This window comes from Protomyctophum parallelum (genome assembly GCF_964188405.1).
Source record: "Protomyctophum parallelum genome assembly, chromosome: 11".
In the NCBI taxonomy this organism is placed as follows: domain Eukaryota; kingdom Metazoa; phylum Chordata; class Actinopteri; order Myctophiformes; family Myctophidae; genus Protomyctophum; species Protomyctophum parallelum.
The window spans coordinates 47,381,808-47,453,896 of NC_139707.1; the positions used below are offsets into that span (position 1 = coordinate 47,381,808).

Below are 72,089 nucleotides of genomic sequence, written 5' to 3' on the forward strand. Positions count from 1 at the left end.
CTTTAGCTATTAAAAAAATAGCAGATCTACAAGCTCGCAGCTACAAGCTTTTTTGAAAAATCTTTGAATATATATTCTTTCAGAGCGAACGTTTTAAACTCAAATCTGGGGGGCTCCCTCCCTGGTACAACATATTTTCAGATGGGGGTCCGCAGCCTAATACAGATAATTCTGGGGGTCCTTGACATGAAAAAAGTTGAGCACCACTGACATTTCGAAGCCATTTTTTTGAGAATCGGCCTCAGGTCTAAATGGGTTGAAAATGGCAGATCTACAAGCTCACAACTTTTTTTAATGAGTATCTTTTTAAGACATATACCTATAAGTTTTATTAGGCATGTAGCGATATATCGTATATCGATATAAATCCTGAATATATCGATTTTAAAACTAGATTAACACTAAAACATTCCAGGTGAGTAAAACTAACTGAAAACTATTCAAGGAACTATGACTAAAACTAAAATCACAATTTGCTGCCAAAAACAACAGTGCTTAGTGAACAGCCAACTGAATATTCAACATTCAGACATCCAAAACAAATCATAGAGTGGACACTGAAGAACAAAATGAAATGCAGCCTCCAGTGTTGCTTTTGGCAGCAAGTCTGTTGAAACGTTTTCATTTAGTTTTAGTCACATTTTAGTCACCTGGAAGGTTTTAGTGTTAGTCTAGTTTTTGTCGACAAAAAAATCACGAGATTTTTGTCGACTACATCTACAGTTGATTTAGTCGACTAAAATGTGTTTTGGCAGGCCTTGATGCCGTCGTAATGACTGATTTTACACTTACAAATACAAATAGCTGATCTATAAGCTTGTAGATCTGCTATTTTCAAGTGTAAAATGACTTATATCTCTTGTCCACTAGTCCCTAACATTTTAGTTTAGTTTTTATTTGTTGACAAAATCGACAGTATATTAGTCTTAGTTTTAGTCATCATAGCTTATAGTTTTCATTTAGTTTCCATTTAGTTTTTGTCAGTGGAAAAAGGTAGTCGACGAACATTTTTCCTCTTAGTTTTAGTCGACGAAAACAACACTGGCAGCCTCCCCACAATCGCTGCTCCTCATGGAATGCTGGGTAATAATAATAATGATAATGATAATGGATTTTATTTATAACGCACTTTATCCCATTTTGGGTGGGAACCCCTTTTGGTGTTTTAAACATTGTTATAATTTAGCTATTGAAAAATAGCAGATCTACAAGCTCATAGCGCGCCAGCGAGTGGCGCGCTATGAGCTTGTAGGTCTGGTATTTTTTTTAAATCGTGTAAATGTAGTGCAAAGCTTTCAATATATTCTTTCAAAGCCAACATTTTTTACTCAAATCTTTGCTTCTGGAAGGGGGGGGGGGGTCCCTGGAACAACATATTTTCCGATGGTCGGCGGCGGCCAAATACATATATTTGTTGGCGTCCTTGACATGAAACTGTTTGAGAACCACTGCTATAGAAACATGAGGTTTTTCAGAAAATTGTCATGATTTAGAAGCAAAGACATTTTTGTTTAATTTCGACGTCGGGCCTACATGGGTTGTATTCGTCAGAATCTCAAAGTGCTACAGCACATGAATAAAAACTGAAGAAACAACACACCATTAAAAACATCTAATAGAACGGGTAGAATACAGCAGCGGTTCCCAACGTGGGGTCCGCGGACCCCTAGGGGTACGCGACGCATAGCCAGGGGGTACCCAAGCCCCCTTAGGGGGCTTGTGAATCATGGTGTGTGTGTGTGTGTGATATGAAATGTCCAGTACCTCCCCAGTGCCTCCCCAAGTGCCACCCCAGTGTCTTCCCTGCAGTGTCTGCCCAGTGCCTCCCCAGTGTCTGCCCAGTGGCTCCCCAATGTCTCCCCAGTGGCTGCAGTTTCTCCCCAGTGCCTCCCCAGTGCCTCCTGCAGTGTCCCCTCAGTGCTTCCCCAGTGCCTCCCCAGTGTCCCCCTGAGTGCCTCCCCAGTGTCCCCCCAGTGCCTCCCCAGTGTCCCCCTGAGTGCCTCCCCAGTGTCCCCCCAGTGCCTCCCCAGTGTCCCCCTGAGTGCCTCCCCAGTGTCTCCCCAGTGTCTCCCCAGTGCCTCCCCAGTGCCTCCCCAGTGCCTCCCCAGTGTCTCCCCAGTGCCTCCCCAGTGTCTCCCCAGTGTCCCCTCAGTGCCTCCCCAGTGTCCCCCTGAGTGCCTCCCCATGCTCCCCAGTGTCCCCCTGAGTGCCTCCCCATGCTCCCCAGTGTCTCCCCAGTGTCTCCCCAGTGCCTCCCCAGTGTCTCCCCAGTGCCTTCCCAGTGCCTCCCCAGTGTCCCCCTGAGTGCCTCCCCAGTGACCAGCCGAGTGCCTCCCCAGTGCCTACCCAGTGTCCCCCTGAGTGCCTCCCCATGCTCCCCAGTGTCTCCCCAGTGTCTCCCCAGTGCCTCCCCAGTGCCTTCCCAGTGCCTCCCCAGTGTCCCCTCAGTGCCTTCCCAGTGCCTCCCCAGTGTCCCCTCAGTGCCTTCCCAGTGCCTCCCCAGTGTCCACTCAGTGCCTCCCCAGTGTCCCCCTGAGTGCCTCCCCAGTGTCCCCCCCGAGTGCCTCCCCAGTGCCTCCCTGAGTGCCTCCCGAGTGTCTCCCCAGTGTCTCCCCAGTGCCTCCCCAGTGCCTGCCCAGTGTCCCCCCAGTGTCTCCAATAGCAATACAAGAGCAATAATACAAATCAATCTTAATTTATTAATCTTATTCATTAATTATTGAATCAAATTAATTAATTAATCAAAATGTTCGACGCAAGAAGGCCCCCCTGCGGCCTGCGCCCAGCACCATGCCAAAGCTTTTTCCTGCAGGAAACACTGCTTGTGGTTGTAAATATATTGTTATCTGTGTTGCGAGGATGAGGGGGTACCTGGAAAAATATCTACCGCAAAAGGGGTACCTGGTCCAAAAAAGGTTGGGAACCCCTGGAATACAGTACTGGTAGAATACAGTATATATATATATATACCTCCATGCTGCTGTTGTGCTGTGTTGTTCCGTGCCGCGTCCTGGTTGGGGTAGTTGATGGCCTGGTTGCGGTTGTTGCGGTCAGGGTAGGACATGTAAGACATGTAGATGTCCACTACTCTGTCTTCCCAGTCTCCTCGGTCTCCTCTCGCCGGGCCTGGGCCATATCTGACCGTGGCGTTGGTGGTCAGATCCGGCTTGGCACGCCGCTGCGTGTCCTCAGCCATTCTCGTCGATGGTCGAACTGCGCTCGTCGTACGACTGGTTGGAAAGTTTAAAGTCACAAAAAGCGGAAGATGAAAATGATATGATACGCGGATACGAGGGAATAGTGAAGTTATTTATTTCTCACTCGGTCCTGAAAACTGTAGCTTTTGTATTCACATGACATTTGAGTGGGTATCATTGTCCATTAACCCATTTTTGACCTCAGGCCGATTCTAACAAAATATGTTTTCTAAATCCTTTTCTGAATAACATGTTTCTAATATTATATGTCAGTGGTTTTCAAACGGTTTCATGTCAAGGACCCCCAAAATGATATATATTTGGCCACTGACTACCATCTCAAAATATTTAGTTCCAGGGACCCCCAGAAGCAAAGATATGTTTCACTTTAAATAATGTGCACAAATTCTCACTATTTTATAAAGAATAGCCAAAGTATAAAATAATGGCTAAAGTGGTTAAAGTCAGAGATGACCAGGTGTTCCCTAATCCGCGCACCGGCAGTAACATCGGTATCCCAAACCTGAAAGTGTATAGTTTCTGGTAAATGGTGCATTCAAATAGCTGCCTTTATCCAAGGCGCTTTACAGAGACTGTGCATTACATTCATTCACCCATTCACACACACACATTCACACCCCCATGCCAGAGGAAACCATGCAAGGCTCCAACCTGCACATCGGGAGTAATTGGAGTCTTGCTCAAGGACACTTGACACGGTTGGAAAGGTTAAAGTCAACAAAAAGCGGAAGCTGACAACGATATGAACGCTCTGAGGGAAGTTATTTGTTTCTCCCTTTCGGTAAATGCAAAATGCACATGACACTGAGTGCGTATTTCATTGCATTAAGCCATTTTAGACCCGAGGCCGATTCTACAAAATATGTCACACACTTTTCTGAAAGACATTTCTTTCTAATATTATGTCAGTGGTTTTCAAACTGTTTCATGTCATGGACCCCCAACATTATATATATATTTGGCCACTGACTACCATCTCAAAATATTTAGTTCCAGGGACCCCCAGAAGCAAAGATTGGCGTCTCAATACTTTATAAATAATAGCCAAAGTAATGTGTAAAATAATGGCTAAAGTGGTTAAAAATCCTAAGTGACAGATGCTTTCCCGGTTGTAATGGGTAAAAACAGTAAAGTACATTACTGTCAATGAGGAACATCACAGGTCTAAGGTCGCTGTTTTCTTCAGGCCCAATTCAGCTCCAGCGTCTCCTCGGCAACGCATTTTTTCCAAATCACCTGCAGCCACTGTGTTTGGCAGCTGACTTGATTCCTCGTTTATAGATGTTTATTACCGTCTGCAGTGTGTAAAAGTGACAGTTTCTTTTAGTCTAAGACTAAATTATAACACAGGTGCCGCGCTATACGAGCTTGTAGATCTGCTATTTTTCTATAGCTAAAGCATAACATGATGCTTTAAAACACAAAATGCGGTTCCCGGCCCAAAATGGGTTAAAGTGATTTGCATTACACCTTCATTCATTTGTTTTGGCTCAGAAGCCTCTGAAATTGGCACCGTGCATATTTGTGTCAAAAGGTTGGCATTAACTTTTGGAGCTCTGAAAGTGGGCCATTTAAGACCCATTTGGGCATTCTAAAAGAAGAGAGGGAGGTGATTAGGGTTAGGCGAAGTTAATTAACTAAGATCAGAGTTTCTATACAGGCGCTGACAGTATAATACTCTGGCTGGTGGATGCCACTGAAATGCCAATGTCATTAAAGCAAATGAGTCATGAAGCTCTTTCTCTCTTAAAATTGCTTAATAATAGTGTGTGTGTGTGTGTGTGTGTGTGTGTGTGTGTGTGTGTGTGTGTGTGTGTGTGTGTGTGTGTGTGTGTGTGTGTGTGTGTGTGTGTGTGTGTGTGTGTGTGTGTGTGTGTGTGTGTGTGTGTGTGTGTGTGTGTGTGTGTGTGTGTGTGTGCGTTCAAATTGCGCCTGCATTAATTTCCCTCAATGACTCTCCACCACAGCCTGACATTGCTTAAATAGGTACAGTTGCCTCGCTCCGGAGTCCACTTCAGATGCAGTGTTGATTTTGTCGACTAAAACTAAGACGGAAAGTTGGACGTGGGCGGTCTTTAGTGAGAGCGTCTTCCGGCTAATACCGTCGGATGTGTACGGAGGGGTCAGATTGTAACCCTAAGGTATATACAGGGGGATTGTTCCTTTAACTGTGTTGTCGGGCTGAGGAGTATTATGGGATATCTTGTGTTTACGTTCTGTTCTGGTGTGCAGGGAAGCGGGCGCATTATTGAGAGGAAGAGAGATAATATTTTGTTTGTTCACCACGGAGGTTGGATACAGAATTAGAACCCTTGGCTGATCACGTTTGTCCTTTTTGAATTATTATTTTGTTTATTAAATCACCAGTTCTGCAACACGGACTCCTTTTTCTTTACAGCATAGAAAGAAAGTATAAGGATGGTGGTTATAAGACGTGCACTGAGGGGTCAATGGGTACTTAGGGGTCAGATGTGTACCGAGCGGTCAGATGTGTACTGAGCGGTCAGATGTGTACTGAGCGGTCAGATGTGTACTGAGCGGTCAGATGTGTACCGAGCGGTCAGATGTGTACTGAGCGGTCAGATGTGTACTGAGCGGTCAGATGTGGTACCAGCTGTCATCGTAGTACTATAGAGTGATCATCATGTTGTAGCACACTGCAGTGGTATTCTACTGCCCCAAATGCGGAAAATTGAGAATAACAAGAGGGCTAATGAAAGTTACAGGTATGGTGTGTGCGATATGAAGTGTGAGATTACCATAATGACAATTATCCTTAATAATTGCATCATATTTGAGGGCTTTTGGAGAGAAATGAGACTACAGTCACTTTGGCGTGTGTGTGTGTGTGTGTGGGGGGGGGGGTCGCACACACACACACACACACACACACACACACACACACACAATCATTCTACAGTTGTGGCCCCTGGCCTAATCTAGTTGAATACCCCTGTTGTACTGTATATTTAATAAGGAGACAGTAATGGTGTTTCAGCACCATGGACAGTGATTTAATTTTGCCCAAGGCAATCTGTTCTGTATTGTCCTATTTTGCTATCAAATACAAATCAGTTTTGCCTGCATGTTATGCAAGTAACATGCATTTTAAAACTGATTTTAATATTTAATATCATATTGTCTATTGTCTTCTTGCTTAATGTAAGTCGCTCTGCATTAAGAGCGTCTGCTAAATGCCTAAATTGTAAATTGTCCCTCAAAGTTACTTCTAATGGTTTGAGCAATCAAACTCTGACAGAACCAGTCCTCGTCATTTCTTTCTGGACTTTGAAAGCAGTTTTAGCTGCAGTACCACAATGTCCTGAGGTGGTGGGGGTGCTGATATGCAGAGTATTTAATATTTGAGTCATTATAATACTGACGCTAGATAAACACAGGCTTGTTTCCATTCCATGCCAGCTTGGAAAATCAACAATGGCGGACATTGTAAACAAAGTGGAAATGCAAATGTGTAACTGAAGACTGAAGAAGAGGAGGAATTATACAAAGTAGGGTGACATTGATGACATCACGATGAGGACAAAATCAGTTGAGCTGTTCCTGAGAGCAATTTCCATTAAAGCACCTATAATATGATATGAAAGCCATGATTGTTCAAAATTGGTTATTTGTGGAGATAGAAAACACATATGGGAGCCCCAAAAACACAAAAGAAATGCTATTTTAGAAAAATCTTGAAAATGTGGCGCAAATCTTTGAATATATATTCTTTCAGAGCGAACACTTTTAACTCAAATCTTTGCTTCTGTGGAGGTCCCTGGAACGACATATTTTCAGATGGTGGTCGGCGGCCAAATACATATATTTTTGGGGTCCTTGACATGAAATATTGAGAACCACTGATATAGAAACATTCAGAAAAGAATACATTTTAAAAACACATTTTTTTTATTTCGACGTCGGGCCTAAATGGCTTAACTCATAAACCACCAAAGTGGAAAAAGCGCCACTAATAACCAGACTGGGGGGGGCAATTAGAGAAACGTTAACTCCACATGGACACAAATGCAATTCAGAAAAAAGTACAAAAATCACAGCACTCCATCTTTAAGATTCATGGAAGTCACTATGCTGCGCTCTGCATGGTGGGGGTGTTCAAAGACACTGCATACACAAAGTTAGGAGTTAGTACAGTTGGTGCATTAGGCCTGTCACGACCCAAATGCCTTCTGCTGCTGCACGGTCTATTCTTACAAACACTGATGACGTTTAGCCAATGCCAGTGGTACTGTCACCGCTGTGGCTATAACCCATTCTGGGCGGGAACCCCTTTTGGTGTTTTAACTGAGCATTATGTTATACTTTAGCTATTGAAAAATAGCAGATCTACAAGCTCGTAGCGCTACGAGCTTGCTATTTTTGAGAAATCGTAGAAAATGCGGCACAAATCTTTGAGTATATATTCTTTCAGAGCCAACGTCAGGCCTACATGGGATAAATGTGTTTGATTTATTTTTTTGCTAGGTAGTGCAAAAAAAAAAAACCCAACTAAATCTACCTCTTTGCACTAAGACTAATTTGTCATGGCATGGAGTGTGGTGTCTGCAATGTTTGGGGGGAACGGTAAACACTGGTGTATTTTGGACCAGACCATTACCGGTTTGAGGACGAGTTCTTGGCAAAAGACGGTAGCCAATTATTTCAAGTCAAAGTGAAAGCAATTTATTTCCGCAGACACAGCCGGGGATTTGCTCCAGTCAATCGAAGTGCTCCCCCTGGTGTCCCTGACATGAAATATTATGTTAACGAAGTCTCTCTCTCTCTATGTTCCAAATGACCTCCTGAAACTAACTTATTGTGTGTGTGTGTGTGTGTGTGTGTGTGTGTCGGCAGGTGACTGGCTGGTTGCCGTACCACCCCGAGGCCTTCCCGTCCCGGGACCTCCCTCCCTCCCCCCCTCCCCTCCCTCCCCCCCTCCCCTCCCCTCCCCCCCCTCCTCCCAGCATGGACCCCAACAAGGTCCAGTCAGAGGGCGGTGGTCTCAACGTCACCCTCACCATCCGGCTGCTCATGCATGGGAAAGTAAGTACGCTAAAAGGTCCAGTACTGGTTCCTTAAACGTTGTCATGTCGAGGACCCCCAAATGGACCCCCGTTTGAAGAGATATCATCATCATCACCTTTTATTCATGCTCGGAAATACAGTTGAGGGCAAGGTAACAAGACAACTCACCCCTTTTCTGTTTTCCTCCCAGAATTTCCCCCAGTGAGGGGTGGGAGAGGCTGGACAGCAGACGGCTGGACTTTGAATTTATCTAACTATAAACGTTCATGACAGCAGAACAGCCTTTGTTGTAGGATATGTGGGGATTATCTGACGAGGTACCATTTGAGTGGGCAAAACCTTACATATACTAAATAATACTACATTGTTTATTGGGTCAATATAAGTAAAATAATATAGCCTTTCCACAGGAGTATCTTTTTTATATTTTTCCAAAAATAATACAAACAGCCAATAGCATATTACAAAGTTATCCCCCTCGCTGGTGACAATTCCGGGAGGAAAAACGGGCAAGCACCGGGGTGAGTTGTCCAGTATTCGAGGGCAAGACCCTCATTTTCAATGTAGCCGAGGTTACAATACACAAAATACAGTCAAAAAAACAATACATCGAAACATAACATTATAAATCAGGATACGGAGCTTTTATACAGAACTATCATCAGTAAAACAAATCAATTGAAGCAGGAGCAATCACGGTGAAAGATGTTCTGGAGCATTCCTTTGAAATCAGTTTGAATGAGTTTTGGAGTTCATTCCACGAGGAATACGAATACAGTGTATATATGGATATACTCTGTCTGAGCCTGAGGAATACAGTATATATATGAGGAATACAGTGTATATCTGAGGAATACAGTATATATATGAGGAATACAGTGTATATATGGATATACTCTTTCTGAGCCTGAGGAATACAGTATGTATATGGATATACTCTGTTTGAGCCTGAGGAATGCAGTAAATATATGAGGAATACTGTATATTTATGGATATACTCTGTCTGAGCCTGAGGAATTCAGTATATATATGAGGAATACAGTGTATATCTGAGGAATACAGTATATATATGAGGAATACAGTGTATATATGGATATACTCTTTCTGAGCCTGAGGAATACAGTATGTATATGGATATACTCTGTTTGAGCCTGAGGAATGCAGTAAATATATGAGGAATACTGTATATTTATGGATATACTCTGTCTGAGCCTGAGGAATTCAGTATGAGGAATACAGTATATTTATGGATATACTCTGTCTGAGCCTGAGGAATACAGTATATATGCCTGCAGGGCATATATACCATAAGAACATGTTTACGGCTGATTCTCAACCCGTTTAATTTCAAGGACCCCCAGTTTGACATGCATTAGTCTACGGACCCCCATTTAATGGCATTTCTATCTCTGGGACCCCCGATTTATATTGTAAAATCAATGTCAATTTAACTCTGAGAGTGTACAAATGGAACCAAATGGACCCATTTGTACACTCTCAGAGTTAGACCCATATATAAGGGTCCATTTGGTTCCAAACTATCATTTAGCTGGGTACCCCCTGGAACTCCCTCAAGGACCCCTACTTTGGGAACCACTATACTAAGTGGTAGAAAAAGTACTTTCAAAAAAGTAGTTTTACTTAAGACCATTCAGGAGTCTCAGGACAAGGGAACACCTTTTGGTGTTTTAAACATTATGTTATACTTTAGCCATTGAATAATAGCAGATCTACAAGCTCATAGCGTGGCACCGAGTGCTGCGCTATGAGCTTGTAGATCTGCTATTTTCTTTTAATCGTGAAGATGTGGCGCAAATCTTTGATTATATATTCTTTCAGAGCGAACGTTTTAACTCAAATCTTTGCTTCTGGGGGGGTTCCTGGAACAACATATTTTCAAATGGGGGTCCACGGCCAAATACAGATACATTTCTGGGGTCCTTGACATGAAAAAGGTAACTTGAGAACCACTGACATAGAAACATGAGGTTTTTCAGAAAACTGTCATGATTTAGAAGTCATTTGTAGAATCTGATCTCAGGTCTAAATGGGGTAAAGGGCAAGACTTTTTTGAGGTTTGAGTTGTATAGTTAGTTGAGTATAGTTAGTTAGTTACCTTGCCATGATGCAACTCCAAAGGTGGACAAGAAATATATACAAAAAAATATATAATTGCTCTATTGATTAGAAATTGATCATTCAAAATATGCTCCTCATTGACTTACATTGTACGCTGAAACAGCTCTCAAACAAATAAAGTTTATTCAGACAATTGTATAGAACAGGGGAGGGCAACTTTGACGATGGAGAGGGCCAATATATTTCCACACTCACTTCCTAGGGTCATATATTACTGTCGTAGCACCTTTAATTATACTTGTGTTGAAGCAATGAGCTACTAATTTAGACTGAAGTAATTATTATGTTTGCATGTTGTGGAATTGTAAACAGCTGAAACCAACATTATAATCAGTATTCTGACATTAACCTGAGGGCCACATTAAGTGAAGGAGGGGGCCGCATGTGGCCCCCGGGCCGCCAGTTGCCCACCCCTGGTATAGAACATCACCAAACCCAGCACTGTTTGTTTTTTTAATACAAAAGTTAACTTATTGTTGATTTTACTATTGGAAGATCTGGATCCACTGAACCAGCCCGGGGTTATTATTAATAAAAGTGGCAAAATCAACAGGAAGTTAACATTTTTATTAAAAAAAAAAAACGGTACTGGTGATATAGCTCCTATTGTCTGAATCAACTTTCTTTGTCTTGCTTTACGTACTGAAAGAGTGACTTTGAGTCAATTAGGAGCATAATTATGTCAGGGATAATATCTGGCTAAGGTTCACCCACAGGGAGTTTACCCACCGAGGCGAAGCCAAGGTGGTTAACCCATTCTGACCTGAGATCAGATTCATACGAGGTTTCCACTGGACACACACTGGTCTGATGAACCCATTCTGACCTGAGATCAGATTCAAAAAAATGTCAGTCGTTCTTCGATTTTTCAAAAATAGCTAAAGCATAACATGATGCTAACACCAAAATGGCTTCCCGTTCAGAATGGGTTAATCACCCTGAAGGTGATTAACCACCAGATATTATCACGCTTATTACACGGCTACCTAACACGGCTGCGTCTGGCCAGCTGCAGGGCTGGAGCACTGTTGGAAAACCAGGACATGAGTTGATCCAATAGCATCCATTTTCGGGTATACTGCTATGTCTATTTCTCGCTCAAATGCAACGTATAGCTGTAAATGACATTGTGTGTCGCTGTGTGTGTGTGTGTGTGTGTGTGTGTGTGTGTGTGTACATGGCGGTCATGTTGGAAACAGCAGTAAATTAAGCGGGGCACAGCCGGTGCTCAGAGGGTTTTGATTAGGCGGTCTGTTATAGAGCGGAGTGGTCTGTTATCAAGAAATAACACACAGCTGAATTCAGCGATTGACCAATCGGAATCAAGCGTTTAATTATCAATTCCTAATCACTTTGAGCAATTATTGTTTTATTTCTTGTCCACATTTGGAGTTACATCATGGCAAGGTAACTACACAACCCAAACCTCATACTCTGTTCGCAACTCACAAGTAAAACGACGGAATTCAGAATTGGCTTGAGCAAAAAGCAAAAAGTATTGCCATCAAAATGTACTTAAAAGTATTGAAAATTGGAAATACACAAGTACAAATACCTCAAAATTGTACTTATTAGACCTGAGGACGATTCTAAAAAAAAACCAGGACATGAGTTGATCCAATAGCATCCATTTTCGGGTATACCGCTATGTCTATTTCTCGCTCAAATGCAACGTATAGCTGTAAATGACATTGTGTGTCGCTGTGTGTGTGTGTGTGTGTGTGTGTGTGTGTGTGTGTGTGTGTGTGTGTGTGTGTGTGTGTGTGTGTGTGTGTGTGTGTGTGTGTGTGTGTGTGTGTGTGTGTGTGTGTGTGTGTGTGTGTGTGTGTGTGTGTGTGTGTGTGTGTACATGGCGGTCATGTTGGAAACAGCAGTAAATCAAGCGGGGCACAGCCGGTGCTCAGAGGGTTTTGATTAGGCAGCGGTCTGTTATAGAGCGGAGTGGTCTGTTATCAAGAAATAACACACAGCTGAATTCAGCGATTGACCAATCGGAATCAAGCGTTTAATTATCAATTCCTAATCACTTTGAGCAATTATTGTTTTATTTCTTGTCCACATTTTGAGTTACATCATGGCAAGGTAACTACACAACCCAAACCTCATACTCTGTTCGCAACTCACAAGTAAAACGACGGAATTCAGAATTGGCTTGAGCAAAAAGCAAAAAGTATTGCCATCAAAATGTACTTAAAAGTATTGAAAATTGGAAATACACAAGTACAAATACCTCAAAATTGTACTTATTAGACCTGAGGACGATTCTACATTATCCATCCATTCATCCATCCATCTTCAACCGCTTATCCGTACTCGGGTCACGGGGGCAACAGTATATCGATTCTACATTAATGCCTTCTAAATCCTGACAGTTTTCTGAATAACCTTTCTGAATGTTTCTTATGTCGTGTTACGGACAGGATCTTCATGTCAAGGACCCCCAGAATGATTTGTAATTGACCGCCGACCCCCATCTGAAAATATGTAGTTCCATGGACCCCCCAGAAGCAAAGATTTGAGTTAAAAACGTTCGCTCTGAAAGAATATATATTCAAAGATTTGCGCCACATTTTCACGACTTTTCAAAAATAGCAGACCTACAAGCTCGTAGCGCGCCACTCGGTGGCGCGCTATGAGCTTGTAGATCTGCTATTTTGCAATAGCTAAAGTATAACGTAATGCTAAAAACACCAAAAGGGGTTCCCGACAGTGCGTGAGTAAACCTATACTTACCGGTAGTTACTTACCACTGACAACAGACGCCAAACGTTGTGGATGCATTCCAGGTAATCACGTTATTGCAGGAGGTTTACTGAGGACTGGGGGATGTAATTTGTTGAAATGAAACACTATACATTGATTGATTTTTCTAATTAGTTTTCTTGTACATGTTAACCCATTTTGACCTGGGAACGGTTCTACAAAACGTCTTCTAAATCCTGACAGTTTTCTGATTGAAAAACCCTGTGTTTCTATATCAGTGGTTCTCAAACATTTTCATGTCAAGGACCCCTAGAATCATTATGTAATAATTGGCCTTCCGACCCCCATCTGAAAATATGTTGTTCCAGGAACGTTCGCTCTGAAAGAATATATATTCAAACAAGATTTGCGCCACATTTTCACGATTTAAACAAAATAGCACGCCACCGAGTGCCGCGCTACGAGCTTTTAGATCTGCTATTTTTCAATAGCTAAAGTATAACATAATGCTAAAAACACCAAAAGGGTTTTCCCGTCCAGAATGGATTAAAGAAATTAGAAGGGGCGAAAGAATGTCCGGCTGACCTTAAAGCACACCGTGATGGATGTGTCTAATAACTTTCATTCCACATTCATATAGAATTTGCCACACTGTAAATCTTAAGTAACGACACACATAATTATTTTTATAATTGTTTACATCACAGTGTACTATATAAGGTCAGCCTGCCATGTTTTTAACCCGTATGTCGCTTTTAACCCATTTAGAGATAAAAAAAAAAAAAGTCTTCTAAATCCTGACAGTTTTCTGAAATACCTACAGTTTGTTTCTGTATCACATGGTGCTCAATATTTCATGCCAAGGACGGTAAGGACCCCAAACATTATCTAGTATTTGGCCACCGGCCACCATCTGTAAATATGTTGTTCCAGTGACCTCCCCGGAAGCAACGATTTGAGTTAAAAACGCTCGCTGTGAAAGAATAGATAGGGTATGGCGCATGCATAAAGTAAATGGCAAAGTGAGTGACATAGTGAATTTAACGTTGTTTCATGATTTTTTTCTAAAATAGCAGATCTACAAGCTCAGATCTACAAGCTCAGATCTATAAGCTCACAGCGCGGCACTCGGTGCCGCGCTATGAGCTTGTTGAGCTTGTAGATCTGAGCTTGTTTGAAATTAACATTGATTTTACAATATAAATCCGGGTTCTCAGAGATAGAAATGGCATTTTAAATGGGGGGTCTGTAGACTAATGCATGTCAAACTTGAAATTAAACGGGTTGAGAATCACTGCTAGAGCCGTAAAAATCTTCCCTTATGGGGGGGGGGGGGGGTCCCTGCTGTGTTTTCAAATGGGGGTCGTCCGTGGGTTAATACATATATATCAATTTGGGGGTCCTTGACATGAAAATGTTTGGGAACCACATAACCGGCTTAAGGGCTTTTCATGCCAGTTTAACCCATTTTGGGCGGAAATTCTTTTGGTGTTGGCATTATGTTATGCTTTAGCTATTGAAAAATAGCAGATCTACAAGCTCATAGCGCGCCACCGAGTGGCGCGCTACGAGCTTGTAGGTCTGCTATTTTTGAAGAATCGTAAAAATGCGGCACTAATCTTTGAATACCGGTAGCTATGTATTATTTCAGAGCTAACGTTTTTTTTTTTTTTCGACGTCAGGCCTAAATGGGTTAACCTTGTTAGAATCCTATTAGAGGAAAACCTACTGTTACATAATAACATTACCTGAATTTAATTGACCAATTAAAGGTCTCCCTGAGTCTAGGTGAACACATACCTTAAAATACAGTGGCTAAAAATATATTTTAATTCGTTTTCTTTTCTTGCTCATTGCTCATCGTGTCGTCTAATCATCTACCGTACACGCAACACTGCGTGAAAAGAGCAATTATGGGCACTGTATTTTGCCCGTAAACCTCAAGTTTAGCAGCATATACAGTTAATATACGGTAATGTACAGGTGTGATGGTACAATTCGGGAGTTTACCGGAGTTTGTTGGAAAGTTTAACGGGAGTTTCCTGTAATATACACAACATCCGTATTCCATGCTTTTCGCGCAGTGCATGTATTCCTTTCTGCATGTAACCCCTTTTGGTGTTAGCATCATGTTATGCTTTAGCTATTGAAAAATAGCAGACCTACAAGCTCATAGCGCGGCACCGAGTGGCGCGCTACGAGCTTGTAGGTCTGCTATTTTTGAAAAATCTAAGAACGACTGACGTAGAAGACATTTTTTAGAATCTGATCTCGGGTCAGAATGGAAAACTGTCGGGACGTAGAAGACATTTTTAGAATCTGATCTCAGGTCAGAATGGTTTCATGAGACTCATTAGTTGTCACATTTGTGTTCATTTTTGTTGGAATATTTATTGTTATTTTTATAAGGCTACAGAAGTCTCCCTGTGTGTCTCTCTCACCAACCAAACACCGCTCCTCTCATGTAGAGTGATGGCGTGTATATGGAAGGTTTGACCCTCATTAGTCTGTCCTGTACTATTCACACGAACAACAACATCAACAACAATCAGAGCAGGAAAGATTATTTAACAGGACTCAAAGGCATTAAACTTTCATGAATGATTCAAGAAATGCTTCACAAATCGTTTTTCTCCTGTCTGTTTCCGTTGCAGGAGGTGGGAAGCATAATTGGAAAGGTAAAGTTGTGCCAGCTCTTTTTGTTCATTCACTGTCAGAGGGATTTGGGGAAGCACATATTGTTTGTGACTCTCAACTGTCAAGAAGTATACTGAACATTATACCTTGAGTTTATACTTTATACTCCTCCTCCTTATGGATGCTGTGCCTTCACTTTTGTTCCAGAAAGGAGAAACGGTAAAGAAGATGCGAGAAGAGGTAGGTTTCAGTGTCTAATGCAATGTACAGATATCTGTGTATATTTCTAGTAATAATGCAATAAACCCTTATAGCACGCAGCTGTATATTGACATTCAGACCACCATTTCTCTGTAATGAACAAGAACCCAGTAAAAGTGTGATGCATCTGAGAAACAATGACCCATTGTTATAGTTGCTACTGCTAGGCAACAGCCTTTTTTTTTCTCCGAAGTCTCCGAAATCGCCACTTCGATTAACAGATCAGGGGCTCCTCAAGGTTCCACCCACCCACATTAAATGTCATTGACGTTGAGCAGCTTATTATAGATAGAGAATGTAATATAGAGAAGATGAAGGCGAAGAGGTCACGTCATTTTACAATGAACTTATGAAGGAAGAAATACTTTTATTTGTATTTATATTTAAAGAATATTGTTTTTGTTCCGTTGTGATTGTTTTCAGAGTGGAGCGCGCATCAACATCTCTGAAGGCAACTGTCCAGAGAGGATCGTGACCATCACAGGGCCGACGGACGCCATCTTCAAGGCTTTTGCAATGATCGCCTATAAGTTTGAGGAGGTACGTATGAGCGTATGTATGAGCTCATGGGAAATTGTTGTGACTACAGTAAATAATAACTACCTCTACATAAGCTCCATTGAAATATTTTTTTCCCCCGTGGAAAATAAATGGTTTTGGACATGAAAGGTTTCCACCTGACAACGACAATATGAAATATACTTTACAGTACAGATTTACAGGACAAATACTGTGTGTGTGTGTGTGTGTGTGTGTGTGTGTGTGTGTGTGTGTGTGTGTGTGTGTGTGTGTGTGTGTGTGTGTGTGTGTGTGTGTGTGTGTGTGTGTGTGTGTGTGTGTGTGTGTGTGTGTGTGTGTGTGTGTGTGTGTGTGTGTGTGTGTGTGTGTGTGTGTGTGTGTGTGTGTGTGTGTGTGTGTGTGTGTGTGCGTGCGTGCGTGCGTGCGTGCGTGCGTGCGTGCGTGCGTGCGTGCGTGCGTGCGTGCGTGCGTGCGTGCGTGCGTGCGTGCGTGCGTGCGTGCGTGCGTGCGTGCGTGCGTGCGTGCGTGCGTGCGTGCGTGCGTGCGTGCGTGCGTGCGTGCGTGCGTGCGACGTGCGTGCGGTGCATATGAGCTGTTGTCTCAGGAGTGTTATGTCGACCCTGATCAATCGGTGCTCATTTCTTAACGTGCTGCATCTCATATCGTGTGGATATCGATTTGCAAATTCAATTAAACACCTTGCTTGTTTAAGACTGGTTTCTACAGGCTTTAATATGAATGTTGAGCATTATCAAAGAATCAAAGTCAAATATCATTTGACTTTGATTCTCCCCTTGCTTGCAGACAGCAAGATGATTATAACTTCATTCTTGCTAATGCCTACAAACAAACACACAAACAAACATGAGTCAGACAGATTCAGCGCTGCGGAGAGATCCCAGATGTCAGTCTTCGTCTGATCAACCAGCAGATCTAAAGCTTGCATATTTTTTTCAATCGCTTCTCAATTTACTCGTATACGCCTTTATGTTTTTCTACACTTTTCCACACGGGCACTTTAATATTACATAACATGAAATAGTTGTCATTGCAAAGGATCACGTCTCGGACATCTATCTCTCTCTCTCTCTCTGATGCCGATTCATGGCATTTATTTTCTTATTTTCCAGGACATAATCAATTCCATGAGCAACAGTCCGGCCATCAGCAAGCCCCCCGTCACGCTGCGACTCGTGGTCCCGGCCAGCCAGTGTGGATCGCTCATCGGAAAAGGAGGCTCCAAGATAAAGGAGATGAGAGAGGTACGTATGGGTAGTGGGTCTACAAGGGGATGGCGCAATTATTTTCCTGAAGACCAAATTAACGTGTATTTTTCAAGCAAAACACTTTAGCCCCCTCAACCAGTAGCTCTCGTCCACGGAGAAGTGCAACAAATTGCTACCGTCAGTCCCTGAAGTCATTCCCTTAAGTGCAGATGGCATTCTGAGCGGACACTCCTCTTCAGACTAAGAAGAGCATGAAACGAAATGATACCTTTTCTGTTCAGATGTGCCCAATGAAGTTGCACTTAAAGGACCACTTCACCACTTTTCAACCGATCTTCATATAATAGGTCCTCCCTAATAATCATGAAAAGTGACACGATTTTTTTCCTACTCGGTCTGTGTCTCATAGGAGGGCTGTGGGCAGTTCAGAAACCGTCTTCCAGCGACATCATCGATGGGGAATACAAGCTAATAGAAACTGCAGGCTTTCTAGTCCTGAAAAAAGTTGCAATGCGAAAATCGAAATATGGTTTAACCCATTTTGAGTGGGAACCCCTTTTGGTGTTAGCATTATGTTATGCTTTAGCTATTGAAAAATAGCAGATCTACAAGCTCATAGCGCGCCACCGAGTGGCACGCTAAGAGCTTGTAGGTCTGCTATTTTTGAAGAATCGAAGAACCACTGACATAGAAACATAGCTTTTTCAGAAAAACTGTCAGGATGTAGAAGACATTTTTAGATCTGATCTCAGGTCAGAATGGGTTAATGGTTCCTCTCTCAGTCCACAGGGGCCCAGGTCCAGCTGGTTTAATGGTTCTTCTCTCCAGTCCACAGGGGCCCAGGTCCAGGTAGCGGGGGACATGCTGCCCAACTCCACGGAGCGTGCAGTGACAATCTCTGGCACCCCAGAAGCCATTATCCAGTGTGTGAAACAGATCTGTGTGGTCATGCTGGAGGTACAGTAACAGTAACACATTCCACAGCGCAGCGATAGTTCATTGAGACATGGAACGCAGAAGGTTTATTTGTTGTTAATATCAGCGCTGTGTCTCTGGGGGGGTTGTTAATATCAGAGCTGTGTCTCTGGGGGGGTTGTTGATATCAGCGCTGTGTCTCTGGGGGGGTTGTTAATATCAGAGCTGTGTCTCTGGGGGGGTTGTTGATATCAGCGCTGTGTCTCTGGGGGGGTTGTTGATATCAGCGCTGTGTCTCTGGGGGGGTTGTTAATATCAGAGCTGTGTCTCTGGGGGGGTTGTTGATATCAGCGCTGTGTCTCTGGGGGGGTTGTTGATATCAGCGCTGTGTCTCTGGGGGGGTTGTTGATATCAGCGATGTGTCTCTGGGGGGGTTGTTGATATCAGCGCTGTGTCTCTGGGGGGGTTGTTGATATCAGCGCTGTGTCTCGGTGCACATTCAGGTAATGTGAGATATCACATGAGCAGATAAGCCACACCACCCTACTAAATGCAATAGCGTTGCAATAAATGCTTAATGGTCTTTAACTTCTAGAATAGAATAGCCGACTAGACGAAGCAAACATAGAACAGAAGGACTAAGAATAGGAATTAAAATAAAAACTAGAATAGAATTATATAGCTTTTTATGAAGATAGAGTATGTTGGAGATTGAGAAATGCCTTCCATAGGAAGGAATAGCAAAGCTTTTCATTATTGGCTCCATTGAGAACGGGTCTTAAGTCTTAATTGTTGATAAATCCATCTGTCGATCAGGCAGACACAGGAGAACACAGCAGAACTCTCAGCAGTTCATTTCATGAATTCTGATTTAATGAAGACCTGTAGGTCCATACTCATGGGGCTGTAGGTCCATCTCATGGGGCTGTAGGTCCATACTCATGGGGCTGTAGGTCCATACTCATGGGGCTGTAGGTCCATACTCATGGGGCTGTAGGTCCATCTCATGGGGCTGTAGGTCCATACTCATGGGGCTGTAGGTCCATCTCATGGGGCTGTAGGTCCATACTCATGGGGCTGTAGGTCCATACTCATGGGGCTGTAGGTCCATACTCATGGGGCTGTAGGTCCATCTCATGGGGCTGTAGGTCCATACTCATGGGGCTGTAGGTCCATCTCATGGGGCTGTAGGTCCATCTCATGGGGCTGTAGGTCCATCTCATGGGGCTGTAGGTCCATCTCATGGGGCTGTAGGTCCATACTCATGGGGCTGTAGGTCCATCTCATGGGGCTGTAGGTCCATCTCATGGGGCTGTAGGTCCATCTCATGGGGCTGTAGGTCCATCTCATGGGGCTGTAGGTCCATACTCATGGGGCTGTAGGTCCATCTCATGGGGCTGTAGGTCCATACTCATGGGGCTGTAGGTCCATACTCATGGGGCTGTAGGTCCATACTCATGGGGCTGTAGGTCCATCTCATGGGGCTGTAGGTCCATCTCATGGGGCTGTAGGTCCATACTCATGGGGCTGTAGGTCCATCTCATGGGGCTGTAGGTCCATCTCATGGGGCTGTAGGTCCATCTCATGGGGCTGTAGGTCCATACTCATGGGGCTGTAGGTCCATCTCATGGGGCTGTAGGTCCATCTCATGGGGCTGTAGGTCCATCTCATGGGGCTGTATGTCCATCTCATGGGGCTGTAGGTCCATCTCATGGGGCTGTAGGTCCATCTCATGGGGCTGTATGTCCATCTCATGGGGCTGTAGGTCCATCTCATGGGGCTGTAGGTCCATACTCATGGGGCTGTAGGTCCATCTCATGGGGCTGTAGGTCCATACTCATGTGGCTGTAGGTCCAGACTCTAGCATTCGGAGATTGTGGAACAGTTTTCTGGCTACGCGAGACTATACTGTCTATCTAACCCTGTCCTCTGCCTCTCCGCTCTCTCTCTCTCCCCCCCCCCCCCAGTCCCCACCCAAAGGTGCCACCATCCCTTACCGCCCAAAGCCCGCCTCGACACCCGTCATTTTTTCAGGTGGCCAGGTAAGAGTCGAGCCGCTGGTGGCATCCAACGCCGACCTCCACCTTTCACTGCAGCACCAGCAGCCACTGCCTGTTAGTGTGACTCAGGTCTCCTTTACTTTGTTCCCTCGCATGCCGTCCTGAAAGACTCCCAGTGACTATCCATACCATGCTGAAAGACTCCCAGTGACTGTCCATACCATGCTGAAAGACTCCCAGTGACTGTCCATACCATGCTGAAAGACTCCCAGTGACTGTCCATACCATGCTGAAAGACTCCCAGTGACTGTCCATACCATGCTGAAAGACTCCCAGTGACTGTCCATACCATGCTGAAAGACTCCCAGTGACTGTCCATACCATGCTGAAAGACTCCCAGTGACTGTCCATACCATGCTGAAAGACTCCCAGTGACTATCCATACCATGCTGAAAGACTCCCAGTGACTATAGAGCGTCGCAGTCCCGCCCCCTCGAGAGACCCCGGAAAATAAATCCCCGTTCTCATTTTCCTCATAGACTCTTCAGAAAGTATTTATTTAAAGACGTTTACGCCGCGGACAAAGCCAACTCTTGTCGTGACAAATCATGACAACAACCACAATCTTTCGGGCCAAACAAAGAATTAGAAACACTTTTTTTGTTGTTTTTCTTCTTTGTAATTATTTGTTTGGTCCAAAGTATTGTGTGTGTTGTCATGATTTGTCGCGAGAAGAGTTGGCTTCGTACGACGCTTAAAAGGTCTTTAAATAAATATGTTTTGAATCGCTAAGAAGATAATATAGAGCGTCGCAGTCCCGCCCCCTTTCATGACGACGCCAGGCCCAGGAAATCATTCCCAATGCATTTTTCCATAGACATTTCAAAAAGTATTTATTTAAAGACCTTTTGTTTTTATATACATTTTATTCAAAGTTCATATGCAAGTTTCACAGAAAGAAAATACAACTCTTTGTTTTTTTGTTTTTTTTCTCCCACAACTCCTTTCCCAATCCTCCCCACCCACCCACCTACCATCTATTTAAAGACCTTTTAAGCGTCGTACAAAGCCAACTCTTGTCGTGACAAATCATCACAACTAACTAACACAATATTTTGGACCAAAGAAATAATTACAAAGAAGAAAAACAAGAAAAAAAGTGTTGTAACCTGCCGTTTTCTTCTTCTTTCTAATTATTTGTTCAGCCTGAAAAATTGTGTGTGTTGTCATGATTTGTCACAACTCGAGTTGGCTTTGTACGAGGCTTAAAAGGTCTTGTACTTTTTGAAATGTCTATGAGGAAAATGAACAGGGAATCATTTCCTGGGCCTCAGAGGAAAATACTAATGCATGCTATATTTCTAAGTGAAATACCCGTTGTAAGATTGTATCGTAACGTAATCTAAATGCCTGCTAATTGTATCTTGCAGATGTTAAATGAAAGAGCATGTCCTCAGTCCCACAGTAAGGCCCTATCTTGTGCCACCCCTTATCCACCTATTTGCCTTTTTCCCCCATTTTGAAAAACATTTTAAAATACTTCAACTAGCCGGTCTACATCCACACGTTGTGAGCTTGTAGATCGGCTATTTGAAGTATTCTAAAGCCGTTTGACCGCCAGGATTAATTAATCTTATTTTGAAGAGCCAAATATCCGTAACCGGGTGTTACAATGACAATGCGGTTGTTGTTCTCTCGGTCGGTGGTGATAAAACCCGACCGCGAGTATCACAGCACCTGCTGTCGGCCGTTGAAGAACCTTTGTTTTCACCAGAAGCGACATTCAATGCACCGATTTGGAGATACAGGCCATTGAAAGCAGCACATAGAGTGCAAGTGGAAATGTGCGCGCATCTTCAAAATGGCCGCGGCCACTGTCCCACTTTGACTGTTATGCTAACGAGAAGCAGCTAACTATTCGATCCGATCAAAACATGGATTAAAGAATATAATAAACCCTGGAAAACGTAGGCTACGCTACGGGTCTGCCGGGCTGCATGACTACGGTTCTGGCGGTTCTGGCTCCGTGCTAAAAGGTTTTTCAAAATAGTTAGAAATGGCATATAAGTTTAGGGATAAGGGGTAAGGGGTTCTGAAGTCTCAGACACAAAGCCGTATAAACCTGCTCTGAAGCTTTTGTAACATCCAACCCACTCATCACTTTAAAGTCTTAGATGGGATTGGAGACATCACACAGCTGAAAATCACCTCTGGCTCTTTCACGAACACTTTGTGTTAGCTTTGTGTCAAAGCTGTGACATTACATTACACAAACCTTTCCTGGTCCAAGAATAGGTCATTTTGATGTCAAATGCCAATAAACATTTTAGTTTATTTATTACAAAGTCAGGCATCCATACATTGTTGAAATAGAGTGGGTTGGGAAAGAGTCGCTCGATTTAAATTGAGAGAGACTATATACTTTGTGGGCCTATTTTATTTTCATTTAATTTAATACATCAATTCCAAAATGATGTATCCATGTACTGGCAAACTTCACTTTTTTAGCTTGAGGGAATATTGCATTATTTACCAGTATGCAGATTGTTGTGCTGAATGGCTTTGGAATATATATATATATATATAGTATCTGTAGAGCTTATTTCTAAACTTCATCTCTAAATAACTGTTTTAGGACGTTAAAATGTGATTATTTTGTATTTCTTTCTTTCACCATACAGGCCTACACAATTCAGGGACAATATGCCATCCCCCACCCAGATGTGAGTTACCAGTCTCTTGATAATCTAATGACAAATGTTGCATACGTATCTTAAACACTGTGAACAATCAGAGTCAAAACAATTGTCACATTCATTACCAAATCATTGTCTGGGAACAGCATGCCTAACAATATTACACAAAATGCATGTCCACACCATGATTATATTGTCTTACATACGATATACATTACAAACTCTCTACTATAATGCACTTAAACCATAATATACTCCCTCGACTTGGACCCCCAAACGTCTATAGTTGGTCTGATCCATTATTCCCCTTTATTCTCCTAATACCTGATCGTCAAGCTCACGACGCATTGCATTGCGACACGCTGTAAGCTTGTAGATCGGCTATTTTCACCGAATGTTCGCCCCCGGAATAGGGCCGGATAAAGGATTCATGTGGTTAACACTCTTATCGCCCTATAGACGTAGGTCTCCGCCCTGTAGACGGAGGTCTCCGCCCTGTAGACGGAGGTCTCCGCCCTGTAGACGGAGGTCTCTGCCCTGTAGACGGAGGTCTCCGCCCTATAGACGGAGGTCTCCGCCCTGTAGACGGAGGTCTCCGCCCTGTAGACGGAGGTCTCCGCCCTGTAGACGGAGGTCTCCGCCCTGTAGACGGAGGTCTCCGCCCTGTAGACGGAGGTCTCCGCCCTGTAGACGGAGGTCTCCGCCCTGTAGACGGAGGTCTCCGCCCTGTAGACGGAGGTCTCCGCCCTGTAGACGGAGGTCTCCGCCCTGTAGACGGAGGTCTCTGCCCTGTAGACGGAGGTCTCCGCCCTGTAGACGGAGGTCTCCGCCCTGTAGACGGAGGTCTCCGCCCTGTAGACGGAGGTCTCTGCCCTGTAGACGGAGGTCCCCGCCCTATAGACGGAGGTCTCCGCCCTATAGACGGAGGTCTCCGCCCTATAGACGGAGGTCTCCGCCATATTAAATCATTACGCCCATCGCCCAGGACGGAGATTAATGTCGTGTATTTCTCCCTTCTGAAGAACAATAACGGCGTACAGCAAAAACAGGAAAACCGAGGCAGGTCCAGATGAAATGGGTTTAAAGTAGACTTCTTTATTTTCAGCAAAAGACGGTCCACGGTCGAGACAAAACACAAAGGAATCACAAAACACGGAACCTTGGGATCCCCTGGATAATAACACACAGCTGCACTTGAACCCCGAGTGTTCCCGTCCCTCGGTCTATATCCTATCTCCCTCCTCACCGGACATACTGACCTCTCGACCAATGAGATCTGAGCAAGGAACTATACCTGGTAAAGAGGGGCGGGCTCCTCTGGGACAAAGAGCTGTAACTTTATACAGACATGGCTAACTCTTAACTAAAACCCACAATGATGGATTAATAATACTATGAAAGTGTAGTTTAAACATACCAAAAGGTGTGAAGTGTAACTATTCCTGTCTCTGAGGAGTGAGAGACCCTTTTGGTGTATGAGATAGCTTTAAACATTTTACTGACCTAGTGATTAGTAATTTGGTTCATTTATAAGGAATTATACGACATTAATCAAAAGACAGAACATTACTCGTTTCATTTAAAGGCGCAGTGAAACGGAAATGGTGAACAACATGAAAATGGTGTTTCAACAAGAAACACCGGTCTGAAGTTTCTGAACCAATCAGAGCGTCGCATCCCTTCAGGCGATGGGACGGTAGCTAGGGACGGTGGCTATGCTATACGCAACACGCATGGTGTATGTTTGTTTACAAATGAGATAGTCGGCCAGCTAATCCAGTTTACTGTTATGTGGCTTATTTCTACCCTATAATGTTTTCGGATACATATTTTAGCGTGATGATTAAGTTGAAACCGAGTAATACACTGTCTGGATGTTATTTTGAATGGGAATAAAAACGGAGGATTTCTGCAATCAGTATCAGCTGTGATGGACGGAGGCGCAAATATGGGGAATTAAACGGGTGAGCTTCATTTTTATTGGCTTTTATCGATGTGTATCTCTACACGTCATCACACAGCACGTTTTCGTTTTAATAAATAAATAATACAATCGTTGTTCACCATTTCCGTTTCACTGCGCCTTTAACAGACCTCTCTACAGCCATGCCATTTCCGGCTAGTACGTCATCCAAGTGTTCCCTCTCCATTTTAATGGATGGGATTAAAAATCGTAAAACGTGAATAACTCATCTAAATCAATGATTCCAATTCTATGAATTTTAGGGGAAGTTTCTCTGTGGCGTTTAGAAGCACCCGGAAAAGCCCTCTACTTCCGCATTTGCCGACCAAATTCTGGTGGACAAATGCGGAATTGCAACCGAGCGCTCAATGTTAAACCCCCACATGCACGGGGTTTCCTCGCCATAATCCCACGGGTCCGCCTGCAGTTCACGCTCTAACCACTAGGGCCGAGTGCTTCAACAGTGGAGAGCCTCCGTGGGGGGCTTATCCTATAGCACAACCAAGATGGCGTCTGTGTCACCTTGAAATGGGCTCTGAAGCTGCAAATCGCTGGGCGCGCTGATCTAACGGTTCCACATGACGCTTGGGCGATAAGAGTGTTAAAGGCTGCAGAAAAAACAACTACAGAGCTCTGGCTCTGTACTACATAGGATATTATTATACTGCACTTACTGCCGCTACACTACATAGGATATTATTATATACTGCACTTAGACTGCCTCTACACTACATAGGATATTATTATACTGCACTTAGACTGCCTCTACACTACATAGGATATTATTATACTGCACTTAGACTGCCTCTACACTACATAGGATATTATCAGGGTTGGGAAGTAACGGATTACATGTAATCCGTTACTGTAATCAGAGTAAAAAGAAAACGTAACTGTAACGTCTTAGAGTACATTTTAAAATGTGTAATCTGGATTACAGTAACGGGGGTGTTGTAACGGGGGTTACATGAGGATTACATTCTCCCCTTCCCCTCATTAATTTTACAAACAAGTTATAAATTATTATAACACCAAACGGAATGGATTGGAGTTGAGCGCAGCGCGCACCTCTCTGACTCTGTGTAAAATCCTCACAGTGGAGGTTGCTGCTGCGTCAGGGCGGTGTTGCCAATTTGCGAGAGAAATAAGCAACCAGGTCTATGAAAACAAGCCCAAAAAAAGCGACTATAAAAGGCCACACGAGCACTTCAAAGCTATATAATATCGTCCATTAAACAATGTGCATATTTATATATGTTGGCTATTTGAAAATAGACGATCTACAAGCTCACAACCGTTCTACCATTATTTACAAGCAACTTCAGAAAAATAAGCCCAATGTGGCTTATAATAATCAGACCAGGCAACACTGCAGAGACACTAGATAGGAGAGCATATTATGATATATTGGATTGGGGATAAATAATGGGTAGCGCAGTCTTGTCTTTTAGGTCAAATACAATGAGGCTTTTTATTTAAAGAGTAGCCTACGTGGTATAAATATAATTGTATAGGGCTGAGTTCTTTGAAGACTATATAAATGAGTCTTTACTGTCTAGTCAATGTTTTAAGCTCATGCCATGTCTATCTAAATGAGTGTCAGCCAGGAATGGCAAAAATAGTTTTTATTTGCCACTTTGACCACACATGGATGGAGTTGTTGGTTGTCAAGTTGTTGGTTGTCAAAGTTGTTGGTTGGTCAATCAAACAATCAAAATGGTTCTGTAGGTCAAGATGCATTTTTCTTATGATCTGTTATAAGTTGACACAATGACTCTACAGTAATGTAACTGTTCAGAGGTCAAATTCTTAACAATTAAATGACCTTATTTCAGTTGTCCTTCATAGGCTCAACATTCTTGTCTATCAATGGTAAAACTTGTATTATCTAATTAAATTGAGTTTTACTTAAAAGTAATCCAAAAATAACTGAAAGTAACTTGTAGTTACTTTTTAAATGGAGTAATCGGGATTACGTTACTGACTACATTTTTTAGCAAGTAACTTGTAACTGTAGGGGATTCCTTTTTAAAAGTAACCCTCCCAACCCTGGATATTATTATACTGCACTCACTGCCTCTACACTACATAGGATATTATTATACTGCACTTAGACTGCCTCTACACTACATAGGATATTATTATACTGCACTCACTGCCTCTACACTACATAGGATATTATTATACTGCACTTAGACTGCCTCTACACTACATACGATATTATTATACTGCACTTAGACTGCTTGCAAATCACTGCTAACATGGTGCTAATGTTTGACATCATGGATTGTCCTTATCCTTATCATGAGCACATGGTGGGCTGCGGAACAGTGATGGATGGCGAGGACAGTGGAGGCGTTTAACGTCGATACAGAGACACCTCCTTAATTCCAGACAGAGGATTCATAATATCTCCCCTGCCTCATAATTTGGACTGCATCCGTCGCCGTGGTTACAGAGTGGTGTGTAATATCTACTCCATTCTGGTTAAAGAGTGGTGTATAATATCTACTCCATTCCAAGTCAGGCTAGTGATTGATGGCGGCCGAGGCGGTTCGCTGACGTTGACAATCGCTCAAAGCTTAAAGGTTCGACCTCCTCTCCTCCCCACCCTCATTAAAGCTCCATTTAGCATCGGGAGAGCGACCCTCGGCACCCTCAGCTGATGGCGGTGGCGACGGTAACGTCACCTGAATGGGTTTTGTAACGGGGGACGAGGGGACGTGCCACTCAGAGTCCCTGCCCGGACGACATGATGGACGAGAGGAGTGGTCCCCAAAACAGTATTCTCTCGACATCCAAAAGAGGAATTTGGTGTCTCTCCCCTATAGCTCCGGTCCATAGCCCTAGCTCCGGTCCATAATCCCTAATGCTCCCCTATAGCTCCGGTCCATAGCCCTAGCTCCGGTCCATAATCCCTAATGCTCCCCTATAGCTCCGGTCCATAGCCCTAGCTCCGGTCCATAATCCCTAATGCTCCCCTATAGCTCCGGTCCATAGACCCTAGCTCCGGTCCATAATCCCTAATGCTCCCCTATAGCTCCGGTCCATAGACCCTAGCTCCGGTCCATAATCCCTAATGCTCCCCTATAGCTCCGGTCCATAGCCCTAGCTCCGGTCCATAATCCCTAATGCTCCCCTATAGCTCCGGTCCATAGCCCTAATGCTTCATTCTGCCTTGCATTGAGGCTGCTATTTTTGCAACGACAGTAATATATGGCCCTATAGGGAGTGGAAATATAGTGGCCCTCTCCATCGTCAAAGTTTCCCACCCCTGCACTAACTAATGTACAGTAGTACAGAGTGGGCTTTTGATGAACATAATTGCCATTACAAAAAACCTTCATGTGTTTTTATCTCCCGGTATGTTCAAAGATCAACGTAGAAGGCGTAAAACGATGCATTAATCACGTTGGAAAACATTATATTTCCGGATAACCGATAGTGTCCAATTCTCAGTGGTGGAAAGTAACTAAGTACTTTTACTTAACCTCTTGAGCCCCATTGCAGCGTCTGAACAGCGCTCAGCGGGTCAATGGAGACCCAATCGGTCTCCGGTTCCAACTCCGATGTTTAAGAGGGTTAAGTACTGTACTTAAGTACAATTTTGAGGTATTTGTACTTTACTTGAGTATTTCCAAATTCCAGTACTTTTACTTCTACTCCACTACATCCCGGAGCCAATTTTTTTACTTTTACTCCATTACAATTATTTGAAAACTTTAGTTACTAGTTACTTTGGCGATTTTAATAGATTTGCTACACATTTTGAACTTGTGAAATGGGACATTCTGCAATACGAATACTCTTACTTTTAGTACTTTAAGTACATTTCGATCCCGATACTTTTGTACTTTTACTCAAGTGCATTTTCAATTCCGGTACTTTTACTTGTAACGAAGTAGTTCTAAATTGCAGTATTGGTACTTTCACTTAAGTAAAACAATTGAGTACTTTTTTTTCCACCACTGCCAATTCTCTCCCTCCTCTTTCCTCTGATCCTTTGATCCTCTGACCCTTTGACCCCTGACCTCTGACCCCTGCCCTCCTTCACTGTGTGTGTCATGGCGTCCTCCTCCTCAGTCCTCACTTCTTCTTCTTCACTGTGTAGTTTTGGTTGGCTTGACTTCCCGGTGAGACCAGACCCGTTTCCTGACGAAAACCTCTTTAAAGGGGCATTTCACATTAAAACACGTCATTTTATGGTGTCCACTTGGGCTTTTGTTTGCGCCGCATTATAGTCTTCAAGTTGCTTGATTCAACATTTAGATATCTGTCTATAAATGTCTCTGTCTGTCTGTACATACGTCTCTGTGCGACTGTAATGCACGTAAGTGATACAAAGAAAATCTAACATAATTGCAAAATATAACTTTAAAGAAAACACACAAAGTCAATGTCCTCATTTAACCCTTTTGGGGGGCTGAGAGCGTCCAGGGAGTGGATCCAGAAACGTTTCTTTGATTTAATTATTTAAGACGTTCTCCCCCTCTGATAAGAGGTTTAATATGCTCAATACCTACAATACGTAAAATAGTGTTATTGCTATTGTGGACATCCTTAAAATGTCTAGCTACGTATAGGGTAAACAAGGTTGTTAGTTAACGGATAACATAGTTTATGTTCTGCCAGAGGGTCCCGAAGACGGCGTTTAGTTCTCCCCACATAGAACACATTTGGGCAGGTGCAGGTCAATCTATATATACCACATGAGTGGTGTTGCAATTAATAAAGGCATTGATTTTATAATACTATTTTGTGTGTTTTCAAATGGGTAAACGTTTTGGTGTGTTGAACATTAATTAGAACAATGTGGGCAATTCATGCATTTAAATGACCTGATGGGTCTCTTGAGCCCAAGACTCTGTTGTTTTAGAGGGAGGTAAATGATTGTGGACCAATTTGTCCCTCAGAGTAGGAGCTCTTTTAGAAGAGCTGAGAGGAGGCTCTGGGAACACAGGTCGGAGGGTAGGGTCACAGGTCGGAGGGTCACAGGTCGGAGGGTAGGGTCACAGGTCACAGGGTAGGGTCACAGGTCGGAGGGTAGGGTCACTGTGGGTAATACCCCAGTTGTCCCTGATGGTGCAGAATCGCGTGACCAAATAAGGTCTATAAGTTGAGACCGAGAGGGGTTCGGGGCGCTTGAAGTACATTTTGTCTGCAAATGCCCTGTGCCTTATTATTCCGTGCCCGTGACACCACCCCGTGGTTGTATAGCCTCTGCTGGTAAAGCGGTTCGTCATATCAATGGATTGTGTTTCAAATTCAGCATCATCATCACAGATGCGCCTAAAGGCGCTGGAATTGGCCAAAAGGAATATTGTTATTCAAATAAGAAGGGTGAAAAGAATTGGCTTTAAGCAATGTTGTGTGTTGCGAGAAGTTTTTTTTCCTCTGAAAATAGTGGTGTGAGGATTACCCAGGGTATCCTTAGAAATCATAAGGTCAAGAAAATTAATACTCATTTGTGAGTTTATTCAATAGTGAGTTCAATAGTGATTCAATAGTGTTGGCGTTTAGCGAATTTAAATATTGATGTAGTTCAAAGCAACTGCGTCTCAGACGCCGTTAAAAATAAGGAGCAAATCGTCAATGTAGCGGCCATACCAGGTAATGCAATGACAAAAGGGGTTGACAGGGTTTAAAACAAAGCGTTTTTTCCCAATAGCCAAGATACAAGCAGGCATAATTGGGAGAAAAGCATGACCCCATAGACACACCAATACACTGTTTATAAATCTCATCAGTGGATGTTGAATGAAGCAACTTTAAAAAAGAAAAATAATAAAAAATCATATTTATTTATATATATTATTATTTTCTTTCTAAGTTGGTGTACAAATTTCATTATTGAAAGCACTTAATTAAGCAATCAAATCATGTATTTGAATCGAGATGCATTGTGATGCGTCAGTAATCGATTTATAATCGAACCGTAGCCCTCTGGCCCGGGTTAGACGTTAACAGTACCCTAGTCTACAGGGTGCATACATACAATACCTAAGACATGTTTTAAAGTGTAAAACCCCTTTAAGCCTAATTCATGCCTCGGCGGGGAGGGAAAAGCCTGACATGTCGCTTCGCCAAAGATAAAGAAAGACGTCTTTTCTTTTGGGAAAAGATCATTTTTGTCGGTCTCGGGGTGTCACGCGTTACCAGACTGTTGCCTCCGCGATTTCCAAATGCTTCATCATACAGTCAGCTGGGAGCAACGGAAGAGCTGTCATGGAGTGAGTGATATAGCGGAAGTGGAGCCTCCTCGCCACTTCCGTTTCGTCTTTACAGTCGCGCAAATCTATCCTAACATAAATGGAAATCATCTAAGCATATGTATAGCTTGTTGCTTAGCAGAAAAGGAAATACAAAAATAAAATGTAAAGATATTTTAAAATATATTTTCGTGAACGGAAATGGCAGCTTCCTTACTCAGCTCATGATGGGGGCTATAGTTCCAGACTCTCTATAGCGTTCAGAGATTGAGGAATAGTTGCCTGGCTACGTGAGACTAGAGCAGACATGTCACAGTACACTTCTTCAGCGACTGAGACTAGAGCAGACATGTCGCAGTACACCTCTTCACCGACTGAGACTAGAGTAGACATGTCGCATTACACTTCTTCACCGACTGAGACTAGAGCAGACATGTCGCATTACACTTCTTCACCGACTGAGACTAGAGCAGACATGTCGCAGTACACCTCTTCACCGACTGAGACTAGAGCAGACATGTCGCAGTACACCTCTTCACCGACTGAGACTAGAGCAGACATGTCGCATTACACTTCTTCACCGACTGAGACTAGAGCAGACATGTCGCAGTACACTTCTTCACCGACTGAGACTAGAGCAGACATGTCGCAGTACACCTCTTCACCGGCTGAGACTAGAGCAGACATGTCGCATTACACTTCTTCAGCGACTGAGACTAGAGCAGACATGTCGCAGTACACCTCTTCACCGACTGAGACTAGAGCAGACATGTCGCATTACACTTCTTCACCGACTGAGACTAGAGCGGACATGTCGCAGTACACTTCTTCACCGACTGAGACTAGAGCAGACATGTCGCAGTACACTTCTTCACCGACTGAGACTAGAGCAGACATGTCGCATTACACTTCTTCACCGGCTGAGACTAGAGCAGACATGTCGCAGTACACTTCTTCACCGGCTGAGACTAGAGCAGACATGTCGCATTACACTTCTTCACCGGCTGAGACTAGAGCAGACATGTCGCAGTACACTTCTTCACCGGCTGAGACTAGAGCAGACATGTCGCAGTACACTTCTTCAGCGACTGAGACTAGAGCAGACATGTCGCTTTACACTTCTTCACCGACTGAGACTAGAGCAGACATGTCGCAGTACACTTCTTCACCGACTGAGACTAGAGCAGACATGTCGCAGTACACTTCTTCAGCGACTGAGACTAGAGCAGACATGTCGCATTACACTTCTTCACCGACTGAGACTAGAGCAGACATGTCGCAGTACACTTCTTCACCGACTGAGACTAGAGCAGACATGTCGCAGTACACTTCTTCACCGACTGAGACTAGAGCAGACATGTCGCAGTACACTTCTTCACCGACTGAGACTAGAGCAGACATGTCGCAGTACACCTCTTCACCGACTGAGACTAGAGCAGACATGTCACATTACACTTCTTCAGCGACTCCTAAATGAAGCTTTAGTTCTCCTTTCCCTCCTCACCCTTCAGCAGTTGACCAAACTCCACCAGTTGGCTATGCAGCAAACCCCCTTTACCCCTCTGGGACAGACCAGCCCTGCTTTCCCTGGTACGTACCCTCCTCCTTCTCTCCTCTCTTCCCCCCCTCCTCCTCCTCCCCAACACACATTCTACCATATCTCTGTCTGTTTGTCTGCTCGGCATGCCTTGGGCCCTCCTGTGGCTTCCATATCTTGTGGCCTACGTACATAAAAGTATATTTTCCGTGTACAGTATATTGTGCAATGGCAGACGGTAGACAAAGACTTCTATACTGAAGCTCACAGTTGTTTATTTCCATGGTTGGCCACGCTGCCCCGGCCCGCCATCGTTTTACTCGTTATCGGTCAGCCAAAACAACCACAAGGAAACGAGACGAAAGATTATATAAAAAAACCAAAAAGATGCCATGATGATGACAGCGGCTGGCTGTGCCTCGCCCCATAATGTGTGTGGAGATGGCCGATCACACCAGACAGTCTCAGCCTTTTTGCAATTGCTATCAATGTCAATGAAGCGCTTAACCCATTCTGACCTGAGATCAGATTCATATGAGGTTTCCGCCGGACACACACTGGGTCTGATGAACCCATTCTGACCTGAGATCAGATTCATATGAGGTTTCCGCCGGACACACACTGGGTCTGATGAACCCATTCTGACCTGAGATCAGATTCTAAAAATGTCAGTCGCTCTTCGATTTTTCAAAAATAGCAGACCTACAAGCTCGTATCGCGCCACTCGGTGGCGCGATATGAGCTTGTAGATCTGCTATTTTTCAATAGATAAAGCATAACATGATGCCAACACCAAAATGGGTGCCCGGTCAGAATGGGTTAATTTGTTTACTGCTTTTGCGTTTCATGTCGTTTATGTACGCTATGCGCCTCGTGTATTTCAGGGTGCCTTGAGTAAGTGTTTCTTTTTTTTAAAAGCAGATACACGCTCCAGGCATGGGTCATCGATATAAAGACTTGGTCTTGTCTGTGGAAAATGTTTGATTGTATTTTTATACACACCATTGTAATGTTCTTATTCTGATCATAAGACCCAATAGAGCATGCATACAGTGAATGGCAAAGTGAGTGACAAAGTTAATTTCATGTTGTTTAAAGGTATATTCAGTGATTTCACTTAATTCAAATATCACTTATTTTTTTGTTTTGTTGTGATAATCCTCCCTACTATAGAGTGTGCTGACCATATAAGGAGTTCCTCCCTGTCCCCAGTTAACCCCTGGGGGTAAAAAAACCTTAGGTTTCGTTTTTGACTCTCTATCCTGATTGGACGAAAGGCTGGGTCCCACAGCCAAAAACGAAACCTAAGGTTTTTTGAGTGAAATCACTGAATATACCTTTAAGGTAATCAAGGCGATCAGACAGGACTTTTCTGTTTGGATGTATGGCCTGTCGAGGCCAGAAAGTATGTTTTTGCCACTCAGTAGGCGTTCCCGCATAACTTCCAGACGTCACGCACATACAGTACCCTCTATTACTGAATGTTAATTAAGTCTCCAGGTTTTCCTCAGAATATACCGACTGTGCTGTTTGCACCCAACGTGACTGCGTCCTAATTGGGCTTCACAGCCAGCTAAACTCTCCTATAAGACAAGACATAACATACAATTAACAAAGGAATAACAAAGTATAATCAGATATGTGTGAGGGAAATATTTTGGTACAACTTCAACTAAGCAAACAGCAGCAGGTACAGGTAAGTACATCATCCAAAAATAGAATAATGCAGGTACATTAGACCAAACGCCTGAACTTCCATAGATGCCATGCATGGCAATACAGTATACAAACATGTACCAAAATGATGTCACAATGCATCCAAAATTACAATGTCACAATGGTAGACTAGACAATACATCCGGCGGCGGTGGCTCAGGGGTAGAGTGGCTGGATGGTAACCGCAAGGTTGCCAGTTCGAACCCTGTGGGCTCCCCCAGAGTTAGTGTCGAAGTGTCCTTGAGCAAGACACTGAACCCCTAATTGCTCCTGATGTGCTGGTTGGTGCCTTGCATGGTTTCTGCCGCCATCGGTGTATGCAATATGAATCTGTGTGTGAATGGGTGAATGTAATGCACAATCTATGTAAAGCGCCTTGGATAAAGGCGCTATATAAATGCACCATTTACCATTCTGCCACTCAAAGGCCTAGAAAGCAGCAGATGGCTTTGGATGAAACTTCACATAACCTGTTGCTTGTGTTGCCATGTTGGATGAAACTTCACATAACATGTTGCTTGTGTTGCCATGTTGGATGAAACTTCACATAACCTGTTGCTTGTGTTGCCATGTTGGTTGAAACTTCACATAACATGTTGCTTGTGTTGCCATGTTGGATGAAACTTCACATAACATGTTGCTTGTGTTGCCATGTTGGATGAAACTTCACATAACATGTTGCTTGTGTTGCCATGTTGGTTGAAACTTCACATAACATGTTGCTTGTGTTGCCATGTTGGATGAAACTTCACATAACATGTTGCTTGTGTTGCCATGTTGGATGAAACTTCACATAACATGTTGCTTGTGTTGCCATGTTGGATGAAACTTCACATAACATGTTGCTTGTGTTGCCATGTTGGATGAAACTTCACATAACATGTTGCTTGTGTAGCCATGTTGGATGAAACTTCACATAACATGTTGCTTGTGTAGCCATGTTGGATGAAACTTCACATAACATGTTGCTTGTGTTGCCATGTTGGATGAAACTTCACATAACATGTTGCTTGTGTTGCCATGTTGGATGAAACTTCACATAACATGTTGCTTGTGTTGCCATGTTGGATGAAACTTCACATAACATGTTGCTTGTGTTGCCATGTTGGATGAAACTTCACATAACATGTTGCTTGTGTAGCCAGCCACGCCCCCAGGAGGCTCTCCAGCGTCGAAGCACTCGGCCCTATAGTATCAACGCTCGTTAACATTACGTTGTGTTTCTGCATCAAATAGAACTACTCCTAATCTAAGATTCCATCGAAGCCAACACGACGACGACCCTCTCTTACATATCACATAGTTTTGTTTGAGCTGTTGGAAATATCTAGGCTACACTTGGTTGTTAAATTAAAGTCCAGATGAAAACAACAACATGACATAATTTTAGATTAAAAAACGATTTTTAATCGAATCGTGACCCCCAAGAATCTTAATCGAATCGTGAGATACAGTAGCAGAAGATTCACAGCCCTACTAGCGAATGTGTGGGTTTTTTCCCCGCTATATTCGGCAAGCAACGTCTTTAAAAGTGCTTCAGGAGTGAACAAGAAGAATACTGAACCAATGCCATGTTTGAATGTTCCTCTGACCCCTGACCTCTGACACCAGGTTTGGATGCCAGTCCGCCAGCCAGTACCCATGAGCTCACAATCCCCAATGACGTGAGTAATATACACAATATATACAATATACACAAACACACTGCAAGGCATATGTATGGTAACTGGTCCTTGGTGGTCCTGGTCTTGTGTGGTCATGTCCATTCGTGTCTGTTTTGTGTTCTTCTGTTTGTCCAGTAGTTTTAGCTTTTTTATGTGTCACATTATGCTGTTGTAACGCTTCAATTTCCCCTCGGGTGTGTGAACCCCTTTTGGTGTTTTAAAGCATTATGTTATACTTTAGCTATTGAAAAATAGCAGATCTACAAGCTGCTATGAACTTGTAGGTGTGCTATTTTTGAAAAATAGTGCCTCAAATCTTTGAATATATATTATTACAGAGTGAACATTTTAACAACTAAAAAAGGTCCCTGGGACAACATATTTTCAGATGGGGGGGGGGGGGGGGGCGGAGGCATATTACATATATTTTTGGGGGTCCTTGAAATGAAATATTGAGAAGCACTGATATAGAAAGTGAAACATGAGGTATTTCATGTAACTGTTTTTTAATTTCGACGTCAGGCCTAAATGGGTTAATAAAGTATATCTCATCTCATCAAGATTGTGTATGGATTCATTGAGCTAAATTAGGCACAGAGATGCCAGTATTTTCGGGGGGGAAAGTTGGAACATGCTGATTGAAGACTTTCAAGACTTTCAAGTATATTTCAGTGGGGTTAGTTATGTCTGCAACTGTTTTTAACTTGAGTTGTATCAAACGACGTTTGTGAAGCGTCTCGACAACATGCAAATGAGGGCAATTAATGTCCCTTCGAGAATAAAGGCTTGATTAGAAGAATTGGTTGAAAGGAAATGCAACAACTAAGTATCTTTAAGGCTCTAATGGTCTGCTTTTACACTGTCCAGTATGCAATGATTTGCATTTTTCAGGGAGAAAAGCACTTAGAGTATGCACTCTATAGTGCACTACACTATAAGGCTCATACATAGTCTGGATTTTCGGTGGTGGGGTGACCACCGAACTACAACATGACGTCACGAGCCGCGGTGAAGAGCAAACCACCGCCACCGCTCCAGCCCTTCTCTCTGTTTTTACTCACCACCGCTCAACGTTATTTCAGCTCCGGTGGTCAGCTCACCACCGGAGCGGTGGTCACCTCACCACCGAAAATCCAGACTATGAATAGGCCTATATTCTCTGCTTAGTGTAATTTGAGTTATGTTCAAAAAGGGTAGGCGCAATAAGCCTCGGCTTCTGCCTTCACCTTTTCGGTACCACTAGTTATTAGTGGATTTTAATGTATGTACGTCTGTAAATTGGTTACATTCAAACAGAACGTATTTCTCAGACCACAGTAATCCTTAACTGGAAGGTTGGCGGTCAGGACACCTTAATGCTTAATGTTGTACTCTATCTTTTAATTCCACCAATAAGGAAAAGCAGAGGAATGTGTATAATCTACACGTTTGTTTCATAGTCAAATAATTTAATGCAAATCATGTGAATTCCGCAGGGAATACACACCGACCCACTAACTACCTCACCGTGACACCCATAATTAGTCATTCTTCGTGTTCCGGGAATGATGGGACTCATTTATTAGCGCCCCAGACTATTTCATAACCCACTGACTTTAGCATTTTTACTGTTAGACAGTCACATGTTTAGGTCTGACATAGAGCACCCCTGGCTCCCTAGCCTCGGAAACCCAGACGTTTTTATTTCCAGGGAGGAAAAGAAAGTCTGGGTTTCGAGTCCACTTCAATACGACATAGAGCAGCGCAAACGTCGATCACTCTCTGCTGATTTCTGATCGTCTGCACCTTTGTTAATTAGTCTCATGTCCAGCAGCTGCGCACAGTTTCTCCCGGCGGATCCCTTTCGGGAGCTGCCTATATGCCATAGAAAGCATGGTTGAGTTCCAGGCTACACTGGCTCCCTCCCTCGCTGCCCCTGAATATCTCTGCTGTTGTGCTTTTCCTCCCAGCTAATAGGCTGCATAATCGGCCGCCAGGGAACCAAAATAAACGAGATCCGGCAGATGTCCGGGGCGCAGATCAAGATCGCCAACGCCATGGAGGGCTCGTCCGAGCGCCAGATCACCATCACGGGGACGCCGGCCAACATCAGCCTGGCACAGTACCTCATCAACGCCAGGTAACCTTTGGCCCACAGACTGCAATTACAGACGCGCGTCCGGGGATGGAGCTCGTACATTTTTGTTATTGATAACGAACACAATTATCGATCAGGCTTATTGATCTTATCGAGCCCACTATCGTGCATTTTCTATGGGATGGGAGAACAGAACCATTATCTTTTACTAGGGCCTTCAAATACAGTACTTTACAAACAGAACCATTATCTTTTACTAGGGCCTTCAAATACAGTACTTTAAGTTCTGAACGGAACCATTATCTTTTACTAGGGCCTTCAAATACAGTACTTTAAGTTCTGAACAGAACCATTATCTTTTACTAGGGCCTTCAAATACAGTACTTTACGAACAGAACCATTATCTTTTACTAGGGCCTTCAAATACAGTACTTTAAGTTCTGAACGGAACCATTATCTTTTACTAGGGCCTTCAAATACAGTACTTTAAGTTCTGAACAGAACCATTATCTTTTACTAGGGCCTTCAAATACAGTACTTTACGAACAGAACCATTATCTTTTACTAGGGCCTTCAAATACAGTACTTTAAGTTCTGAACAGAACCATTATCTTTTACTAGGGCCTTCAAATACAGTACTCTTCTAAAAGACAGACAGAAGGCCATTGACCTTTTTTCTTTTGGAAAATAATATTGAAGTAACGGAAAAGCATAATTTAGTTTCCCCGGGCAGCCAGCGCTGCTTGGCAGGTATCAATACACCTTCAGACCAACACGTTTGTGACAGCATGGGTGATTTAGTGATTTGTTTCTTGATCGCCCCTTGTCTTGATTGTTTAAACATGATGTAATTGGCCGCTGTATGCTCGATAACAGGCTTGATAAGCCCAAAGCTTATTGATACTGGGTACTCAATAAGCTTGTTATCGGGGTTTAGTCGAGTATTGGATTTCGAGCTCCATCCATAGTGACAAGACAGAGCACCATTGGCAAAGGGCAAATCTTTGACTCTTTTGAATGAACTACATATCGTTGCTTTCGGGACAAAATCCTTATATTGCCCATATTTCATATTTCTTTCCACCATTAATGAAATGCCCTATTTTAGTTATATGACAGTGTCGTGAGAAAGTATAGGTGATCTACAAGTAGCCGATCTACAAGCTCATTTTTGCTGTGTGTGTATACAGTATTTTACAGTAGTAAAAATGAAGCATAAATAATCTTGTCCTGAGTCTCTGGAGCGTGCGGTCCCTTCCTTTCCCTGGGGAAGTTCTCTTTGGCCTGCATATATATATATATATATATATATACCAAAAACTGTCCCTTAGGAAAGGAAGGGACCGCACACTCCAAAAAGATTCTCGTGGACAAGACTTATTAATGCTTCATTTTGCTTTATTCGTACATCTTGCTTCATTGTGCGAATAAAGCAAAATGAAGCATGAAGTCTTGTCCACAAGCATCTTTTTAGGACTGTGTGGTGACTGTGGTCCCTTCCCTTCCTAAGGGCATAGACCAGCCCCTCCCCCTCCTGGATGTGCTCAAAAGCTATCTGTTTATATATATATATATATATATATATATATTTGATGTTGACCTATAACCAAAATAGGGACACCAGGTTGAAGGGGGGTTAAGTCTGTCTGTGAGTTTTGGCCGTCTGGCTTTCAGAGATGACGTCATAATGGCGGCCAAGTCTATGGACTTTTAATGACGTAAAAAGCAAAACACTTGTGACGTCATGCATGTGGCGGCCTTTTGGCTTTTGGCTCAAGACCTTTAATGTTTGCTTAAAGGACAACTTTAGTTTTTTTCAACCAAGGTTCATGTTTTAGGTTGTTATTAGAGAAACTAAAAGGTGGGTGTTAATTTTCTTTCATTTGCTGCTTTCTTTCGTTTTGGGGATTTTAGCAGTTTTTGACAGGGGGGTGGGGGCATTCGAGCATGGGGCTAAATATGTATTTCTTTACAAAATATTATGGCGATTTATTTTTTTATTATTTACTATAGTCATAATAATCCCCAAGAAATTACATTTGGCCACAAAAGATCACAGGATATATTGAATGTGACAAACTGACATATTGAGCCTATACACACAGTATAAGCCTTCCCCCAGTAGGCTACCTTAGTACCTTCACATTCAGTAGATCATGTGATCTTCTGTGGCCAGATGTAATTTCCTGGGGTTTATTAGGACTATAGTAAATAATAAATAAATAAATCACCATCAAATTTGGTAAAAGAATACATATTTAGCCCCATGCTCGAATGCCCCCGCCCCCCTGTCAAAAAGAGCTAAAATCCCTAAAACAAAAGAAAGCAGCAAATGAAAGAAAATTAACACTCACCTTTTAGTTTCTCTAATAACAACCTAAAACATGAACCTTGGTTGGAAAAAACTAAAGTTGTCCTTTAACAAACGGCACTCTAAAAAAAATCACACCTGTGTGAAGTGAGGGGTGCTCTTATCATCATACATTGTCTCATGCACTGAATGTATGTGATTTGTTAGTCGATTTGCTCGTCTACATATGACGTACATTTTCACTGCATTGTCGACGGCATTTAATGTGAGTGTTGCCGCAGATTTACGTCATATTCGGCGGACATTTGACCTAATTTCTCACCCCAGCCAAATCTATGGCCTTTTAATGCTTGTTTAGAAAAACGATGTTTGTTTAAAGAAGTGAGGTGCACCCTCACTTCACACCAGTGTGATGTTATATTTAGTAAATTAAAAGTAATAAAAGCTTGTGGCTAAATAACATCCATTGGAATACAGGTTCTGTTTTCCATTTCCTGAAAAGTAACCATTTTGGTAATACAAGGTGTCTGCCTGACAGAAATGATAATAATTACTGTTTCATACAGTAGATCTGGTAATAATATTCAATGGGCGTATTTCTTTAACACAGTTTAAGTTTTAAGTTGATATTGATTTAAAGATGTGATATTTGATCAAGCCCCCTTCTTATGTAAACCCTTTACAAAACAAACAAAATAATTGGGGGGAAAAAAACATGATTTTGTGTTGAACTTTAAAATGTGTTGCCTACATGTGTAGTTTAACTTAAGATAGCAGCATATTATAATAATACTTGAGCACATTTTAGATTTGAATCTCCACTGCCTCTGTCTCTCTGACAACACTATAAATCATTTAATTCAAAGGCTTTTTTTTATTTCACCACAAGGCTGTGAAATTGGAATTTTGAGACACATTCGCTGCAGGCTACCTAAAACCTAACCTGGCCTCACCAGGCTTTCCACCACCTCGGAGGAAAGCCTGGTCTCTGTTTCAAAAGTCCCGTGTGATCCTGTCGGGAGCGGATGATATCGCGACGTCATGTTGTAGAATTGTTTTGTAGTCGACAGGCAGGAACAACTTCCTTTTCCCTCAAACCGATTTTTCTCAATAAAAGCTCTCGCAGCCTGTAGCTTTTATTGAGAAAAATCGGTTTGAGGGAAAAGGAAGTTGCCGTCTGTTGTTCCTGCCTGTCGACTACAAAACAATACTACTACATGACGTAACGATATCATCCGCTCCCGACAGGATCATATACCCCAAATGAAATGGTGCCCAGGCTACCTAAAAACCTCAGTGAAAAGTAGACAGTGGCAGGACAGAAGCAGCGCCTCATACACTAGAACCCCTGGTCTACAGTATATTTGGAGGTGGGGCATTTCAGAGAAGAGTACGGAAAAATAATCTAATGGCTGTTGCTTTAATAATAATAATAATCTAATGGCTGTTGCTTTCCTGCAATTCCAATGGCAGGTTCAGGGACGTGGCCGCCATGTGGAATGACCCGTCATCCATGACAACGTCCTGAAGTCTTCCCCCAAATCTGTATCCATCCCCCCCCCCTCCCCCCTTTTCCCCTCCCCTCCCCCCCACCCCCCACTAAACCCCCAGTGTTCTCCTATATACGGCAGTGCTTCCCAACCTGTTCTGGTTCAGATCAGGTCCCCGGCCCGCTTGGAAATCTCTAAAAGTAGGGCTGTGAGCCTGTGACTCGATGAAAATAATTCATCTCTGAACGCCACAGGCGATTAACAGTCTTAAGTCCACACTATTTATCCATAATGTATAAATGATACAAAAGATAGATAGATAAGGGGTCAGGACAACGAGGCCTTTTCGTGGAGGGGTCAGAAGGAAATTTTGACCTTTTTTTTTTCCGTCTGTGGTACTCAATTCGAGGCTTTGTAATTAATTCATTGAAATTAATTGCATGTTTAATCGCGTATCGATATTTGACCTGAGAAGCAGTGAGTGGGGGGGCTGGGACTCCTTTAAAAAAAAAAATCTAATAAAGGCTTTGTCCACATTCCATGCCAATCCACGAGAAACACGAGATTTGAAAAAAAATCCAGCTTTAAAAATATTTCTTTTTAACCTTTGTTTTGTTCTCGCGGCTGGCCCCATCTCGCTCCCATGGAAACGGCGCACGCGGTCATTAGTGTGTTTTTGTGCTCAGAATGGGATAAATTACCATGTTGGGAGCTTAAAGGTATTATACTCAGTGATTTCACTTCAAATATCACTCTTTTTTTTTGTTTCGTGGTGATAATCCTCGTTTTTGGCTAGGTGGCCCAGCCTTCATCCAATCAGGATAGAGAGGGGCCTTCGAGCAGGGGCGGGCCTTGGTGTGTGTGCTGTTGGCCCGTTGCGCGTGTCTCCCCCCCCCCCCCCCCCCCACTGCAGTGCGTGCATGTGCACATCTTGTTACCGGGGCGGACCGTCAGGGTTTTCCAAATCACCCAAATCACTGTATGCTCCTTTAATAAAACAATAATAAAAAATAATTGAATCCGAGGTCACGCTAAGAATAATAATGGCGAGACTATGGAGGACAATCACTTCCGGGTCGTCCGGATTAGGGCTCTTCTTCTTTGCTTATATTTTGCGCATTTCCCATCTGATCACATCGGACCACTAATTGGCTGCCGTGTTAAGTGGTGGGCGGGGCCGCGTGCATTTTCCGAGCATGTTTACGATCAATTGATTGTGTTCTCCCCACTCGGATCAATGTCGAATTGTCTCAAATCAATGTTTTTCTTCCTATTCATTGGTTATCACAAGGTTTTCATGGTGTTAACCCATTCTGGACGGGAACCTCTTTTGGTGTTTTAAGCATTACGTTATACTTTAGCTATTGAAAAATATAGGAGATCTAAAAGCTCATAGCGCTCAAGACCTTTGAGCGCCATGAGCTTGTAGGTCTGCTATTTTTGGAAAATTGTGAAAATGGAGCGCTAATCTTTGAATATATATGTTCTTTCAGAGCGAACGTTTTTAACTCAAATCTTTGCTTCTGGGAGGGTCCCTGGAACTACATATTTTCAGATGGGGGTCGGCGGCCAAATACATATAACTCTTGGGGTTCTTGACATGAAATATTGAGCACCACTGACGTAGAAAAATGAGGTATTTCAGAAAACTGTTAGAAGATATATTTATTTAATTTTGACATCAGGCCTAAATGGGTTGAAGTAGCTTCGTGTGGCTACTAGACTATTATCTTCCGCCGAGGGCAATTTTTTTTTTTTTTGCACCAGTAGATTTCTGTCTGTCTGGCCACACAAGGCTATAGTTCTAAAGCCCACTTTAACAGCAGCCTCATGGCCCACAGCTTGGGAAGCGTTGGTCCTGTAGAACTACCTTACAGTCCCATGGACTTATACTGTGTACAGCACCTGATGAGTAGCTTTCAACGTTAGCTTTGGAAAAATACTTATTGCATAAATTACGTCAATTAAAGCTCACCAAAGGTGGAAGCTTCAAAATCACCCAGCCTAGTGTGTGGAGTTATGTGTTGAACGCATGCCTAATGCCATGAATATTACTGTTCTGTTTTCTGTCCTTGGTAGGTTAGATGTATTTGCCTATTTAGCCCCTGTTGTTGTTTACCTGACTGGAAAGGATAAAAGTATAAAAAGGAAATACACATACAGTACACACGTGTATAGTTCGTACAGCCACTGAGCAACGTGTTGAGTCTTATTTGTACTTCATCGTACGATGGCGTCGCTTATTCCCCGCGTTGTGACGGCCTTCATTCGATGAAGCATAAATGAGGCTTTCAATGGAGGAATAACCAGACTCTACCGTTAGCAACTGTATACTGTATGTGACCAGATTTGACTGAGAGACTGCCATCGCACAAATTACAGCTTTTCACCAGAGGAGAAATACGTTTTCTTTTTTTTTTTTTCCTGAATCAGTCAATAGCACAGGCAGACTCTTCACATACTAGACTAGAGCATGTCTGAAATAAGTGTCAGAGCTGAAATTGACATATTAAACATGTAGCTATAGGTGTAATGTTAGAGACCACAGAAGACATGTAAATATGACATGCATGCTTAAACATGTAGCTAGGTGTAATGTTAGAGACCACAGAAGACATGTAAATATGACATAAATGCTTAAACATGTAGCTAGGTGTAATGTTGGAGACCACAGAAGACATGTAAATATGACATAAATGCTTAAACATGTAGCTAGGTGTAATGTTAGAGACCACAGAAGACATGTAAATATGAAATAAATGCTTAAACATGTAGCTAGGTGTAATGTTAGAGACCACAGAAGTGAACCTTTCAAGCCTGTTTTCTAAACTTGCTGTTTTCTGCAAGACATTACTCTATAAGCCATATCTCCAAAACTGGTGGGTCAAACTGAACAACCAATATGTCAATTTGAAGCTATGATTCCCTGCTTTCGTATGACATGAAAAGTTAATCCAATGGCAGTCCCTCAGTCAAATTTGGTCACAGTTTTCCCAAGGAGCGTTGGGGAAGAGGAGCGCTTGTTTTTGTTACCTCACACGGCATCCTCAAATCTCTCGACAGCAATTAAGGCAGGCACGCCGACAGCGCGCAGCCTTGAATCTGGAGCCACCACCGAGCGCACCGCCCCTGCCGGCAAATAGCCGACAGCCGCTTGGCACAGTCTGGGTTGGCGAGCCGTGATGTGAGGCACAAAACAGTGTTGTTTTTGGATGCAAAATTTTGATTTTAGTTTTAGTCATAGTCACTTTTTCAGTTTTAGTCACATTTTAGTCACCTGGAATGTTTTAGTCGACTAAATATCATAAGATTTTAGTCGACTAAATCTACAGGTGGTTTGCTGAAAATAGCCGATATTCAAGTGAGCTTGTAGATCTGCTATTTTCAGCATGCAACCAAGTTTAAAATGACTTATACTGGATCTCTTGTCCACTGGTCCCTTCCTAACATTTTAGTCTAGTTTTTATTCGTTGACGAAACCGTTAGTATATTTAGTCTTGGTTTTAGTCCGATGAAAACAACACTGGCGCCGCAAAACAACTACTCCCTTCCTCCCGTCTCGGCCTATCAGAGTGTTCCCTCGGCCACCCTAGCCCATTTTGGGGCGGGAACCCCTTTTGGTGTTAGCAATATGTTATGCTTTAGCTATTGAAAAATAGCTAAAGCATGCTCAAGCTCGTGGGTCTGCTATTTTTGAAAAATCGAAGAACGACTGACATAGAAACATAGCTTTTTCAGAAAACTGTCAGGATGTAGGAGACATTTATAGAATCTGATCTCAGGTCAGAATGGGCTGTAAAACATGTCTGTCTGCGTTGTGTCCACTGAGCACGGGTCAGCGTCGAAGGTCGTTAATAACCACACAGAGCTTAGCCAGTTTCACGTCGCCGTCTCTTTTTCAGAGGCTGTGCCTCCTCCTCTACGTGCAAAAGGGGGTCACCGAAGTACATTTTGAAATCCAATGAGCACTTTGTCAGCTGGTTTCCAAACGCTGTATGCCCACTATAGAGCGCCAGGGCCCAGGAAATAATTCCCCAATGCATTTTTCCTCATAGACATTTCAAAAAGTATTTATTGAAAGACCTTTTAAGCGTCGTACAAAGCCAACTCGACCAAACAAATAATTTCAAAGAAGAAAAACAACCAAGGAAATTGTGTTTGTTGTCGTGATTTGTCACAACTCCAGTTGGCTGTGTACGAGGCTTAAAAGGTCTTTAAATAAATACTGAGGAAAATGAACGTGGGATCATTTCCTGGGCCCTGGTAGGGGGGCGGGACCGCAACGCTCCGAGAGAGCAGGTGTGCCTTATTGGGATCTGAAACGAGACGAGACTAACACATTATTACTACAATACAACATAACAACTACACAAAAACGAATCAGTACTCTGTGTGGCAATATAGCCTATTTTAGGCATGTCATATTACATTATTATTATTATTGGGCACAGCAAGTTTGGAAACCACTGCTCTGGAACAAGCCGACTGCACAAAATTACGCATTACACAAAGACCAGCTGTTGCTGCTGCATTAATGTTCACGGTTAACGAGAACGTTAAGACGTTTTTTCAGAATTGTTTTACTTTCTCTGTCTATTCCGTCCCTCCTCCCAACACCCCCCCCCCCCCCCCCCCCCACACACACACCCACCCCGGCTTCTCCTCCCCCCAAACTGTTTCTAGGCTGACGTCGGAGGTCACTGGAATGGGCACAGTCTAATTTCTACCCACCACTCCTCCTCACTCTGCTGTCTGCATAACATGAGCCCAAAATGGCACCTCAATATTGATTTGATTCCACTGTATTCGTCTGCCCTGACCTTTTTAAGTGACTTGAATCTTTTTCATGATTTTTTTTTTTTGTATTGTATATCCATGCTGAAAAGCTGTGTACTGTACATATTATGATTCTCCTCACCTGTCCAACCAAATCCTTTTGTTTCTCTTCTGAAAAGGACAGTTTTGAGTTTTTTGACACTCTAGTACCCTCTGCTGCCTTTGCATCTAATACCCTTTGTCATATCCTGCCAATCCTGTTTTTGGCACTTTCATTTTCTTGCTTTCTGTTTGCACTGCAGGCTACCTGGAAGGGGCTTTCTTTTGCTTCTGTTTGACAGTATTATTTATTTATGAACCCTGAACAAACATTCGTATTAAAATGTCTGTTTAAAATGCGCTCATGTTCTTTACTCACACGGCATGCCATCGATTTTAAGAAACAAATCATAATAGTATTGATATTTTTGGAAAGGTTCATAATCCATTATTGAAATGTTTTTGTAGCTACGTACGAGCTTGTAGGTCTGCTATTTCTAAAACATTGTGAATATGCAGTGCAACGCTTTGAATATATATTCTTTCGGAGCGATTTGAACTCAAATCTTTGCTTCTGGGGGGGGGGGTCCCTGGAACAACATATTTTCAGATGGGGGTCGGCGGCCAAATACATATAATCTTGGGGGTCCTGACATGAAATATTGAGCACCACTGAAATAGAAACATGAGGTTTTCAGAATACTGTCAGGATTTAGAAGACTTTTTTTTTCTTTTTCTCGACGTTGGGCCTAAATGGGTTAACGGTAACCACATTAACCCTGGTGTGGCGTTCATATTTTGCCCACGCCAAATAGCAGATCTACAAGCTCACAATGCTGAGCTTGATGAGCAAGTAGATCGGTTATTTTGAAATGGCTGAAATTGGGTAATGCATGTTCTGTGATAATAATTGTAGTGGAGTAAAAGTATAATATTAGCAAATTAAAACATTGGAAATACTAAGTAAAAGTACCTAAAAAAAGTACAGTAGCCTACTTATGTAAAATGTTACATATAGTTACTTTACACCCCTGGTATACAGTAGGCTATATTATATTTGACATCACTTGGTCTCGAACACGTTTTCATATCTGACGGATGAAACAAGTAGTGAAGGCTCTACTTCAAGTCGTCGGAATCAGCAGTAGCCTATGGAGAACGCTGACGATGACATGATTGCCTGGATGCATCACGCTGCTTTCAATTTTGAAAGCCGGTGAGGTACAAGTAATCACAACACCCCCCCCCCCCCCCCCCCCCTCGTCATACGTACGTATGCGCCTGTCAGAGGGGCTTGACGGAATAATGGAAATTGGTTGCGATTGCTAAGCAATTGAGAGGAGAAGAAGAACTTGACAACATAAATGTTCTAAATGGATCCAAGTCTATTTTCCTGTTGCGCTGCTCATGCGTGAATGGCAGGGTTGCCAGGGTACACTTGTCACTTGGCGCTGTTCGCTGGCAACCCAATTCCACTGACTAGAATCCACTGAGCACAAAGGAAGGAAGGAAGGAAGGGGGAGAGATGGGCTGAAAGTCCAGATGTCGGCGTAATGGCGCTGGTACTAAACTGTGAATGATTACATGAATAACGCCGTGGCCGCCGCCTAGCTCCAGACAGACAACACCGAGCGGTGGCTGTTGGGCAGAGACCAGCTTGTATGTCTATTTATGTTTCGTCGTGAATGAATGAATGAATGCCCTGCGTCGTTGTACAAGAGAACGGCCAGTCTACACGCTCACCACCAAACCTCGCCACACATCGCATTGCAACACGTGCACTTGTATAGGTAACTGCAATTTTAGATGTGTTGATTTTGTCGACTAAAACCATGACACAAGATGTTCGTTGATTACCATTTTTCACCGACGAAAACGGAATAAAAACTAAGGAATGATGATTAAGACTAAAACTAATTATATTGACAATTTTGTCCACAAATAAAAACTAGGCTAACATGTTGGGGAGGGACAACTAGTGGGGAAGGTATACAGTATCCAGTATAAGTCAAAGACAAGTCATTTTATTCTTGGCGGTTGAACTCTGAGAATAGCAGAATAGCAAATAGCAGATCTATAAGCTCACAACGTGTCATGCGGCGATGCGTATTTTCAGCATGCCACCAAGTGTAAAATCAGGCATTATGACACCATCAAGGCCCGCCAAAATCAACTAATTTAGCCGACTAATAAAGGGTAAAACATTTCAGATGACAAGAATATGACTAAAATCAACACTGGAGAGAGTGAGTGTATATCGTTTTATAAATATTAAACCAATGAACAAGAGCTTGTGTCTAATTAACTACATTGGATCAATTGGAACACGGGTTATTTTCCTTTTCCCCCCCCTCTCTTTTTAGGGGCACTAGTCCCTATGTCCAGCTTGGAGGGTTTATATAATTATGTAAACACAAACATTGTCCTAACACACAAACATTGAATGCCATTGACAATGAATGGCCAGTTTTGAGTGACAATTTCGTCAACAAATGAAGACAAAAAATGTTAGGGAGGGACTAGTGGAGAATAGATTCTCACAGCGTTTTGCGCTGTGAGAATAGCAGAGAGGCACGTTAACGTTATGAGCTTGTAGTTTGGCTATTTTCAGCATGCAACCAAATCCTTGATTACGATGCCATCAAGGATTATTCCATAATCGTCAAATCGCAAAGTAATTATTTGAGATCATTGCAATTATTCTTGAATAATCATCAATCGTTAACATCAAACATTTTCCAAAAATAGCTTACAACACAATCTTGTACTGTGGATCAACTATTTCCACTATTTTTTAAATATCTTTGTCAGTAACTTCTTTGCATATTATTAGTAAGTAAGTAATTTGTCATATCTGCCCTGGGCTATTTGTGATTACGGAGCCAAACAGGAATGTAAATGATTATGCATAATGCTCTAATGTTCGATGGCAAAAAAAAAAACCACAAATAAATTGTTAATCGCAATTATTTGTGTGAAATCTTTAATTTGCAATCGTGACATGACAGCCCTGTTCCCTGTCTGGGTGTGTCTGAAGGAAAGCTGTTGATTCATCAACTGGTCCTCACACTGATATGATCAAACTGAATTCATTCCCACAGTTATTAACAAATAACAGGCACCTGCATTATGCTAGTGTTTGTATAATTGGATTCTGATTCTGAAGCGGTGTTGTTTTCAGTACGGTCGCTAAACCTCAGGTACTTGGGTCGGTAGGTACGTACGGATGTTGGAGTTGATTATTTCTTTATCAGATGATTATGAAGTGGACAGGGTTTGGTATAATAGGAGTCTTTCCTAATGTATACGTGCTTAAAATCGGCAAACTTCCCTGAGTTTTGTTTGACTTTCCTGACAAACTATGGAATATGAATAAAAAGAATATATTGCACTGTATATTGGAGAGAATGAAAATGTATTTAATCTATTGTAGTACAGTCAAAACACATAAATGATGATGTTTTCTCCCCAAGCACAGCTCTCATAAGTAATGCAACAAGCTACTCTTATTAGGATGTATATGTGCGCCCCCCCCACACTCTGTACCTGTAAGTACAGTTTTCCTATTAAAATGTTTGCCATTAATATCCAACCCTGGATATGAAATGGACTACAGTTAATGTTTGCAAGATTTGCGTAATTGGAATAGGCAAGAAATCACATTTTCCACCTAACTTAAAAAAAAAGAAAAAGTTATTGGTCTTTATACTCTTTGATAGGTTTTACCATGGCAATGCGGCTTATCTCAGTGTGGCTAAAACACATGCAAGTATATATTATAATGTCAATGTTGACAGACAGGCTGACAAGAACACAGAAATTCACCCTGGGGAATCCGATGTGCATCTATCACTTATATATGACTCCTTAACCCATTCTGGACGGGAACCCCTTTTGGTGTTTTAACTAAGCATTATGTTATGCTTTAGCTATTGAAAAATAGCAGATCTACAAGTGGCGGCCTGACGACAGCTGGTAGCCGGGGCAACGTTCCCTTTCAGGTTCATGATCCAGTCGGGAGAGGAGGGACCTTTACCTTTATGTTCTAGTCAATGATTTGTAGTGCAAAAACCTGACGGAATCAGAAGTGTAGCCATGCAGCGTATAGTTTTGCTGTTTTTATTTATAATGTGAGTTTATTTCTAGAGACTACCTTTGTTCTCCCACAGGGAAATTCTGTTTTATTGGCTATAGGCCCTACAAATTATGCTTGCGAGGAATTATTTTGGGTAGTTCTTATTCCGGTTGTGGTTTCCTGTCTGATGACTACAAATCAGTGACTACAAATCAGTGACTACAACAGTGACTACAAATCAGTGACTACAACAGTGACTACAACAGTGACTACAAATCAGTGACTACAAATCAGTGACTACATCAGTGACTACAACAGTGACTTGGTAACACAGACCAGGCTTTCCTCCGAGGTGGAAGGCGCGGTGATGCAACTTTGCAAGGTTAACCCATTCTGTACAGGAACCCCTTTTGGTGTAATGAGCATTATGCTATAATTTAGCTATTGAAAAATAGTAGAACTACGAGCTTGCAGATCTGCTATTTTTGAAAAATCGTCAAAATGTGCCGCAAATCTTGGAATATATATTATTTCAGAGCGAACGTTTTTAACTTAACGTTTTTAACTGCTTCTTTGCGGGGTCCCTGGAACAACATATTTTCAGTTGGGGGTCGGCGGCCAATTACATATATTTTTGGGGGCGAACGACTGACACAGAAACATGGGGTTTTTCAGAAAACTGTCAGGATTTAGAAGGCAAATTTGTAGAATCGTCAAGTCTAAAATGGGTTAAACAGCTGGTAATTGCATGAGCAATGAGCTGCAGCAGACTGACTGCAGTGTCAGTGTGGACAGATCCCAGCGTGCGGTCTCTCATCTTCAAAGGTGTGGCGTAGCGGGCGGACGATTATGTATCGCCCTCTGCCTCACTGAGCAAAGAGAACAACAAAGACTTTAGGTATGCTAAGGTGCCTTTAAACTATCTTATTCTTTTTTTTTCCCTTTTCAATTCTGTTCACTGTGTCGTCCTTCCAAGTCACAGCGTAGCATAACGCACGCACACGTGCGGGCGCATGCACATGTTCAATGTCACACGTTGCTTGGAGACACTTCATGAGTTCTCAAAGCATGGCAAACTCGCATCGCATTTGTGATTTTATTCATGCTTTACTTTGTTTTTGTTTTACATATAATCCCTTTTTCTCGTGTGTGCTAGAGCAGGAAAACAAAAATGAAAGGTCTCTTTTGGCCTGATGTAAATGATTCTGTTTGAGAGGATGTTTAGAGTCAGATTGTGTTGCTTGTTTGAGCCGTTGCTCCAGCTTGCAGGTCTGTACTAGATTTAACTTGTTGAGGTTGACTTTGAAATGTTTTGTAAAATGGAGAGAATTAAATTGTTTTTCCCTTGACCTGGATCATGTCATCTTTGTAATTTGTGTCCTGTCTCATCGGTGCAACAGACCATGCATACACAGTGAAACATGCCGTAGTCTGAAAACCCACCTCTTCAGACTCCACCATGGACCGTAGCACTTGCCCTAGCCTAGTCCCTTAGATAGCATTTTATGTCGACTTGCCGAACCGACTTTTATTCGGCTCTAAAATAGGATTATGAATCGGCCCTAAGATAGTATTTTAGACAGACTTATAGCTCGTTACGTAGACAGCACTAGAATTGCATTTTATGTAGTCATAGCACTTTATAGTACACATGTATATTGTATAATATATAGTATAGTATGTATAGTTAAATAGTGCATTTATAGTATGTATAGTTGACATAGATACTCCATTGTTACAATCTTAGCTTATACACGATTCATGATAACTACTTTTTATATATGTGATGTATGACATGCTTTGTTTTTGCTTAAATGTAAGTCGCTCTGGATCAAGAGCGTCTGATAAATGCCTAAATTGTAAACATGTTGAGGTTGACCTCAGTGTTAAATATAATTATACCACAGGTCGTTTCGAGGACGCAATCTGATTGGTTGAAACAGCCTTCTAGCCGTGGGTTAAACCAGCACCGTTCACCACCTAATCAAAACAAAGAATTCAGCTGCTCTCTGTTCTCCCAGAGCGCTAGCAAACTCGGTGGCTAGGCTAGCTAGTCTCTTGGGACATTTGTGGTCATTGTGACTACATCTTTCATTAAAAAAATATATAGTCTTTCAGTGATATTGTATAATTGAAATATTACACTCGAGGGTGTGGTTTGTGACAAAAGCACATTCAGAGCTGCCATGTCTCACCCTTTGAGTTTGACAGTCAAGCAATTTAACCCTTTACCACGCACCACGCCACACATGCCATTTCACACGCATTATAATGATAAATAACAATTTTCTCTGCGGCTCCGCCGCGTAATAACGCACGCTCATGTGTGCGTCCTCACAAACGGTAAAATAGCCGATCTGCATTCAGCGCTGATATATGCAGGAGGGTAAACAGTGGACCAAATCGTCAGCAGGGTCCCTGACTGTGACGCATGGAAATGAGCCATGCAGAGTTTAACATCGCTTCGAAATATTTTTCATGGAAGACAATATAGCCCCCACAAGTTACAACAAGTGAGTAAGTGACCCACTATCTCTCTTCAATACTGGTGTGTGGCGTCTCTTGCATGATATGAAGGACTGTCTAAAGAGGACAAGAAGCGAAGACCGTAAGGGCGCCGCCATGTTGCTCACATGATGCTCCATGGAAGGAAAGAAACATGCGCAGTTGCAGACCAAGGAAGCTGAACGCGGAAGTGTTGGCTGCATATAGCCCATTGCGCATGTTTTTCCTTCCATGGAGCACCATGTGAGCAACATGGCGGCGCCCTTACGGTCTTCGCGTCCCGTCCTCTTTAGACAGTCCTTGCATGATATGAGGAAGTGGAACGGTGCCATAGCCCGTGCACATTATAGGGACAAAGTCGTGTGTGTGAAGTGAAGTGAAGGGGAGGGGGAGGGGCCGCATCACGACTTGTTTCTGTTCATAGAGAGAGAGCCCACATTCCAGTTTTCTGACATATTCCCCAATTTCCACTGAGATTATGGGGTGAATGAATGTGGCCAGACCCATCTTCTCTTTCTGTCATAGTGACATTGTCCTGCATCAGATCATGTCCAAATCAGGTTCTCCAATCTCCAGTAGCCTCTTCAGTTTTTTGAAGATTTTTTTACTTACGGAGCTATGTGTGTGGCTGGCTGGGTCTGAGCACTATGTGTGTGGCTTGCTGGCGGGCTGGGTCTGAGCACTATGTGTGTGGCTTGCTAGCTGGCTGGGTCTGAGCACTATGGCCCTCATTTATCAATCGAGTGTAAAATCTGCCACAGATTCGAGTGCAGGTTTCGTAGTACACCCACGTCGCCACGGCATTTATAAAGTGATCGCAAACAGCTGATCCTTCCTTAATTTTGTTCTCACGTTAATAAATGTCACGGCTGAATTTGATCTGGCACGCCCTAAGAAATCAAGCCTCGCCCTCGTTTTTGCGACATGAACAACGGCAATACGTTTCCTGAAACCATGGTTACATGAAAAAATAGGTTTCTCCCGTGCCTTGCTGCCCGCCTCACCCCCCTCTCTCATACACACGCACAGCACGCACACGCAACTTGCAAGCCCAACTAACTGGTGTGTTGTTAAACAAATAAAGAACGAACACCTGCATGAATTAAATAAAGCGTGCGTGCGGGGGGTGAGGCGGGCAGCAAGGGAAGCGAAGTTGTCTGTTTCTCCTCTCGCTTCGCTTCCCTTGCTGCCCGCCTCACCCCCCGCACGCACGCACGCACATATCGCTAGTTGCAACTTTCACTGTGTGTTGTTAGTTGTATATTAAATTATTAAAGTATTTTTAATTTAATATACAACAAGATATATTAGTGAACGAAAACCTGAACCTGTGAACCATAATTAAATAACAAATAGGCACACACACGCTGCTGTTTTGCAGGTGCTCCTCCTGTCCTGTCTGTCTGTCTGTCTGTCTCTCTCTATCACAGTGGTCCGTCCGTGACCAACTGACCATCAGACCATGCACGTTCCGACGTTCGCCAGTCTATTTAGATTGCCTCGCAGTCGTTAGTCACTGCAGTGGCCGGGCTGTCATTATATGAATGTGCAGCCAAAACCATAGCTTCATGTGGCTGGTGCATGGGCTGGCTGGGTAATATACCTATATCTCCGATGCAGTTCCCACTTGGGCTGGGAGCCTGGCACGGTACATTTGGCATTCGAGCGACGCGTCAGGTTTATTATATTGCACATACCGTAAGAAAGACATCGGCCTTCATGCTGTAGATTAGGCTACAGTAGGCTATACCTGCACGTTGGGACTCTCCGCAGCTGAGCTGCAGCACTGCATGCTGCACTATACTCTCCAACGTCCCGTCATGGAAATATTTCAGCACAGACAGCCCAAATCCTCGCATGTATGCGCTGCATGCAAAACACTGTTTAAATGGCTTAAGCATCTCTTGCAACATTGTTTTTAATTGCGCGATTTTATCTCCTACTAATTTCATATGACACATGTATTCCTTAACATTTATTTTTTTTTTTTTTTTACATGTAGCCCATATACATTATACATACATTTTATATAAACATTTTAGGAGTGAATACATATATGTTTAGATGCCTGTGACAGCCTCTCAGCAGTTCAGACAAGGCTGCTCCGCTTGTGTAAGACAGAAAAAAGCGTACGGCAGATCCCGACCAGACGTGACTATTTGTCCTACTCAAGTTCAATTTCAAGCTTTGCCGGAAATGTTAAATGCCGAAAATGTCGGTAATTTCGGCGTGCGCCCATATTTTGGCGTACGCACGGTTGATAAATGAGGGCCTATGTGTGTGGCTTGCTGGCTGGCTGGGTCTGAGCACTGTGTGTGGCTTGCTGGCTGGCTGGGTCTGAGCACTATGTGTGTGGCTGGCTGGCTGGCTGGGTCTGAGTACTATGTGTGTGGCTTGCTGGCTGGCTGGCTGGGTCTGAGGAGCATAGATAGATATCTTTTTCATTTCTACTTTAAGCATGAGGAGGCTGTCAGTGCAGGGAGAGCAGCTGGCATGGAGGTGAAGACATCAGTGTTAAGGTTAAATATCAACGTTAAAATGGGCCAAATTGACATTAAAAAAAGCCAAAGAGTCTCACTCTTGACATTTTCTGAAATATGTTAGCCCTGACATTATTGATGTCATTCTGCTTTATTTTCTGTGCATGTTATTTGTATACGTGTCATGTGTAACATGTGGGTTGTGAGAGTCTTATTCTTTCTTATTTGTATATGAAACCTAACGGGTCTGGTACTAGGGTGAGTGATAGGTGTCAGTGACTGATTGAGGCCACCACCCCAAGTTTACTAAGGGGAGGAAGTGACACGCGGGAGGCTTAATTTTTTTCCCTAGGATAGAAAAGGCAAGGAGCGCTCGTTTTACCACGCCGGTATCGGTATCGCCCCGCCCTACTACTAGTAGTCAAGGAAAGCGCCACCCGCGTGGGCGGAACCTCACCTTCTAATATAAACATAAACCCCATTCTGCCAGCTGCCTCGCTAGCCTAGTGGACTACTCCGCCGACTTGTAATAATACTTCGCTGGTTTGCGCCCCACTGCCACCACAAGTTTTACAACCGCAGACTTTTTAATAGTTTTTGGATTAAGGTTGCATTAAAAAAACTGGATTAAGGTTGGTGAAGGATGCGTTGCTCCCCTGCTTGCGGTTATGTTTAGGTTAGGGTTAGGGTTAGGGTTAGAGTTAGAGTTAGAGTTAGAGTTAGGTTAGGGTTAGGGTTAGAGTTAGAGTTAGAGTTAGGGTTAGAGTTAGGGTTAGGGTTAGAGTTAGGGTTAGGGTTAGAGTTAGAGTTAGAGTTAGGGTTAGGGTTAGGGTTAGAGTTAGAGTTAGAGTTAGAGTTAGGGTTAGGGTTAGAGTACTAGTAGGCATAAACACTTGTGTGCGGTCCAAAACACAACCCAGCGCTTCCTACTCCACTGACAACCAATCACAGCGCTCCTTGCCTTTTCTATCCTAGGGAAAAAAATCTCGCACACGGGAGGGATCTCCCCAACAAACAGCGTGTAGGCCTACACGGAGGAGAAGAGGAGCTTCAGGCGCCAGATAGCGTTCGAACAGTTATCAAAGTTTAAACGCAGTTATCTGCAGCCGTGACATTTGGAGAACAGTCGTGCCCGTCGGGCCAAGCATCGCACTTGGTGTTGCCGTCGGGGATCGGCGTTGGAATCAGGATTATACCGGCCGGCGGTTGGAGGCTAACAGAGCTGCGGCGACCGGTGAGATCATTCCAAAGTGTTCTTGGAGGAATGTAAATACTACGGGGTACCCCACACGTTTCGTGCATTGCGTTGAATTAAACTACGGTAACTTTAGACTCTCGCGTGCACGCGCCTCGTTGGAAGAGCAGGACGGACTCGGTCTTTATTATTTGTTTGAATCGAAGCGCAGTTGCGTTCCGCTGACTTTGGGACTGGTTTGGGGCGGGAGGGGGGTTTGAATGTAATTATTGACTGTTGGTTTGAGTTTTTTCTTGTTTGTTTATTTCATTTTAGTAAGGAAAGAGACAGGGAGAGACGTCATTGTGAAGTGTAGGCTACTGTTTACCTGTGATTACAACTTTTGAGCTACCATACATAAAGTGTTCAGATTATTAAACCCCACGATCCTGCTGATTTATTCCTTAGTTAATAATTTGCCTTGCTGTGAAGAGGGCGATTGTTACAGGTTTAACGTGATTATGGTTTAATAATCACGTTAACCCACACCCTCCCGTGTAATATTGCTTAAGTAGGCCAAGGCCATACATGGCCTATACTTGTGCAGAGTGAGCAAGTAGTGCCACTAACTACTAATGTCTATTACAACTAACTACTAATGTCTATTACAACTAACTACTAATGTCTATTACAACTAACTACTAATGTCTATTACAACTAACTACTAATGTCTATTACAACTGCTGTTCTAAATCCTTCAGACCCGTTATTGACCTTATACCAACCTTGAATTAGTTACGTCACCATTAGCAGCCAATAAGAGACCGTAGCATTCTACCATTCATTCACCATTAACAGCCAATAAGAGACCGTAGCATTCTACCATTCATTCACCATTAACAGCCAATAAGAGACCGTAGCATTCTACCATTCATTCACCATTAACAGCCAATAAGAGACCGTAGCATTCTACCATTCATTCACCATTAACAGCCAATAAGAGACCGTAGCATTCTACCATTCATTCACCATTAGCAGCCAATAAGGTCACATTCTCACCTAATACTTCGGTAGACTCAGATCCGTATGGGCGGGGAAATGGAATATTTTAATATTTAATTGGCTGCGGTTTGCCTTCACACTGTCATTCGCAGCAATTGGAAACGCAGCAGGGGGGACCTTTATCAATGTGTTCCATTCATAAACTATAGCCTACACAGTGAAATCTATGGTGATAAAATTACACTCATAACGTGCATGTGTCGTGCCGTCTGGGACCCCCCCCCCCTCTCTCTCTCTACACACGCAGCCGCCACACACTGTTCTTTTGGGCATGGAGGCACAGCGCTGCATGAGCGCACTGATATAACTCCCCAGTCCCACACAGTGACAGCACTCCATGTTTACGGCACGCACAGACAGACAGAATTGTAGGCTATAATACACTGCAGTGTTTTTATGTGTTTTCTTAAGCAATTGATTCATGTACACGTCCTCATTTCGATCAGGGCTTCAGTCTCCTTATTCGACCACGTCTATCCACAGTAACGGGACATCTTTGCGCTGCGTAAAATATGCCTTCTCCGTCTCCAACTGTGTTCAGCTCCTCACCCGCCACATTATGTTTGCTTCATTTCCTTTATTTACTGCGGATTGCATTCACACCTGCACCGAATCGTAGTCAAGTGCGATTCGAAGCGAAGCGAAACCCACGTTTTTGGGCGGAGTAAAATGCGGTTATTTGCTGCGCATTAGGATTCGAATGAGCCTTCACACCTGCCAAACGAAGCGCACTTTCTGACAATGCGCAGCAGGATTCGTTTTAATCGCAGCAAAGCTCTCTGGTATGAATGTGACCTAAGAGACCGTAGCATTCTACCATTCATTCACCATTAACAGCCAATAAGAGACCGTAGCATTCTACCATTCATTCACCATTAACAGCCAATAAGAGACCGTAGCATTCTACCATTCATTCACCATTAACAGCCAATAAGAGACCGTAGCATTCTACCATTCATTCTGCATGAGTAATATCTCTGGGGTAATTGGTTTATTTTTGGAACACTATTCGTATATGACCTGATCTAAGATTCCCCCATGGGAATATACAATACAACAAATCACACCCGTGTGATGTGAAGTGAGGGGCGCTAATAAATTAAAGTCTAACTCATGTTGATTATAGGTGATGTAATGATGATGTAAAACAAACAGTGTCAAAACAAACTGTCTTTATTGTTAATGGCATTTAATGTTTGTTTAGGGAAAAGATGACGTAAATGTTCCCTTCATTGTCAATGGGCGTTTTTAAACAAACATTGAACTAAAAACAAACATTAATTTCTCTTCATTGTCAATGGGCGTTTTTAAAACAAACATTGAACTAAAAACAAACATTAATTTCTCTTCATTGTCAATGGCGTTTTTAAAACAAACCAAATCAAAATAAAAAATAACGCCGTGACACAGGGGACAGCGCCCTCTAGCGGCAGTGATGTCGTACTTAGGTGCTCTGTCTCCTTTATACTTTAAAGGTATATTCAGTGATTTCACTCAAAAAACCTTAGGTTTCGTTTTTGGCTGTGGGACCCAGCCTTTCGTCCAATCAGGATAGAGAGTCAAAAACGAAACCTAAGGTTTTTTGACCCCCAGGGGTTAACTGGGGACAGGGAGGAACTCCTTATATGGCCAGCACACTCTATAGTAGGGAGGATTATCACAACAAAACAAAAAAATAAGTGATATTTGAATTAAGTGAAATCACTGAATATACCTTTAACTACATGTACGATTCTCTTAAGCCATATTTTCTAAAATAGCAAAAAATGGCAAAATTCGACACAAGCTCACAACATGTCAGTCAGCCCAACGTAACGAGAAGTTGTACATCTGCTATTTGTGCTATTCTGAAAGTATTTCGATGTTTGTAAAAATTTTACCTATAATGAACATATCTTTGCTCGGACAAACCACAGCATGTTATTTATAGCTGAAGGGTTCACCCGTTGACTAATAGCCTATAATTGGACATGGTCCGAGCGCCATTAGAGGGGTTTCCAAATATAGCACAGGCACGTTTCCAGATTAACATAATGGCGTGGTCACGGTAAGAGAGGTCACCTTGTACGTACGTACGCGGTTCCACCACGCGTCCTGACTGAATGGCTCACGCCAGGAAATGGGGCCCAATAAATATCGAGCCGCTCTTCATTGCTCTCCCAAAGTCCCTAAATGGGATTTGGACGGTGCATCCCCCCCCCCCCCCGAGTCTAATTAAGTAGGAGTCGTCTGTGCTCAACTATATGAGCATGTTTATTGCTGACTGAAAGAAGCTCAACATCACACACACACACACACGTGTGACGGGCTGACGGCCATATGGAGCGTGTCACGAGGCGTGACGGACGGACTGACAGGTTTTGCAGGTTGTCATAGTAATCTGTGACCTACAGTCGCAATGCAATTTTATTTATAGAGCACATTTAAAACAACAAAGTTGACCAAAGTGCTGTACAATTAGGCAAAGCAAAACACAATACAATACAATACAGTAATAAAAACATATACAATAAAATCAAACAATCAGTACAACACATTATTCACGGTTTAAAAGCCAGGGAATATAAATGAGTTTTAAGAACAGGTAGTGTTGGAGCCAGCAATAACTCTGTCTCTTCTTAACCACCTTCAACCTGAAGATCTTTCATAATATTTAAAATATATATATATTTTTTTTTAAGTTTCAAAAGTAGAGAAAATGCTCACGCTCATGCTATTCATGAAAGAGTCGATACGGGGTCTGTACGCTTTTCCGACCCTCCAATAGTCTGACAACCGATGGTCTGACAACCGATGGTCTGACAACCGATAGTCTGACAACCAATGGTCTGACAACCGATAGTCTGACAACCAATGGTCTGACAACCGATAGTCTGACAACCAATAGTCCGGACTATTGTCCGAAATATCACTAATCCGACATGACATTACACAGACAAAGTTCGGGTAATACTCCGAAAACCATAGTTAGGCTCTTTTTTTTTTAAGTGGTGCAACCACTTCTACATCCAGCATGCAATGTCCATGTACCTGTTTGTGTACCTGTGTGAGCACGAGTGGTGTGCGCATGCGTGAAATTGGAACGAGAGAAGTATGTGACATGGCTGCCACCTGCTGGACGCAAACGATACAGAGAAGAAATTGGAATGATACAAATTGGAACGATACAGAGAACCAATAGACGGGAGTTGCACCACTTGGTTCACACTGGTGTGATTTTAATTTTTTAGATTGTGTTATTCTTGAATGCGACAAATACGAGGCCATTAACAGGAATTTATTTCCGTATGAAAGCAATCTGTTGTCTTCAAGGACAATCTTTTCTTTTATGAGAATAACGACAACCTGTGGAGATGTGGAATGTGATTCCTTCCAACCACTAATATGTTCCTCATATCATCATTACCACCTCCGGAGTGTTCCAACATGGAGACCAATTTAAATGCTGGCATTTCCCTCGGCATTTGAGAACCAGACGGTTCAGAAGTCCTTTGAGGAATGCTTTCAAGTCAATTATAATTCAAACACACACGCATGCACACACACACACACACACACACACAGTGTGAAAAAGTACTCAAATGATTTACTTAAGTAAAAGTATCAGTACTGCAATATAGAAATATAGAAATTCTAATGTATAAATCTTTAATAGCAGATATTCAGGTGGCCAAAATGTATGTACTGTAGGTCTGAAGTTGGTAATGTATGTTTTGTAATAATAATCGATAATCTACAAAGTAACTATAGTAACTAAAGTTTGAGTAAAAGTACAACAATTGGGCCTCTGAGATCAAGTAAAGTAGCCTACAGATACCTTCAAATTGTACTTAGGTGCAGTACTTAAGTACTTAGTTACTTTTCACCACTGCAATAGACGCATAGCTGATGATGTTGTGGTATAGTGTCATTATTGGCAGCAGGTGTCCATCGAACCGACAGCTAGATTGGACAGTCATTAGCTAGAGGGAATACAGTGAAGGAGTTGAAGTTAGCTACTTGTGGAAGAGGACATGCATTTTCAGGCAGATAATGAGGTGTCTGGGGGCAGCTGCTTGGATCTCAGCTGTACGTCATGTTACTCTCAACAGTTAACCCTCGAGGAGGATCTGACCCCATCATGTCAACGTATTTATTTGTTACTTTAAATGATGTTATTCCATAATCTTTAGAATGATAATATTCTAAAGCCGTTCTCAATATATTCATGCCATTATTTCTAGTCTTGTCCTCTAGTCTTGTCCTCCAAAACCATGGAATGCACTTCCCATTGCAATCAGAACTGCAGCCTCACTCCCAATGTTCCGCTGTAGTCTGAAGTGAAAACCCGCCTCTTCAGACTCCATCTTAGCCTGTAGCACTTGCCGTAGCACTTATATACATACTGTACAGTAGCACGGCTTGGGTGCAACAAGTCATGCGGTACAGTAAGTATACTGGGAGCTGATACAGTATACTGGGAGCTGATACAGTATAGGTGTTACACTCCACCTCTCCCAGGCGTCCATAGTGCGTCTTGCCGGCCCGATACCCGACAATACCTTTTAGGACCATAATAACTGAAGGCTGCTTCTCCGTGCCTTTTAGTTCTAGGTATAGCCTTTGGAACTTATAATAAGAGACCAGTTGCAGTTCCAGAGAATCTGAGAGCTCTCCCAGGCGCACACCCAGGGAGCGTTGCAGATAAATAGCCAGGTGCATTTCCATGTATTGATTTAAAAACCAGCAGAAGGACCTTTAAAATCAATTCTGAAATGAACAGGCAACCAGTGAAGTGAGTCTGTGTCAAGGTAAACAGACCACTAGTGTACCCATGCAGTGCGTTGCAGTTACTCAGGTTATGCTCGGGGGGGATTGGAGCGTTTGCTCATAGACCTATGAAAATCTTGAAATGCAATGGCATACACACACACACACACACCCCCGCGTCATACGGCGCCCAAGATACTGTTCCTGTATTCCAGGGACGCAGACAGACGCACGTTTTGTGAATGAATAATACATGGATAGATAATGGAAAAAGTTACAATGTTTAGTATAATTATTATACAACATTTATTTGGCTTAGCAAAGGTGAAGTCGACCCCCAGACAGTCCCCTCCCAGGGGGGGGGAGTAAGACACCCTCTGCGGAACTGAATTTAGGAGTAGCAGAGGGCGAAGGAGGAGAAGGGTGGAAGTCTATCCACACTTTTCCTGGGCTGTGTGTGCTCCAGTTCCTGTCGATTTGATCCAATGAAAGCCAATGAAACTGGTCAGATGACCAATGATATCCAATGAAATCAACAGGAACTGGAGCACACACAGCCCAGGAAAAGTGTGGATACTGTGATGGAATGACTGGAGAGCATGCATGGGCAACTGGCGGCCCGGGGGCCACATGCGGCCCCCACCTTCACTTGATGCGGCCCTCAGGTTAATATCAGAATACTGATATATTATTGATTTCAGCTGTTACAATTCCAAACATGACCCGCTTTTTGTGTGTCCAATGTGTTTGGATTTAGTTCATATATAACTATACAGTAACTACATTTATTTGAAATTAATTTTTCAGGATTCCATTTAATAATAATCACTGCAACACGCAAATACACACAAATGAAAATGTCCCCATTTTTTTTACCATCCATTGTTATGAATGCCCTGTATGATGACCGCGGATATGGTCTAAAAGTGTGAAAACCGTATTTTTAATGGCTCTTTAAACTCTTTCACCAGGGGTAATGTCTCATTCTCTATACTGAGAACCATGGCCTCCGATTTGGGGATGCTGATCCTCATCCCAGCCGCCGTACACTCGACTGTGAAGCAGGCCAGTGAGAGAATCAATCAAGACATTTTTTTAATAAATCCACTATCCACAGCCAAACCGTACACACCGTACACATCAAACTGTGATCCTTTGGTATCACAGATGGCTCCGCCTATACTGAGCCAATACGATCAATGCAGAGCAATCAATGCGCTACTAATTACTTTCCTCCAGTTTCCAACTTTTACACATAATGGAAGGACATAAACATCACAGTCTTTCTTAGGACTGACGGTAGCAGGTCTATTTATAAGAACATAAACATCACAGTCTTTCTTAGGACTGACGGTAGCAGGTCTATTTATAAGGACATAAACATCACAGTATTTCTTAGGACTGACGGTAGCAGGTCTATTTATAAGAACATAAACATCACAGTCTTTCTTAGGACTGACGGTAGCAGGTCTATTTATAAGAACATAAACATCACAGTCTTTCTTAGGACTGACGGTAGCAGGTCTATTTATAAGGACATAAACATCACAGTATTTCTTAGGACTGACGGTAGCAGGTCTATTTATAAGAACATAAACATCACAGTCTTTCTTAGGACTGACGGTAGCAGGTCTATTTATAAGAACATAAACATCACAGTCTTTCTTAGGACTGACGGTAGCAGGTCTATTTATAAGAACATAAACATCAAAGTCTTTCTTAGGACTAACGGTATCAGGTCTATTTATAAGAACATAAACATCACAGTCTTAGGACTGACGGTAGCAGGTCTATTTATAAGAACATCTATATCTACATCTATATATATTCAAAGATTTGTTGCCGGTATTTTCACGATTTTTCAAAAATTGCAGACCTACAAGCTCGTAGCGCGCCACTCGGTGGCGCGCTATGAGCTTGTAGATCTGCTATTTTTCAATAGCTAAAATATAATATAATGCTTAGTTAAAACACCAAAAGGGGTTCCCGTCTAGAATGGGTTAATTCAGAGCGATTTAAGTACATTATAATACACAAACCTTTGGCCCCGGCTATATAGAAACAGCTAGCTAACCCAAGGAGTCATATACCACATGATCCTTTTTTTCACGGAGATTCTTTAGTTTTTTGTAAATGATAGAAAAGAAGTCAGTGTTTGGGTGAACTATAGCCTACTCCTTTTATAATTGATGATCATTTTGATCATCCTATCAGCAGTTTTGTCCCCCTGCATTCTTTCTTGTTTTATTTACCAGTTGAACAATATATAGCATTTGCCAAACATCTACAAGATCTACCAAAGATCTACAAGCTCACAATGTGACACGTTATATGGCCTTTTTACACATTCCGTACCATCATGTACCTGTAATGAGTAGTGACACATACTATACTCATTCTTCCAGAGACAGTTTTCACCCGACGTTCGCATCTCATCAATCAATGACAAACGACTTGTGTAAAGAGTGTTATCGTGGTAAATGTGCACCCAGGTGAGACATTAGAACAACACGCAGGACTTGACCCAGGCCAGTTTCACAGCCGTGCGTACAGTAGGTCGCACATGGCTTCATCTGATCTGAAGTCAGTTTGCACTCTTCAGGCAGATGGTTGATGCAGGCTTTGATATGTTGTATTGGCTTCCCCTTCATGGCTTCCCCTAGCCCTGGTCCATAGCTCTAATGCTCTGGTCCATAGCTCTTAATGCTCTGGTCCATAGCTCTAATGCTCTGGTCCCATAGCTCTAATGCTCTGGTCCCATAGCTCTAATGCTCTGGTCCCATAGCTCTAATGCTCTGGTCCCATAGCTCTAATGCTCTGGTCCCATAGCTCTAATGCTCTGGTCCCATAGCTCTAATGCTCTGGTCCCATAGCTCTAATGCTCTGGTCCATAGCTCTAATGCTCTGGTCCATAGCTCTAATGCTCTGATCTCATAGCTCTAATGCTCTGGTCCATAGCTCTAATGCTCTGGTCCCATAGCTCTAATGCTCTGGTCCATAGCTCTAATGCTCTGGTCCATAGCTCTAATGCTCTGGTCCATAGCTCTAATGCTCTGGTCCCATAGCTCTAATGCTCTGGTCCATAGCTCTAATGCTCTGGTCCATAGCTCTAATGCTCTGGTCCCATAGCTCTAATGCTCTGGTCCCATAGCTCTAATGCTCTGGTCCATAGCTCTAATGCTCTGGTCCCATAGCTCTAATGCTCTGGTCCCATAGCTCTAATGCTCTGGTCCATAGCTCTAATGCTCTGGTCCCATAGCTCTAATGCTCTGGTCCCATAGCTCTAATGCTCTGGTCCATAGCTCTAATGCTCTGGTCCCATAGCTCTAATGCTCTGGTCCCATAGCTCTAATGCTCTGGTCCCATAGCTCTAATGCTCTGGTCCCATAGCTCTAATGCTCTGGTCCCATAGCTCTAATGCCTGGTCCATAGCTCTAATGCTCTGATCTCATAGCTCTAATGCTCTGGTCCATAGCTCTAATGCTCTGGTCCCATAGCTCTAATGCTCTGGTCCATAGCTCTAATGCTCTGGTCCATAGCTCTAATGCTCTGGTCCATAGCTCTAATGCTCTGGTCCATAGCTCTAATGCTCTGGTCCATAGCTCTAATGCTCTGGTCCCATAGCTCTAATGCTCTGGTCCATAGCTCTAATGCTCTGGTCCATAGCTCTAATGCTCTGGTCCCATAGCTCTAATGCTCTGGTCCCATAGCTCTAATGCTCTGGTCCCATAGCTCTAATGCTCTGGTCCCATAGCTCTAATGCTCTGGTCCCATAGCTCTAATGCTCTGGTCCCATAGCTCTAATGCTCTGGTCCATAGCTCTAATGCTCTGGTCCATAGCTCTAATGCTCTGGTCCATAGCTCTAATGCTCTGATCCCATAGCTCTAATGCTCTGGTCCCATAGCTCTAATGCTCTGGTCCCATAGCTCTAATGCTCTGGTCCCATAGCTCTAATGCTCTGGTCCCATAGCTCTAATGCTCTGGTCCCATAGCTCTAATGCTCTGGTCCCATAGCTCTAATGCTCTGGTCCCATAGCTCTAATACCTGGTCCATAGCTCTAATGCTCTGATCTCATAGCTCTAATGCTCTGGTCCATAGCTCTAATGCTCTGGTCCATAGCTCTAATGCTCTGGTCCATAGCTCTAATGCTCTGGTCCCTAGCTCTAATGCTCTGGTCCCATAGCTCTAATGCTCTGGTCCATAGCTCTAATGCTCTGGTCCATAGCTCTAATGCTCTGGTCCATAGCTCTAATGCTCTGGTCCATAGCTCTAATGCGTTGCATTTAGAGCTATGTTACTCTCAACCTCCGCCGCTCGCTAGGGATGGGTCCGATTAATCGATTAATCGATTATCGTTGATAGGACCCGAAATCGATTATGAAAATTAATCATCGATAATCGTTGTTTTTTTTTGTTTTTTTTTCCTGTTTAAAAAAAAATGAAAATCTGTTGGAAAGGCAATATTGTCATCCAAACAGGACAGGGCTATAGGCCTACCAAAGTGTGCCTGGGATGTGTCTGTGTAGCTGCATGACTGAGTGGAAATTGATTCCAATCAAGATACAGGTTTGGAGGATAGCAGGTGTTGGGAATTTACCTAATCAGGCCTAGGCTGGGGTTGCTATGGTGATCAATTGGATCAACAGTGGTCCAGGGACCACCAGTGGTCCTCATTTAAAAGATGGAGTTAGTAACCAAATGGACCCTTATTAACTCTCAAGAGTTACAATTATTGTTAATCAACTACATCAGGGGTTCCCAAACTTTTTTGACTTAGGTACCCCTTGGGGGGGAGATTTCTTTTATTTGTAGGGTTCATTAAAAAAAAAAAAAAAGCCCCCCCCCCAAAAAAAAACGATTAATCGATTAATCGTTAATATTTACACATCCCTACCGCTCGCATGAATGCAGACCAGCCTCTCCTCTTTAGCGTAAATAAAAAGAACGCTTTTGCTACTCACCAAAACAAAGGCGGGTTGTGTCATTATTTAGAAAGCCTACTTTCCTTAGTGGACGCACTCTGAGCCCCCCACCATAAACGGTACTTTTTGGCCAGAAAGGGGGGTTTTTTCACCGGAGGAAAAATATTCTCTATGAGGCAATTCTCTGGGCAATATCGGTAGAGGGCGCAGTGGAGTAACCAAAACTATTTTTATCCCAACAAAATCCCCTTTTGGCCAAAGAGTACAGTTTATACGTGTGGTGGGGGGCTCAGAGTGCGTCCACTAAGGAAAGTAGTCTTTCTAAATAATGACACAACCCGCCTTTGTTTTGGTGAGTAGCAAAAGCGTTCTTTTTATTTACGCTAAAGAGGAGAGGCTGGTCTGCATTTATGCGAGCGGCGGAAGTTGAGAGTAACATAGCTCTAAATGAAATGCATTAGAGCTATGGACCAGAGCATTAGAGCTATGGAACAGAGCATTAGAGCTATGGACCAGAGCATTAGAGCTATGGAACAGAGCATTAGAGCTATGGACCAGAGCTAGGCTTCCCCTTCATGAATGTCCACAAACAGATGCTCATCTTTCACGGTTGCGGAACCGCTTTGTTGAGTCAATTTGATGTTGTCCACTGCATGTAAAGGAGCCATGATGTCATCCAACGTTTAAAATTCTAGAGAAGACGACTTATGGAGCATAATTTGGTTTACACTTTCCTTTACATTATTATGCTATGTTAATGTGATGTGAAAATACAGCAAATCAATGTGGTTCATTTAAGCAATATTACAGGAGAGGGTGTTGTTTAACGTGATTATTGCCACGACAGTGGTAGGGGAACGAGACAAAGTCGAGTTCCGCACGCATCACTGTCGTGGCCTCTCGTGTAATATTGCAATTCTACAACAGTTACCCTTAAAACTAAGAAAATCGCTGAAAGAATATATATTTTTAATGACAGATGTAGTCACTACGACCACAAATGTCCAAAGAAACTAGCTAGCCTATAGCCACCGAGTTTGCTATAGCGCTCTGGGAGAACAGAGCGGCTGAATTATTTGTTTTGATTAGGTGGTGAACGGTGCTGGTTTGATCAACGGCTAGAAACCGTTTCAACCAATCAGATTGCTTCCTCTTAACGACCTGTTGTAGAATCCAAAATATACTTCACGTTAACATGGAACAGGGTCGTAAACCAGAGGTAACCCAGAGGTCAAAAGCCGTGGGCAGCTTGATTGATTGATTGTTTGATTGATTGATCCATATGGCTCCTCCAGGTCCCTGAGCTGCTAACTGCTCCTCCGGGAACTCACTTTAAGGCCCTCAGCTTTAACACCAAAATAACGTTTGGGTTCTAGAAGCGGCTCCGTTCTAGATTCTCAGAACCTTGGTGCTTTCACGGAACCTGGCGGCCATTTTTTGTTCCTGTTCCGAACTAACTTTTTGGGGTTGCTGAAGCAATTTGACTTTTGATGAATTGAACAAGGTGTAATGCTTTATTGGGCCACTGCCATATTAAAGGCCTAGTCATAGTCCAGACTTCAGTGAAGTCTGGTGGTGGTCACCTCTCACACAACTCATCTCTCTGGTTTTACCAAAACCTCTTCACAGAAAACCGGACTGTATGAATAGGCCTCATAGAGTATAGCCTATCTACCGTACTTGGACTATATGAGTAGGCCTTTAGAGTAGCCTATATCTACCGTACGTGTAATTGTGATGAATTGTTGAAGGACACAAGGCTTCAAGGATCACTAGCTTCATGAAAAAGATTGATTCACTTTGTCACAAAACTAATGTGCTTGAATAAGTAAATAGGCAACAAGGAAGAGCGACTCCAGGCGATCTGACGTGTAATTTGTCTGTTGAGCATCTCAGGGTGTTTGGAGAGGAATGCATTATTACAGACATGGGGATGCCTGTAACGAGGCAGGATGGGCGTAAGGCCATCGTGATAAACAACTGAACGAAAGCCCACCCTGCAGAGATTAGGGTCTACTCGGCCCCCCTCCTTTTGTCATCCAGCACCTGTGTTGATTTTGACAGCACATTTTGATTTAGTCTTTTGAGGATTTTTTTCGTTTGTTTTAGTCGTATTTTAGTCATCTGGAAACGTCTTGGTGTTGGTTTCAGTCGACTAAATATCGTATGATTTTAGTCAGCTAAATCTACAGTTGATGTTGTCGACTAAAATGTATTTCGGCGGGCCTTGATGGCGTCGTAATGGACTGTTTTACACGGGGTCGCATGCTGAAAATAGCCGATCTACAAGCTCACAATGTGTCGCGGCATGCCACGTTGTGAGCTTGTAGAAGATCTACTATTACATTTTTTCAGAGCACAACCAAACATAAAATGATTTCCTCCACTAGTCCAAAATGTTAGTCTAGTTTTTATTTGTTGACGAAATTGTCAATAAATTATTGTTGTAGCCAGCATACCTTAGTTTTTATTTTATTTTTATTTAGTTATTTTATTTTACTATTTTTATTATTATTTTTTTAGAAAAAAACACTTTTCGTCATAGTCATATCGAGTCATTTTAGTCGACGAAATGAACACAATCTACACCAATCTCTTCGCTGAAAATGCAATATCACAAAGTGTTAATTGTGTTGCATTGCATGCTTGTAGATCGTCTATTTTCAGCATGCACCTATGCTACTCATGATACGCACACACACACACACACACACACACACACACACAATCTAGAGACAGTTGCATACAAAAAACATCAAACAAGAAACGAAACGGTTCAAATGACAAAAAAATTAAATTCACGGAGGATCAAAGGCCACAGAAAAGAGATGAGTCTTGAGAAGAGACTTAAAAAAGCTCAATGTACTGAGCACTATTAAATGTAATATAAAAAGGGAAGCCATCCCAGAGAGTGGTGCTGCGACAGCAGAGGAACGTTTACCTTCTTAAATTGGATGCAGGGGGGGGACAGTCCAAAGCAGCTGGCCGGCAGACCTCAAAGGTCTAGCTGGAGTATAATCATCCAACACACACACACACACACACACACACACACGGCACACAACACACACACACACGGCACACACACACACACACGGCACACCTCGGCCCTTAATCTGTTCTGCTCAGCCAAGCGTCAGAGGGTGCCTGCGCCTCGCCTGTCTCCTGGGAGAGTTGGATGAATGTGTTCTGTGCTCAGCCATTATTAGTCGTACCTATGGGGCGATCACAGACCAGTCACACTCGCACGCCGGCCGCGTAGTAAAGCAAATAGATTGTGATCATTAGTGACACCCACTATAGAGTCTCCACCTTGGTGTATACGCGGTGAGATAATGTCGTCTTTAGAGAAGAAGGAAAGGCAGTTCTCACATTGATTTCTGTGTAGCTCCCCGGAAGCACTTTATTTAAAGGTTGCAACGTTTCGACCTGTGTGGACAGGTATAGGGATACCTGACAAAGCTGGTGACCCAAGATGGCAACAGCGAGGAGTTGTTTGACATCCGGGCTGGGGTAATTCAAGGGGGACACCCTAAGCCCTCTTCCTCCGGCCTGGGGTAATGCAAGGGGGACACCCTACGCCCTCTTCCTCCGGCCTGGGGTAATGCAAGGGGAACACCCTACGCCCTCTTCCTCCGGCCTGGGGTAATGCAAGGGGAACACCCTACGCCCTCTTCCTCCGGCCTGGGGTAATGCAAGGGGGACACCCTAAGCCCTCTTCCTCGTCCTCATAGTCCAGGACTATGACGACGGAGCAGGATCTTGGATTCACTCCAACGCCAATGGAGGTCGAGACAACACCCCACAGTTTCTGTCTTTGTCACCAGTCCGTATACTGTACCTACTACCGTATATAGCTATAATGAGAAAGGATCATAGGAGAAGATTTGGTCTCGTGGGGGTACATTATGAATCATGCGGAACACATCGATGTGCAGAAGGTGTCGTCGCTCATTCAGATGAATTGCCTCTTTTCTGTATTACTCCAAAACTCCTCGC

The 72,089-nt window shown here is 42.9% G+C and overlaps 1 protein-coding gene across 1 annotated transcript; it reads left to right on the top strand.

The window, feature by feature from the left end:
• Nucleotides 1–8,183: 8,183 nt before the first annotated feature.
• On the top strand, nucleotides 8,184–42,353 carry LOC310866654 (poly(rC)-binding protein 3-like; the record flags this gene model as incomplete). The annotated part of the gene is made up of 12 exons (XM_083776346.1): nucleotides 8,184–8,261; nucleotides 15,740–15,763; nucleotides 15,930–15,962; nucleotides 16,407–16,523; nucleotides 17,633–17,764; nucleotides 18,557–18,685; nucleotides 20,611–20,685; nucleotides 23,325–23,366; nucleotides 33,026–33,101; nucleotides 36,376–36,428; nucleotides 38,378–38,547; nucleotides 42,290–42,353. The coding sequence occupies 12 exons, from the start codon at nucleotides 8,184–8,186 to the stop codon at nucleotides 42,342–42,344; spliced, it is 984 nt and encodes a 327-aa protein (XP_083632472.1). The 3' UTR covers nucleotides 42,345–42,353.
• Nucleotides 42,354–72,089: the final 29,736 nt, after the last annotated feature.